The 71,719-nt window shown below is 45.5% G+C and overlaps 4 protein-coding genes across 4 annotated transcripts; all 4 read left to right on the forward strand.

The window, feature by feature from the left end:
- Positions 1-23,950: 23,950 nt before the first annotated feature.
- LOC147965823 (monodehydroascorbate reductase 2, peroxisomal) lies at positions 23,951-28,448 on the forward strand. The gene is made up of 7 exons (XM_087528433.1): positions 23,951-24,257; positions 25,011-25,062; positions 25,501-25,581; positions 25,939-26,057; positions 26,153-26,372; positions 26,500-26,618; positions 27,530-28,448. The coding sequence occupies exons 1-7, from the start codon at positions 24,135-24,137 to the stop codon at positions 28,244-28,246; spliced, it is 1,431 nt and encodes a 476-aa protein (XP_087384559.1). The 5' UTR covers positions 23,951-24,134; the 3' UTR covers positions 28,247-28,448.
- Positions 28,449-28,601: 153 nt separating this feature from the next.
- On the forward strand, positions 28,602-31,286 carry LOC147965824 (monodehydroascorbate reductase 1, peroxisomal-like). Its single transcript, XM_087528432.1, has 7 exons — positions 28,602-29,066; positions 29,180-29,231; positions 29,388-29,468; positions 29,543-29,661; positions 29,786-30,005; positions 30,180-30,295; positions 30,418-31,286. Exons 1-7 carry the CDS (start codon positions 28,941-28,943, stop codon positions 31,195-31,197), a joined length of 1,494 nt encoding a protein of 497 aa, XP_087384558.1. The 5' UTR covers positions 28,602-28,940; the 3' UTR covers positions 31,198-31,286.
- Positions 31,287-33,023: 1,737 nt separating this feature from the next.
- Positions 33,024-35,761, forward strand: LOC147965825 (uncharacterized). The gene is made up of 4 exons (XM_087528434.1): positions 33,024-34,124; positions 34,363-34,452; positions 35,137-35,204; positions 35,297-35,761. Exons 1-4 carry the CDS (start codon positions 33,390-33,392, stop codon positions 35,436-35,438), a joined length of 1,035 nt encoding a protein of 344 aa, XP_087384560.1. The 5' UTR covers positions 33,024-33,389; the 3' UTR covers positions 35,439-35,761.
- Positions 35,762-57,182: 21,421 nt separating this feature from the next.
- LOC147965826 (uncharacterized) lies at positions 57,183-58,529 on the forward strand. The gene has a single exon (XM_087530625.1). It carries the CDS (start codon positions 57,183-57,185, stop codon positions 58,527-58,529), a length of 1,347 nt encoding a protein of 448 aa, XP_087386751.1.
- The last annotated feature ends 13,190 nt before the right edge of the window (positions 58,530-71,719 follow it).

The following is a 71,719-nucleotide window of genomic DNA, read 5'->3' on the forward strand; positions in this document are numbered from 1 at the left end:
CATGCAGTAAGTTTCCGGTGAAGGAAATATGCCCTAGAGGCAATAATAAAGTTATTATTTATTTCCTTATATCATGATAAATGTTTATTATTCATGCTAGAATTGTATTAACCGGAAACTTAGTACATGTGTGAATACATAGACAAACTAAGTGTCACTAGTATGCCTCTACTTGACTAGCTCATTAATCAAAGATGGTTAAGTTTCCTAGCCATGGATAAGAGTTGTCATTTGATGAACGGGATCACATCATTAGAGAATGATGTGATTGACTTGGCCCATCCGTTAGCTTAGCACGATGACCGTTTAGTTTGTTGTTATTGCTTTCTTCATAACTTATACATGTTCCTATGTCTATGAGATTATGCAACTCCCGGACACCGGAGGAACACTTTGTGTGCTACCAAACGTCACAACGTAACTGGGTGATTATAAAGGTTCTCTACAGGTGTCTCCAATGGTGTTTGTTGAGTTGGCATAGATCGATATTAGGATTTGTCTCTCTGAGTATCGGAGAGGTATCTCTGGGCCCTCTCGGTAATGCACATCACTATAAGCCTTGCAAGCATTGTGACTAATGAGTTAGTTGTGGGATGATGCATTACGGAACGAGTAAAGAGACTTGTCGGTAACGAGATTGAACTAGGTATTGAGATACCGACGATCGAATCTCGGGCAAGTAACATACCAATGACAAAGGGACAACGTATGTTGTTATGCGGTTTGACCGATAAAGATCTTCATAGAATATGTAGGAACCAATATGAGCATCTAGGTTCTGCTATTGGTTATTGCCCGAAAGTGAGTCTCGATCATGTCTACATAGTTCTCGAACCCGTAGGGTCCGCACGCTTAATGTTCGGTGACGATTGATATTATGAGTTTATGTGTTTTGATGAACTGAAGGTTGTTCGGAGTCCTGGATGTGATCACAGGCATGACGAGGAGTCTCAAAATGGTCGAGACATAAATATTGATATATTGGAAGCCTATATTTGGACATCGGAATGGTTCCGAGTGGTTCGGGCATTTTTCCGGAGTACCAAGAGGTTACCGGAACCCCCGGGAGAAGTTATGGGCCTTATGGGCCATAAGAAGGAAGCACACCAGCCCACAAGGGGTTGGTGTGCCCCCCTTGGGCATGAGGCCAAATTGGAATAGGTTTGGGGGGGGGGGGGCTTTCCTTCTCTCCTACTCCTCCTTCCCTTCCTCTCCTACTCCAACTAGGGAAGGGGGGAATCCTACTCACGGTGGGAGTAGGACTCCCCTAGGGCACGCCATAGAGAGCGCCGGCCCCTCCCCTCCTCCACTCCTACTCTCTGAGAATCTTTCTCGATTCTTTTAGGGTGGCCCTCAGGATACAAAGGTTCCTGAGTCATTTTACCCCCTCTAGCCATAACTCTAACAGCATTATCATTTTTTTTCTTATTATTTAATTCATTGAGCAAATCATTCTGAGCTTTAAGTACTTGTTCTACTTGAGTGGTAACCATAGAAGCATGTTTACTAATAAGTTTAAGTTCACCTTTAACTCTAGACATATAATCACTCAAGTGTTCAATCATATAGGCATTGCATTTCAATTGTCTACCAACATAAGCATTGAAGTGTTCTTGTTTAACCATAAAATTATCGAACTCATCCAAGCATTGGCTAGCAAACTTAGTAGATGGGATTTCACATTTATCAAATCTATAGAGATAATTTACCTTTACTACGTGTGTTGGTTTATCAAGACCATGTATCTCTTCAATAGGCGGTAAATTCTTAACATTTTCAGCTTTAATACTTTTTTCTTTCATAGATTTCTTTGCCTCTTGCATATCTTCAGGACTAAGAAATAGAATACCCCTTTACTTCGAAGTTGTCTTAGGAGTTGGTTCAGGAAGTGTCCAATTATTTTCATTAGTAAACATATTATTCAATAGCAATTCAGCTTGATCAACAGTTCTTTCCCTGAAAACACAACTAACACAACTATCCAGGTGGTCTATGGAAGCATCGGTTAGTCCATTATAAAAGATATCAAGTATTTCATTTTTCTTGAGAGGATGATAAGGTAAAGCATTAAGTAATCGGATAAGCCTCCCCCAAGATTGTGGGAGACTCTCTTCTTCAATTTGCACAAAATTATATATTTCCCTCAAGGCAGCTTGTTTCTTATGAGCGGGGAAATATTTAGCAGAGAAGTAATAAATCATATCCTAGAGACTATGCACACAACCAGGATCAAGAGAATTAAACCATGTTTTAGCATCACCCTTTAATGAGAATGGAAACAACTTAAGGATAGAGTAATAGCGAGTTTTCTCATCATTAGTGAACAGGGTGGCTATATCATTTAATTTATTAAGATGTGCCACAACAGTTTCAGATTCATAGCCATAAAAAGGATCAGATTCAACCAAAGTAATTAACTCAGGATCGACAGGAAAATCATAATCCTTATCAGTAATAAAGATAGGTGAAGTAGCAAAAGCAGGGTGATGTTTCATTCTAGCATTCAAAGATTTTTCTTTAAGCTTAGCTAATAATTTCTTAAGATCATATCTATCATTGCAAGCTAAGAAGTCTCTAGCAGTTTCTTCATCCATAACATAACCCTCAGGCACAACAGGCAATTCATATCTAGGGGGAGAATCTTCATCATCACTTTCATTAATATTATCAGTTTCAATAATTTCATTCTCTCTAGCCCTAGCAAGTTGTTCATCAAGAAATTCACCTAGTGGCACAGTATTATCAAGCATAGAAGTAGTTTCATCATAAGTATCATGCAAAGCAGAAGTGGCATCATCAATAACATGCGACATTTCACAATGAATAGCAGGTGTAGGTGTCACAAGTTCACTCAAAACAGAAGGTGAATCAAGTGCAGAGCTAGATGGCAGTTCCTTACCTCCCCTCGTAGTTGAGGGAAAAATCTTGGTCCTTTTATCTTTCAAGTTCTTCATAGTGATCAACAGATATAAATTCCAAGTGACTCAAAGAAAAGAGCTATGCTCCCCGACAACGGCGCCAGAAAATAGTCTTGATAACCCACAAGTATAGGGGATCGCAACAGTTTTCGAGGGTAGAGTATTCAACCCAAATTTATTGATTCGACACAAGGGAGCCAAAGAATATTCTCAAGTATTAGCAGCTGAGTTGTCAATTCAACCACACCTGGAAAACTTAATATCTGCAGCAAAGTATTTAGTAGCAAAGTAATATGATAGTAGCGGTAACGGTAACAAAAGTAATAGTTTTGGTTTTATAGTGATTGTAACAGTAGCAACGAAAAAGTAAATAAGCAAAGATCAATATATGAAAAGCTCGTAGGCAATGGACCAGTGATGGATAATTATGTCGGATGCGATTTCTCATGCAATAGTTATAACATAGGGTGACACAAACCTAGCTCCAGTTCATCAATGTAATGTAGGCATGTATTCTGAATATAGTCATACGTGCTTATGGAAAAGAACTTGCATGGCATCTTTTGTCCTACCCTCCCGTGGTAGCAGGGTCCTATTGGAAACTAAGGGATATTAAGGCCTCCTTTTAATAGAGTACCAGACCAAAGCATTAACACTTAGTGAATACATGAACTCCTCAAACTACGGTCATCACCGGTAAGTATCTTGATTATTGTCACTTCGGGGTTAACGGATCATAACACATAATAGGTGACTATAGACTTGCAAGATAGGATCAAGAACTCACATATTCATGAAAATATAATAGGTTCAGATCTGAAATCATGGCACTCGGGCCCTAGTGGCCAGCATTAAGCATAGCAAAGTCATAGCAACATCAATCTCAGAACATAATGGATACTAGGGATCAAACCCTAACAAAACTAACTCGATTACATGATAAATCTCATCCAACCCATCACCGTCCAGCAAGCCTACGATGGAATTACTCACGCATGGCGGTGAGCATCATGAAATTGGTGATGGAGGAAGGTTGATGATGACGATGGCGACGAATTTCCCTCTCTGGAGCCCCGAACGGACTCCAGATCAGCCCTCTCGGGAGAGATTAGGGCTTGGCGGCGGCTCCGTATCGTAAAACATGATGAATCCTTCTCTCTGATTTTTTTCTCCCTGAACGTGAATATATGGAATTGGAGTTGAGGTCGGTGGAGCGTCAGGGGGCCCATGAGGCAGGGGTCGTGCCCAGGGGGTAGGCGCGCCCCCACCCTCGTGGACAGGGTGTGGGCCCCCTGACGTTGGTTATTTCGCCAGTATTTTTTATATATTCCAAAAATATTCTCCGTTGATTTTCACGTCATTCCGAGAACTTTTATTTCTGCACAAAAATAACACCATGGCAATTCTGCTGAAAACAGCGTCAGTCCGGGTTAGTTCCATTCAAATCATGTAAGTTAGAGTCCAAAACAAGGGCAAAAGTGTTTGGAAAAGTAGATACGATGGAGAAGTATCAACTCCCCCAAGCTCAAACCTTTGCTTGTCCTCAAGCAATTCACTTGATAAACTGAAAGTGATAAACAAAAACTTTTAAAAACTCTGTTTGCTCTTGTTGTTGCAAATATGTAAAGCCATCATTCAAGTTTTTAGCAAAGATTATGAACTAACCATATTCAAAATAACATTTATGTCTCATGTTAACTCATATCAATGGCATAATCAACTAGCGAGCAATAATAATAAATCTCGGATGACAACACCTTCTCAAAACAATCATAATATGATATAACAAGATGGTATCTCGCTAGCCCTTTCTGAGACCGCAAAACATAAATGCAAAGCACCCCTGAAGATCAAGGGCTGACTGGAAATTGTAATTCATGGTAAAAGAGATCCAGTCATAGTCATACTCAATGTAAACTAATAGTAATACATGTGAATGACAGCGGTGCTCTCCAACTGGTACTTTTTAATAAGAGGATAATGACTCAGCATAAAAGTAAATAGATAGGCCCTTCGCAGAGGGAAGCGGGGATTTGCAGAGGTACCAGAGCTCGATTTTGAAATAGAGATGAATAATATTTTGAGTGGTATACTTTCATTGTCAACATAACAACCGAGAGATCTCGATATCTTCCATGCTACACACATTATAGGCGGTTCCCAAGCAGAATGGTAAAGTTTATACTCCCCCACCACCAACAAGCATCAATCCATGGCTTGCCCGAAACAACGGGTGCCTCCAACTAACAACAATCCTGGGGGGGGGGGGGTTGTTTGCAATTATTTTGATTTGGTTTGAGCATGGGACTGGGCATCCCGGTGACCAGTCATTTTCTCGTGAGTGAGGAGCGGAGTCCACTCCTCTTGAGAATAACCCGCCTAGCATGGAAGATACAGACAACCCTAGTTGATACATGAGCTATTCGAGCATACAAAACAGAATTTTTATTTGAAGGTTTAGAGTTTGGCACATAGAAATTTACTTGGAACGGTAGGTAGATACCGCATATAGGAAGGTATGATGGACTCATATGGAATGACTTTTGGGGTTTATGGATTTGGATGCACAAGCAATATTCCCGCTTAGTACAAGTGAAGGCTAGAAAGAGACTGGGAAGCGACCAGCTAGAGAGCGACAACAGTCATGAACATGCATTAAAATTAATCAACACTGAATGCAAGCATCAGTAGGATATAATTCACCATGAACATAAATATCGTGGAGGCTATGTTGATTTTTTTCAACTACATGCGTGAACATGTGCCAAATCAAGACACTTGAATCGTTCAAAGGAGGATACCACCCTATCATACCACATCACAACCATTTTAATAGTATGTTGGCACGCAAGGTAAACCATTATAAACTCCTAGCAAATTAAGCATGTCATGAGCAACTATAATCTCTAATTGTCATTGCAAACATGTTTCATTCATAATAGGCTGAATCAGGTACGATGAACTAATCATATTTACAAAAACAAGAGAGGTCGAGTTCATACGAGCTTCTCTCATCTCAATCAGTCCATCATATATCGTCATCATTGCCTTTCACTTGCACAACCAAATAGTGTGGATAATAATAATAGTGCACGTGCATTGGACTAAGCTGGAATCTGCAAGCATTCAATTCAAGGGAGAAGACAAGGTAATATGGGCTCTTTGTTAGATCAACAATAATGCATAAGAGAGCCACTCAACATTTTCACCATGGTCTTCTCCTCTCGACCCCCAAAGAAAAGGAAATAAAACTATTTACATGGGAAAACTCCCAACAAGCAAAAGAAGAACGAGAAATCTTTTTGGGTTTTATTTTTAATTACTACCACTACAGGCATGGAAAGTAAACTAGCTAAAAGCTACAACTAATTTTTTTGTTTTTCTTAAGGTTTTTCAAACACACAAGAAGAAAGCTTAAAAAGAAAATAAACTAGCATGGATATTACAATGAAAAAGTATGAGCATCGACAACTAGAATGAGTGTGTGAACATGAACGTAATGTCAGTGAGAAATACGTACTCCCCCAAACTTAGGCTTTTGGCCTAAGTTGGTCTATGCCCATGGATCAAAGCTGCTCTCTCCGGTGTACTGAGGAGGATCCTCAGGGTGCCACTGGTTAGCGATCTCCTCCGGATCCCACTAATAAACAGACTGACGATGAGGGTCAAGTGGTGGCTCCGGCTCAGGCTCTAGGGCTGATGTCAGGCTCCGGTAGGCATGGATGGCCTCCGGCAGAACAAGGTACATGCCTGAAAATATGTTGAACAAAGAAAGAGAGGGAAGGTAATGGTCTCAAAGTAGTCTTTATCAAATATCAGTCTATAGTTAAACAGCTTCTTCTTATTCTTAACAATAAAATCATGTGCTACCATACTCTTATAATCTAGAAAAATATGAGGCATCAACTTTTCCTCTTTCTCATAATGCCTAATAGGTATGTTAAAGTGTGCAGCAAGACGCGAGGCGAAGATGCCTCCTAAGACGGGACCCTTTGTACGGTTCATATTTAACCGTTTAGCAACAATAGCGCCCAAACTAAAAGTGGTATCACGAAACAAAGCATGGCGCAAAATAACAATATCCGGGGCACTAAGATTTCCACAGTTCCCGCGACCAATTAAGCATCTACTAGCAAATATTGCGAAGTAACGTAGGACAGGAAAATGTATGCTAGTAATTCTTGCATCAGAAACCTTCCTCATTTCCCCTACAGCAATCATACCAATAAATCCTTCCACATCATTACGATGTGGTTCCTCTATGCTGCCCTCAAAGGGTATCCTACAAACCCGGCAAAATCATAAAGTGAGATCACCTTATGCTCATCATATAAATAAAATTCCACCGAAGGTGGCGATCTCCTAGCATGGAAATGAAAATTTTGCACAAAAATATTGGTGAGTAGGAGATACTGTTCATGCTGGTTGTGGAGGAAGTCGGCGAGGCCTGCATTCTCAGCAAAATAATAAAAATCTTCATAAATCCCGGCTTCTCTCAAGAACTCATCACAAGGCCATTCACACGGCCGAACCTCCGCAGTACAAGGGAGATTATACTTGGGCTTCTTATTTTCTTCACTTTCTTTATCCTTTGAGCTTCGGCTCGATGAGCCACTAAAAAATCTCTTCATCTTTTTCTGAAAATTTCTGGAATTTTTAGTAACTTAAAATAAAAGTGAACCAAACTCAACAAAATTGATAGCAACTACTCCTACAAGTGCATAGAGGTCATATCATGCATTAAAACTACTTTTGACCACATAAATTTGATATGCAAGCTCAAGAACAGGGTCACCTAAGCAACAAAAAATTGCAATAAATAAAGCACTAGAACAAAAACTAATTAGACCATTGAAGGAGTCACATACCGAAGAACAATCCCCCAAAGCAGTTTTGTGAATGGAGCTTTAAGCAAGGAGATCGAAAATGGTAGCAAGATGAGCTAGAACTCGGGTTTGAGCTAGTGGATGATTTTTTCTGGAGGAAGGCGAAGTGTGTGGGTGCAATAATAAGTGGATGGGGCCCATGCGGGGTCCATGAGGCAGGGGGCGCGCCTTCCACCCTCGTGGGCACCTGGTGAGGCCCCCTGGTGTATTCTCAGTGCCAATAATTCTTAAATATTTCAGAAAAATCATATTAAATTTTCAGGACATTTGCAGAACTTTTATTTTTGGGGTATTTTTTATTGCAAGGATAATTCAGAAAACAGACAGAAAACACTACTTTTGCTTTATTTAAACTAAATAACAGAAAGTAAAAGGAGGGTACAGAGAGTTGTGCTTTCTAACTTCATCCATCTCATGCTCATCAAAAGGAATCCACTAACAAGGTTGATCAAGTCTTGTTAACAAACTCATTTCGAATAACATGAAACCAGAGAATTTTTGAATAACAATAGGTTACCTCAACGGGGATATGCACATCCCCAACAATAAGAATATCATATTTCTTCTTGACAGTAGGAAGAGGAAATTCAAAACCTCCAATAGTAATTGTTGAAATTTTTCCAATAGAATTGATACTGTGGACTTGAGGTTGTTTCCTCAGAAAGTGTACCGTATGCTCATTACCATAAACATGAAAAGTGACATTGTCTTTGTTGCAATCAATAACAGCCCCTACATTATTCAAAAAGGGTCTTCCAACAATAATGGACATACTATCATCCTCGGGAATACCAAGAATAACAAAGTCCGTTAAAATAGTAACGTTTGCAACCACAACAGGCACATCCTCACAAATACCGACGGGTATAGCGGTTGATTTATCAGCCATTTGCAAAGATATTTCAGTAGGTGTCAACTTATACAATTCAAGTCTACAATATAAAGAGAGAGGCATAACACTAACACTGGCTCCAAGATCACATAAGGCAGTTTTAACATAGTTTCTTTTAATGGAGCATGGTATAGTTGGTACTCCGGGATCTCCTAGTTTCTTTGGTTCCACTATTAAAAGTATAATTAGCAAGCATGGTGGAAATTTCAGCTTACGGTATCTTTTTTTTATTTGTAACAATATCTTTCATGTACTTAGCATAAGGATTCATTTTAAGCATATTAGTGAAACGCATATGCAAAAAGATAGGTCTAATCATTTCAGCAAAGCGCTCAAAATCCTCATCATCCTTTTTCTTGGATGGTTTAGGAGGAAAAAGCATGGGTTTCTGAACTCATGGTTCTCTTCCTTTACCATGCTTCCTAGCAACAAAGTCTCTCTTATCATAATGTTGATTCTTTGATTGTGGGTTATCAAGATCAACATTAGGTTCAATCTCTACATCATTGTCATTGCTAGGTGGAGCATCAACATGAACATCATCATTAACATTATCACTAGGTTCATATTCATTGTGTTTCAGCATCAGAAATAGAAATATCATTGGGATCCTCAGGTGTGTCAACAACAGGTTCACTAGAAGCATGCAAAGTCCTATCATTTTTCTTTTTCTTCTTCTTAGAAGAACTAGGTGCATCAACATTAGTTCTCTGAGAATCTTGCTCAATTCTATTAGGGTGGCCCTCAGGATACAAAGGTTCCTGAGTCATTTTACCCCCTCTAGTCATAGCTCTAACAGCATTACCATTTTTCTTATTATTCAATTCACTGAGCAAATCATTCTGAGCTTTAAGTACTTGTTCTACTTGAGTGGTAACCATAGAAGCAAGTTTACTAATAAGTTTAAGTTCACCTTTAACTCTAGACATATAATCACTCAAGTGTTCAATCATATAGGCATTGCGTTTCAATTGTCTACCAACATAAGCATTGAAGTCTTCTTGTTTAACCATAAAATTATCGAACTCAACCAAGCATTGGCTAGCAAACTTAGTAGATGAGATTTCACATTTATCAAATCTATAGAGAGAATTTACCTTTACTACCTGTGTCGGTTGATAACCCACAAGTATAGGGGATCGCAACAGTTTTCGATAAGTAAGAGTGTCGAACCCAACGAGGAGCTAAAGGTATAACAAATATTCCCTCAAGTTCTATCGACCACCGATACAACTCTACGCACGCTTGACATTCGCTTTACCTAGAACAAGTATGAAACTAGAAGTACTTTGTAGGTGTTGTTGGATAGGTTTGCAAGATAATAAAGAGTACGTAAATAAAAAGTAGGGGCTGTTTAGATAAAGAAACAATAAAGTAAATATAGCGAGTGTGGAAAAGTGGTGGTAGGAGTTGCGAAATTGCCCCTAAGCAATTGACTACTTTACTAGACCGATAGCAAGTATTATGTGGGAGAGGCCACTGCTAGCATGTCATCCCTGACTTGGAATTCTATGCACCTACGATTGGAACTATTAGCAAGCATCCGCAACTACTAATGTTCATTAAGGTAAAACCCAACCATAGCATTAAGGTATATTGGTCCCCCTTCAATCTCGTATGCATCAATTTCTATGCTAGGTTGAAGCTTCTGTCACTCTTGCCCTCCAATACATAGTCCTATCAACATATAACTAACCCTAGGGTGTGATCCATGCACGCAATCATATGATGGGCACCAAAGGACAGCAACATAACCACAAGCAAATTAAATCAATCATAGCAATTCATCAACCACCGATAGGACAACGAAAATATACTCAGACATCATAGGATGGCAACACGTCATTGGATAATAATATGAAGCATAAAGCACCATGTTCAAGTAGAGGGTACATCGGGTTGCGAGAGAGTGGACCGCTGTAGATAGAGGGGGGAAGGTGATGGAGATGTTGGTGAAGATGGCGGAGGTGTTGGTGTAGATCGCGTTGATGATGATGGCCCCCGGTGGCACTCCGGTGCCACCAGAAGCGAGAGGGAGAGAGCCCCCTCCTTCTTCTTCTTCCTTGACCTCCTCCCTAGATGGGAGAAGGGTTTCCCCTCTGGTCCTCCATGGCACGGGAGGGGCGAGATCCGCTCCAAGATTGGACCTGTCTCTCTGTCTCTCTCTGTTTCTCCGTTCTCAGATTCTTCCCTTTCACCGTTTCTTATATTCCCAAAGATCCGTAACTCCGATTGGGCTGAAATTTTGACACAATCTCTATCCGGATATTAGCTTTCTTGCGGTGAAAGAAGGGCTCCAACCGCCTTACGGGGTGGCCATAAGGGTCAGGGGCGCGCTTGACACCCTGGGGCGCCCCCCCTACCTCGTGGGCCCCTCGAGCATCGTCTCGCGTGGATTTTTCTTCCCAAAAATCATATATATTGCAAAAAAATCTCCGTCAATTTTTATTCCGTTTGGACTCCGTTTGATATGGATATTCTGTGAAACAAAAACATGCAACAAACAGGAACTGGCACTGGGCACTGGATCAATATGTTAGTCCCAAAAATAGTATAAAAAGTTGCCAAAAGTATATGAAAGTTGTAGAATATTGGCATGGAACAATAAAAAATTATAGATACGACGGAGACGTATCAGCATCCCCAAGCTTAATTCCTACTTGTCCTAGAGTAGGTAAATGATAAAAAAGATAATTTTTGATGTGGAATGCTACCTAGCATAATCTTGATCATGTAATCTAATCATGGCATGAATATTAAGACACGAGTGATTCAAAGCAATAATCTATCCTTTGACATAAAGACAATAATATTTCAAGCATACCAACCAAGCAATTATGTCTTATTGAAATAACATAGCCAAAGAAAGCTCATCCCTACAAAATCATATAGTCTGGCCATGCTCCATCTTCACCACACAAAGCATTCACATCATGCACAACCCCGATGACAAGCCAAGCAATTGTTTCATACTTTTGACGTTCTCAAACCTTTTCAACTTTCACGCAATACATGAGCGTGAGCCATGGACATAGCACTATAGGTGGAATAGAATATGATGGGGGTTATGTGGAGAAGACAAAAAGTAGAAAGTCTCACATCAACGCGGCTAATCAACGGGCTATGGAAATGCCCATCAATTGATGTCAATGTGAGGAGTAGGGATTGCCATGCAACGGATGCACTAGAGCTATAAGTATATGAAAGCTCAAACTGAAACTAAGTAGGTGTGCATCCAACTTGCTTGCTCATGAAGACCTAGGGCATTTGAGGATGCCCATCGTTGGAATATACAAGCCAAGTTCTATAATGAAAATTCCCACTAGTATATGAAAGTGATAACTCAAGAGACTCTCTATATGAAGAACATGGTGCTACTTTGAAGCACAAGTGTGGTAAAAGGATAGTAACATTGCCCCTTCTCTCTTTTTCTCTCTTTTTTTGTTTTATTTTTTTGGGGCCTTCTCTTTTTTTGGCCTTTCTCTTTTTTTATTTTTTTATTTTTTCGTCCGGAGTCTCATCCCGACTTGTGGGGGAATCATAGTCTCCATCACTGGGGCAATGCTCTAATAATGATGATCATCACACTTTTATTTACTTACAACTCGATATTACAACTCGATATCTAGAACAAAGATATGACTCTATATGAATGCCTCTAGCGGTGTACCGGGATGTGCAATGATATAGCGTAGCAATGACATCAAAAACATCATGCTAGCTATCTTACGATCATGCAAAGCAATATGACAATAAATGCTCAAGTCATGTATATGATGATGATGGAAGTTTCATGGCAATATATCTCGGAATGGCTATGGAAATGCCATAATAGGTAGGTATGGTGGCTGTTTTGAGGAAGATATAAGGAGGTTTATGTGTGATAGAGTGTATCGTATCACGGGGTTTGGATGCACCGGCGAAGTTTGCACCAACTCTCGAGGTAAGAAAGGGCAATGCACGGTACCGAAGAGGCTAGCAATGATGGAAGGGTGAGAGTGCGTATAATCCATGGACTCAACATTAGTCATAAAGAACTCGCATGCTTATTGCAAAAATCTATTAGTCATCGAAACAAAGTACTGCGCGCATGCTCCTAGGGGGATAGATTGGTAGGAAAAGACCATCGCTCGTCCCCGACCGCCACTCATAAGGAAGACAATCAATAAACACCTCATGCTCCGACTTCGTTACATAACGGTTCACCATACGTGCATGCTACGGGACTTGCAAACCTCAACACAAGTATTTCTCAATTTCACAATTACCCGACTAGCATGACTCTAATATCACCATCCTTATATCGCAAAACTATTGCAAGGAATCAAACATATCATATTCAGCGATTTACAAGTTTTATGTAGGATTTTATGACTAACCATGTGAATGACCAGTTCCTGTCATGTCTCTAAATAGATATAAGTGAAGCAAGAGAGTTTAATTCTTTCTAAAAAAGATATGCCCGTGCTCTAACAAATATAAGTGAAGCAAAAGAGCATTCTACAAATGGCGGTTGTCTATGTAAAGAGAAACAGGCAATCCAAACTTCAAATGATATAAGTGAAGCACATGAAGCATTCTATAAAGCCATACTCAAAAAATATAAGTGAAGTGCAAAGAGCATTATATAAATCAACCAAGGACTATCTCATACCAGCATTGTGCATAAAAAGAAAAAGAAAAACCTAAATGCAAAAGACGCTCCAAGACTTGCACATATCGCATGAACGAAACGAATCCAAAAGCATACCGATACTTGTTGAAGAAAGAGGGGATGCCTCCCCAGCATCCCCAAGCTTAGACGCTTGAGTCTCCTTGAATATTTACTTGGGGTGCCTCAGGCATCCCCAAGCTTGAGCTCTTGCCTCTCTTCCTTCTTCTCACATCGAAACCTTCTCAATCATCGAACACTTCATCCACATAAAACTTCAACAGAAAACTCGGTAAGATCCGTTAGTATAATAAAGCAAATCACTACTCTAAGTACTGTTGCAAACCAATTCATATTTTGTTTTTGCATTGTTTCTAATGTAATATAACTTTTTCATGGCTTAATCCACTGATATAAATTGATAGTTTCATCAAAACAAGCAAACTATGCATCAAAAACAGAATCTGTCTAAAACAGAACAGTCTGTAATAATCTGAACATTCACCATACTTCTGATACTTGAACAAATTCTACCAAAATTAGAAAAAATAAACAATTTGTACAGGAAGACATTTCAAAAAGAATCAGAACCATTTGACGTTCCAGCTAAAAATGTAAAATCGCGCACTACAGCCAAAGTTTCTTTCCTGCACCGTAGAAACCATCAAGCAAATGTAAACATCCTAAAGGCAAACCTTGGCACATTATTTTTATAATACAATGGAATTGTACAAGGGGATAATTATTTTAGTTGAAAAGTTTCTGTAATCAAGATTCACAAAGTTGCCGTGAGCATGAACAAAGTTCAAGGAGCTCTCCCACTTCAACAGTGCTTGTCTTTATCCCTTTCACTTTCCTTTTTGAAAAAGTTTTGGGTTCCCCTCTTTATTTTTGTTGTTTTTAAACTATATGAAAGCACTCAACAGAAATAAATGACTCTCTAAAACTTCCGGGTTGTCTCCTTGGCAGCGCTTTCTTTAAAGCCATTAAGCTAGGCATAAAGTGCTCAAGTAATGAATCCACCCGGATCCCAAGGTATATCAAAGCCAATTTTAATTAGCAATGATTTGTAATTTAGTAGTGAGCACAAAGTAACATATATCATGTAATGACGAAGTCTAACTCTCTTCCTATGCATCGGCATGTCATAAAAGAACAATGCATGCACACAAAGTGAAGGCCAATGCATAGTATAAACAGTTTCTTGCAATTTTATCGTGTTGGAGACATAGAGAGGTGGAGATATAGTTCCTCTCTCATAATAATTGCAAGTAGGAGCAGCAAGCACATGCATATTATATCTATCAAAATCATCATGTGCAACGGTAACAGGCAACCCATCAATATAATCCTTAATAAGTGCAAACTTCTCCAATATAGTGTAGTTTGGAGAATTCAAAAAGATAATAGGACTATCATGTGTGGGTGCAATAGCAACAATTTCATGTTTAACATAAGGAACTATAGCAAGTTCATCTCCATAAGCATAATTCGTATTGGTATCTTGGCCACAAGCATCATCAAAAAGGGATATTTCAAAAGAATCGACGGGGTCATAGCAATTATCATAATATTCATCCTTCGGTAAGCATGAAGGGAAATTAAACAATGTATGAGTTGAAGAGTTACTCTCATTAGAAGGTGGGCAAGGGTGATCAATCCGCTCTTCCTCCTTTTGTTCTTCGCTCTCCTCATCATCTTTTTCATCCAGTGAGCTCACAGTTTCATCAATTTCTTCTTCCATAGACTCCTGCAAAATATTAGTCTCTTCTTGGACAGTGGAGTATTCCTCAATATATTGTTTAACATAGGTATTAGAAGCACAATTATCATAGCAATATTTAAGTATAGCAAAATTTTCAGATTTGTGAAAAGTAGCATCATACTTTTCAATCAAAGAAGCAATTTCAAAAGCACCCTTAAAAGCAACAAATTCTTCAATTTGTTGAACATCATAGTAATTATAAACACCCTTAGCATATGAAGATAAGATTCCATTATCAATAAACTCACATTGGTAGGGAAGGTGTTTCTTAGGGTTTTCAGAAGAACAAGTAAAATCATATATTTCACATAAATTCCAAGCATAGCATTGCAAATGTTGAATTTGACCCCATAATAGTTTCCCTTTTTCAGATATACGGTGTCGCACATAACAAGCATGCTCATCTAAAGATTTGCCTCAACTAAGCTAGTTGGGGTTTCGGCACGAGCACAAAGGGATCAAAGATGATCCAAGTAATAAGCTTCAGCAGTGTGATAGATTTTGAGTGGTTCTTCAATCATTGGTTCAGTAGGTACAACTAATTTTTTTGGTATTTTGCGTTTCCTACCCATAACTAAAGATAGAAAACAACTGAGAACACCAAATAAAAATTACTTAGTGATAAAGCAAACAAGCACACATGATAATATTCACCCCACGCTATTGCTCCCCGGCAACGGCGCCAGAAAAAGGTCTTGATAACCCACAAGTATAGGGGATCGCAACAGTTTTCGATAAGTAAGAGTGTCGAACCCAACGAGGAGCTAAAGATAGAACAAATATTCCCTCAAGTTCTATCGACCATTGATACAACTCTATGCACGCTTGACGTTCGTTTTACCTAGAACAAGTATGAAACTAGAAGTACTTTGTAGGTGTTGTTGGATAGGTTTGCAAGATAATAAAGAGTACGTAAATAAAAAGTAGGGGCTGTTTAGATAAAGAAACAATAAAGTAAATATAGTGAGTGTGGAAAAGTGTTGGTAGGAGTTGCGAAATTGCCCCTAAGCAATTGACTACTTTACTAGACCGATAGCAAGTATTATGTGGGAGAGGCCACTGCTAGCATGTCATCCCTGACTTGGGAATCTATGCACTTATGATTGGAACTATTAGCAAGCATCCGCAACTACTAATGTTCATTAAGGTAAAACCCAACCATAGCATTAAGGTATATTGGCCCCCCTTCAATCTCGTATGCATCAATTTCTATGCTAGGTTGAAACTTCTGTCACTCTTGCCCTCCAATATATAGTCCTATCAACATATAAGTAACCCTAGGGTGTGATCCACGCGCACAATCATATGATGGGCACCAAAGGACAGCAACATAACCACAAGCAAATTAAATCAATTATAGCAATTCATCAACCACCGATAGGACAACGAAAATCTACTCAGACATCATAGGATGGCAACACATCATTAGATAATAATATGAAGCATAAAGCACCATGTTCAAGTAGAGGTTACAGCGGGTTGCGGGAGAGTGGACCGCTGTAGATAGAGGGTGAAAGGTGATGGAGATGTTGGTGAAGATGGCGGAGGTGTTGGTGTAGATCGCGGTGATGATGATGGCCCCCGGTGGCACTCTGGTGCCACCGGAAGCGAGGGGAGAGAGCCCCCTCCTTCTTCTTCTTCCTTGACCTCCTCCCTAGATGGGATAAGGGTTTCCCCTCTGGTCCATGGCCTCCATGGCATGGGAGGGGCGAGAGCCCCTCCAAGATTGGATCTGTCTCTCTGTCTCTCTCTGTTTATGCGTTCTCAGATTCTTCCCTTTCACCGTTTCTTATATTCCCAGAGATCCGTAACTCCAATTGGGCTGAAATTTTGACACGATCTCTATCCGGATATTAGCTTTCTTGCGGCGAAACAAGGGCTCCAATCGCCTTACGAGGTGGCCACGAGGGTCAGGGGCGCGCATGACACCCTGGGGCGCGCCCCCTACCTCGTGGGCCCCTCGAGCATCGTCTCGCGTGGATTTTTCTTCCCAAAAATCATATATATTCCAAAAAAAATCTCCGTCAATTTTTATTCCGTTTGGACTCCGTTTGATATGGATATTCTACGAAACAAAAAACATGCAACAAACAGGAACTGACACTAGGCACTGGATCAATATGTTAGTCCCAAAAATAGTATAAAAAGTTGCCAGAAGTATATGAAAGTTGTCGAATATTGGCATGGAACAATCAAAAATTATAGATACGACGGAGACGTATCATCGGTTTATCAAGACCATGTATCTCTTCAATACGTGGTAAATTCTTAACATCTTCGGCTTTAATACCTTTTTCTTTCACAGATTTCTTTGCCTCTTGCATATCTCCAGGACTGAGAAATAGAATACCCCTTTACTTCGGAGTTGGCTTAGGAGTTGGTTCATAAAGTGTCCAATTATTTTCATCAGTCAACATATTATTCAATAGCAATTCAGCTTGATCAATAGTTCTTTCCCTGAAAACACAACCATCACAACTATCCAGGTGGTCTCTGAAAGCATTGGTTAGTCCATTATAAAAGATATAAAGTATTTCATTTTTCTTGAGAGGATGATCAGGCAAAGCATTAAGTAATCGGAGAAGCCTCCCCCAAGCTTGTGGGAGACTCTCTTATTCAATTTGCACAAAATTATATATTTCCCTTAAGGCAGCTTGTTTCTTATGAGTGGGGAAATATTTAGCAGAGAAGTAATAAATCATATCCTGGTGACTACGCACACAACCAGGATCAAGATAATTAAACCATGTTTTAGCATCACCCCTTAATGAGAATGGAAACAACTTAAGGATAAAGTAATAGCGAGTTTTCTCATTATTAGTGAACAGGGTGGCTATATCATTTAATTTATTAAGATGTGCCACAACAGTTTCAGATCATAGCCATAAAAAGGACCAGATTCAACCAAAGTAATTAACTCGGGATCGACAAAGAAATTATAATCCTTATCAGTAATAAAGATAGGTGAAGTAGCAAAAGCAGGGTCATGTTTCATTCTAGCATTCAAAGATTTTTCTTTAAGCTTAGATAATAATTTCTTAAGATGATATCTATCATTGCAAGCTAAGAAGTCTCTAGCAGTTTCTTCATCCATAACATAACCCTCAGGCACAACAGGCAATTCATATATAGGGGGAGAATCTTCATCATCACTTTCATCAATATTATCAGTTTCAATAATTTCATTCTCTCTAGCCCTAGCAAGTTGTTCATCAAGAAATTCACCTAGTGGCACAGTATTATCAAGCATAGAAGTAGTTTCATCATAAGTATCATGCAAAGCAGAAGTGGCATCATCAATAACATGCGACATTTCAGAATGAATATCAGGTGTAGGTGTCGCAAGTTTACTCAAAACAGAAGGTGAATCAAGTGCAGAGCTAGATGGCAGTTCCTTACCTCCCCTCGTAGTTGAGGGAAAAATCTTGGTCCTTTTATCTTTCAAGTTCTTCATAGTGACCAGCTGATATAAATCCCAAGTGACTCAAAGAATAGAGCTATGCTCCCCGGCAACGGCGCCAGAAAATAGTCTTGATAACCCACACGTATAGGGGATCGCAACAATTTTCGAGGGTAGAGTATTCAACCCAAATTTATTGATTCGACACAAGGGGAGCCAAAGAATATTCTCAAGTATTAGCAGCTGAGTTATCAATTCAACCACACCTGGAAAACTTAATATCTGTAGCAAAGTAATATGATAGTAGCGGTAATGGTAACAAAAATAATAGTTTTGGTTTTATAGTGATTGTAACAGTAGCAATGGAAAAGTAAATAAGCAAAGATCAATATATGAAAAGCTCGTAGGCAATGGATCAGTGATGGATAATTATGTCGGATGCGATTCCTCATGCAATAGTTATAACATAGGGTGACACAGAACTAGCTCTAGTTCATCAATGTAATGTAGGCATGTATTCCGAATATAGTCATACGTGCTTATGGAAAAGAACTTGCATGACATCTTTTGTCCTACCCTCCGGTGGTAGCGGGGTCCTATTGGAAACTATGGGATATTAAGGCCTCCTTTTAATAGAGTACCGGACCAAAGCATTAACACTTAGTGAATACATGAACTCCCCAAACTACGGTCATCACCGGTAAGTATCCCGATTATTGTCACTTCAGGGTTAACGAATCATAACACATAATAGGTGACCATAGATTTGCAAGATAGGATCAAGAACTCACATATATTCATGAAAACATAATATGTTCAGATCTAAAATCATGGCACTCGAGCCCTAGTGACAAGCATTAAGCATAGCAAAGTCATAGCAACATCAATCTTAGAACATAATGGATATTAGGGATCAAACCCTAACAAAACTAACTCGATTACATGATAAATCTCATCCAACCCATCACCGTCCAGCAAGCCTACGATGGAATTACTCACGCACGGCGGTGAGCATCATGAAAATGGTGATGGAGGAAGGTTGATGATGACGATGGCGACGGATTCCCCTCTCCGGAGCCCCGAACGGACTCCAGATCAGCCCTCCCGAGAGAGATTAGGGCTTGGCGGCGGCTCCATATCATAAAATGCGATGAATCCTTCTCTTTGATTTTTTTCTCTCCGAACATGAATGTATGGAGTTGGAGTTGAGGTCGGTGTAGCGTCAGGGGCCCAGGAGGCAGGGGTGCGCCCCCACCCTCGTGGACAGGGTGTGGGCCCCCTGACGTTGATTCTTTCGCCAGTATTTTTTATATATTCCAAAAATATTCTTCGTTGATTTTCAGGTCATTTCGAGAACTTTTATTTCTGCACAAAAATAACACCATGGCAATTCTGCTGAAAACAGCGTCAGTTCGGGTTAGTTCCATTCAAATCATGCAAGTTAGCCAAAACAAGGGCAAAAGTGTTTGGAAAAGTAGATACGATGGAGACGTATCAATCACCATAATCTTGCGTGTGCGTAGATTTTTTTTTAAATTATTGCGTTCCCCAACATTTGAGTGGGGGCGCAATAACTTTTCGATTTTGATATGCCAATATTGTATCCAATAACTTGGGCCAAGGATATTATTTGTGGTGAACAATTTACTTTCAGAGACCGAGCGATATTAGTCTTAGTTATGTGGTCGATCTGGCATTCTAGGAACAGACTGACGCATGGGGAAGATAAGCTTGATCCGGCGACGTATGTTCGCCATACGAGGGAGACACTAGCTCTCTTAGATATACCTCAACGTCATCCCTAGTCATGTCGGGTCATGGGTGGCGACCCCCTGAACCAGGCTTCGTCAAGATAAATACGGATGCTGCAATCAAATGTGAAGATGGTAAAGGAGGAGCCGAGGGTGTTGCTCGCTCCCCTGATTCTTTTCTTGGGGCATGGAGTAAACCATTCCCTGGAGTTACGGATCCTCTCATAGCGGAGGCGATGGCAATGCGAGAGGGTGTTATTTTCGCCAATTTGAGAGTTTTTTCAAACGTCGTGTTGGAGATGGATTGTCTGGAGGTAGTCAACCTCTGGAACACTCGCCACGATTCTCGATCGGTTGTGGCTCCTATCTTAGTAGAAATTGGAGAACTTGCTGGTAGTTTAAATTCTTTTCATATTCATCATGCTGTAAGATCAGCCAACGGTCCCGCTCATATTTGTGCTAAGCTTGCTTGCACGATTGACGTAACCGAAAGCTAGATTGACAATGTTCCTAGCTTCTTGACCAGTAGCCTGTTGGCGGACTGTTTGGTGAACGCTTTTATTAAATAAAGCTCTCAGTGTTTCCCCACAAAAAAATACATGAGGGGGTAGAGTCTTGGAGTACAAGACAAGTAATACATGTTTTAAACCTATTCGATCTCTACTCCTTACCTCTATATTTAAAACCAACTTATATTCTAACATGCACTCAGTCGTAGCGGGAGTGAAGCAGACGATTACGACTGATTTTGAAGTCTTGTGCTTCAAGAAGGGAAACGGCATTGTGACACCGTCACCATTCGATCCGACGAATCGGACCTAGAGTTTCCCCGGAAGCTCGAAGAGGGGCACGCTGAGAGGCCATGGCAGCGCCTCCAACAAGGAAAACGACACCCACGAGTGTCGCCGCTGCCAGCATCGGCAAGCCGAGCATGGATTTCGCCAAGCCAATATCCGTGCAATCCCATAGCGACTAGGTGAGGAACTGAAGATGAGGAAGCCCGCCCGCCCGCCGATCGATCGCCACCTCATTAGGGAGGAAGGGGTGGGGCTGCATCTGCCGCCGGAAAAACACGAGCTTTGGAGCCGGCAAGGCGTGTAGGAGGATGGGGTCGGGGAGGCAGCAAGGTAGAGAGCCGACACAGATGGGTAGGGTGACGACAGGCGTCGTCGGCAAGCCAGGAACCGAAAGGAGAGCGCAGTTCCAAGCTGCTGAGGACGGAGTAGCCAGAACACCGGCGAGCCAAAGAAGCTGGAAGGGACGTAGCTACCCAAGCGTCGGGGCCGAAACCGCGCCGGTAGGACGCCAGCATGCCATGGATACCGGAGAACGCAGGTCCGTGATCGCCGAGACCGGAGCGGAGCCGACAAGGATCCATCGCGAAACTTCAACCGCTGAAAGACCGTGACCTCACACCTGCAGATGTTGGCACCGCAGCTCGAAGGAGACGCCGTCAGTTTCTCCCTTTCCTCATATTAGATGTCCCGGTTTTGTTGATTTTCTAATCCCATGTATATTTAAGTAGATGTGATTTGTTACAGAAAAACGATGTGTACTATTCATTACAAGCCGAACCGTATTTTCTAGCAAATAAGTGATCTGTTTCAGTTGGTGCTAGCCTTAAACTTTGAAGAAGAGGTCATGAGCTCAATCCCACTTTAGGTGGCCAGCTTTTTTTTAATGCAATACATAAAGCACTCTAAAGGCCCACACTGATACTTCTGGCTCAGGTATGTATTTGTACGAAGCAGGCCGAGGCCCAAGCACCCAGCAAGGCACGTAAAATTGAGATGAAACAACAATTAGTATCGGGAGTAACTAGTTAAGGAGCGCTTCTTCGGAAGCCTCACAACGATCAGCGCCATTTGGCGCGCTCTCAGCCATTCGCCACGTGTCATGCTCTGGACACTCCCTTCGGATTTTGTTTTTTTATTTTTCTGCACGCGTTTTCGATTTTTTAAACAGTTTTTTCCCGGGTTTTTTCGACGTGTCACGCTCTGGACACTCCCTTTGGATTTTGTTTTTTATTTTTCTGTACGCGTTTTCGATTTTTTAAACAGTTTTTTTCCGGGTTTTTTCGACGTTTTGATTTTCTTCCAGTCTTCCTTAGCTTTTCGATCAAAATATTTTTTTCAAAAAAAATTTATTTTGCACGAAAAAACGCGTTTTTTCCCGCAAAAGTTACGGTTTTTTTCGCAAGAGGCACGGTGGTGCTTTAGTGAGAGTCACGGCCGCGCCTTTCGGAAACGAAAAAAAAACGCGTTTTCTGTTTTTTTTTCTTTCGCGAGAGTCATGGTTTTGCTTCCGCGAGAGGCACGGTTGTGCTTTCGCGAGAGTCACGGCCGTGCCTCTCGGAAAGGGAAAAACAAACGCGTTCTCTGTTTTTTTTCTTTCGCGAGAGTCATGGTTTTGCTTCCGCGAGAGGCACGTTTGTGCTTTCGTGAGAGTCACGGCCGTGCCTCTCAGAAAGGAAAAAAAACGTGTTTTCTGTTTTTTTTCTTTCGCGAGAGTCACAGTTTTACTTCCGCGAGAGGCACGATTGTGCTTTCGCGAGAGTCACGGTCGTGCCTCTCAGAAACGAAAAAAAAACGTGTTTTCTGTTTTTTTTTCCTTCCACGAGAGTCACGGTTTTGCTTCCACAAGAGGCGCGGGTGTGATTTCGCGAGAGGCACGGGCGTGCCTCTTTCGAAAAGGAAAAAAACCGTGCTCCGTGTTCGGTTTTTCGCTTGGTTTTTTCGTCTGTTTTTTTTCATGAAAAAAATGTTCGTCAAAACCTATCAACATAAGATCTAGTTTTGAAGATCTCGACGCAAGGAATCCAATGATGAAAACGGTTCGAGATTTGGACGCACAGTTTAAAAGATAAAATGTTTTGAATAAACGGATCTAAGAAAAAAGGGAAAACTCCCAGGTTGCGACAAGTGGCGCGCTGCATGGGCGCTACTTGTCGCAACCTGTGAAAGTGAAGCGTTTTTTGCAACGAGTACTCCTTAATTAGTGATTTCGATTAGTACCACTTTTAAAAAAACAATTACTCCCTTTGTTTCAATTTATAATGCGCATAGTTGCTAGCTCATGTGCAAGCACTGCCTACACTCATGCACGTTCTGCCCACACTCATGTGCAAGCACTGCTGTGTGTCCCTGGTTTTCATGCAAGGGGTAACTTGTCCAAATCAGCATGCACGCACTACATTTTGGAATGTGAGCAAAAAAATTATGCGCACTACAAAAGGGAATGGAGGGAATAGTACCACCACGTGCGTGACCAAAATAGAATAGACTTACCGCTGTACGTGACCAAAACTAACGAAAAAAACATCTGATCATGAGACGAAACCAAGAACATCAGTGAGGTAATAGCTTATCAAGGCGATAATCAGTAATTGGTCCGAGAGGATAATCAGACACACTGGGACTGAGACACGGTCCAGACTCCTACGGGAGGCAGCAGTGAGGAATTTTCCGACCTTGCTTTATTAGTAGGGGTATATAGAGGTATAGATCTAGATAAAAGCGGCAGTATTACCCTAAAATACTAGTACTTGCTCCCACAATCTAAAAAAAAAACTAGTTGCTCCCACATTTTCCTTCCAGAAATTCTCAACCCACACGAAAACTTTTAAAACAAACACCAGCAAATTCCACGCTCCACATTAATGGAAGCCCATATCCACCTTTGCTTCAACGCGAGGGGAAGATAACACGACACACACACAGAGTGGAGACGCAACGCAGGTGGACGTCATTTCGTCATCCCCAACCCCCACCCCTACACACGACTCGCCACAAGCCGAGCAGAGAGAGGCCGCGCCATGGCCCGCATCTAGGGGCCGAGGAGGAGGAGGAGGAGCCCAGCAGACACAGGCAGGATGGGGCGCGCGTTCGTGTACGTCGTCCTGGGCGGCGGCGTGGCCGCGGGCTACGCGGCGCTCGAGTTCGCCCGCCGCGGCGGCTACTCCCGCGGCGAGCTCTGCATCATCTCCGAAGAGGCCGTGAGCGCTCCCTTCCCCCTCCTGAGTTCGGACCCCCTCCTGTAGTATTTCGTCAGCTTCAGAACTTCGTCTGTAATCGAATCCTAGTTGTCCGTCAGTGGATAGGACCGCGCCACTGGTGCTTCGGATTGGTGGTTTTCTTGCGCTTCCAACCGTATCAGGAAGGATTTATTTGTGGCTGCTTCAGCCGCCAAGCCAGGAATGCTTACGTTTCGTTGCCTTCGAGATGATGTATGGCTTATTAGAGCCTTGATTGATTTGCCTGGATAAGCAGGGGGGATTTTTTATCACGGCCATAGCAGGGTGCTATTTAGGGACACACATAGTACCCTGCACTGCAGTTTGGTAACTGAAAAATGACGACTGAGGTAGCAATGGGAAAAAATGGGTTAGTTTTGATCCTCTGTCTGACCTTTAAGGAATCATGTATGTTCCAAGCATGCATTTTGTGCCTAGTTTGTAGGAATTTCCCTTCAAGGAGCAAGAAAGGAATGCCAAATTTCTCTGTGTGGTCTTAAGATTCAGCTGTAATGAACAATAGTCCATATGGTGATTCGGCATAGTAGTTGAATTTGTTTTTCCATGGAAGATGTGAAAAGGCGGTGGCAAACCAGGGGGGCGGGGGAATTAAAAACAAACAGGGATAATATGTTGTTCTTTTTTGCTTGTGGAACAATTATCACTCAGTTCAGGCCCTGTGATTCTATCATTGAACATGTATTTCTCTTAATGATCTCTTTCGTATCTTGCCAGGTTGCTCCTTATGAACGCCCTGCATTAAGCAAAGGCTATTTACTCCCAGAAGGTACATTCCTTGCACACTTAAAAGTTTTGATAACCCACCGAGCATTCCACCTTGCCACTTATATATAGTATCAATCGTGATTAATATCACTGTTTTCAAATTTTGAAATATTACCTCTCTTCTTTCACTAAAAAAATGAATATAGCTACATCCTAAAAAGGTAGTTTTATGACACACTGATAGACAGTTTCACTATGCTTTGCATTCTTTTCTTACTATGGTATTTGCTAAAAAAGAATATAGCTACATCCTAAAAATGAATATAACTACATCCTAGAAAAATGAATATCAATCGTGATTAATTCATCATGCTACTGTTAACACTATGTTTTGCATTCTTTTCTTACTATGGTATTTGCTAATGTGTCCTGTCTCCCAGTATTTGACGTGCAGCCTGTTAGTTTTGCTAACTGTTTTTAATACCTGTAAAATTTACAGATCCTTCTCGGCTTCCAAAATTCCATACTTGTGTTGGAGCTAATGATGAGTTACTGACGACAAAATGGTACAAGGAACAAGGTAGGTTTGATTAGCTTTTGGTTTTCCACTTCGGTCTAATTTCCATCGCATGTATGCATATGAGAAATGAGATACTCCCTCCGATCCAAATTAATTGATGCTCCTTTAGTACAACTTAAGTTGTATAAGCTGTACTAAAGGAGTGTCAATTAATTTGGATCAGAGGGAGTAGTTCATTAGAGTTCTGGGTAAACATCATATTTGATAAAAATATCCTCGAGAAAAAAGATCTGGTAAAATATATGGTATTATTGTTGGTTCTTCGATTCAATTATACAAATAGTTTTATGATCCAGTTGTTATTGTCTGTAATGTGTCGGTGGGGTATATGTACTAACTGTCAATTTACGTGAGTAGGTATTGAACTTGTTCTTGGAACAAGAGTGATATCTGCTGATGTGAGACGGAAGACATTGCTTACAGCAACTGGAGAAACTATCAGCTATAAGACGCTTATAATTGCAACAGGTGCTCGGGTATGGACTTATTTATACTTCTTTAAGTCCATCTTCTCTCATTTTTAATTATAATATATTGGATTTATTTTTATGTGTCTCTGTACATGATATAGGCTTTGAAGCTGGAAGAGTTTGGAATAAGCGGTTCAGATGCTGCAAACATATGTTATTTGCGCAATCTTGAAGACGCGGATAAATTAGTGAATGCGATGAGCTCATGTTCTGGTGGAAATGCTGTTGTCATCGGTGGTGGCTACATAGGAATGGAATGTGCAGCAGCATTGGTTACTAATAAGATAAAAGTAACCATGGTCTTTCCTGAAAAACACTGCAGTAAGTATTAGATGTTGTGTCGCTTGATTTGTTGTTTACATGTTGTCTTAGGATTTAGGACTCCCATGATATGCTGTAAAGACCCATTTTGCTCATCTGTATATGCCCTTGATTTGTTTTTCTGCAGTGGGTCGGCTATTTACAGAAAAAATTGCAGAATATTATGAAAGCTACTACACATTGAAAGGAGTTACTTTTACCAAAGGAACTGTGCTTACATCCTTTGAAAAAGACTCAACAGGGAAGGTGAGTTTCTATTCCATGAAACTGGGTGTACTTTGCAGTTCATGGCTAGTAACTACACTGTATTAGAAAATGATGAAACTCTCGTCTTATACTAGAAGTCAAGGTCCAGAATTTCTTTTCCTGGCAGTCATATTCAGGTGGCTGGTAAAGGTTCTTGGGTTCGGAGTATGGGATAGCTGTTGAAATCACGGTCATACTTAACAACTGGCAAAGAACTATTTGTGTTTTGGCCATTTCGGGGAGAATTTAGCTCTTCTGTATTATGGTGTACTGTGTAGGCCCTGTTGCTGTCCAATATTGACATAGATTCGCTTGAACCTGATCTATATCTAGTTTATCATGTCCTGCCATGCTTTGATGAATCTACATCTAAGTGGCGATACCGTATCTACTTTATCATGTCATGTCATGCTTTGATGAAATATATAAGCAAGCGGCTTGTAGAAACTCTCGATCTGAGAGTTGTATTGAAGCAAGTAAACAAAAGAAAAGGATTGTGTATTTCAACCTGACTACCCGGAGGAAAAGCAGAATATTTAATGCAGGAACCGGAAACTCTTTGAACACCCTTCTCTTAAGGGAAGTCCTATATGATTAGAGACTAGGCATTCCTGGAGAAAAATGTATTGGTTTTTCAGTAGCATGCTGTGGCACCAACGAGGTATCTTGAGCTTATCAAGGTTCAACCATACCTGTTATTTTACCAATCAATACCAACCACTATGAGCTCTACTATTTAAAGTGTACTTTCCATGTCCGTCCAGTTTGAATGGTCTACCGACTATTGGCTTTATTATTTAAAGTGTATTTTCCATTCCATCCAGTTTGAATAGTCTAGTGATACTTAAGCGGTTGTCTTTATTTACTGACAATGTGACTGTCAAAGTAAGAAGCTTACTGTGTATTTACAGGTGACTTCAGTAATCCTAAAAGATGGCAACCACCTTCCTGCTGATATGGTAGTAGTTGGTATTGGGATCCGTGCAAATACCAGCCTTTTTGAAGGCCAGCTGCTGATGGAGAAGGGCGGCATTAAGGTAAATGGGCAAATGCAAACTAGCGACAGCTCCGTGTATGCTGTTGGTGATGTTGCCGCGTTCCCCATCAAGCTCTTTGACGGTGATATCCGACGGCTTGAGCATGTTGACTCGGCTCGTAGAACCGCCAGACATGCCGTCGCAGCCATCCTGGAGCCTTCCAAAAGCAGGGACGTCGATTACCTGCCATTCTTCTACTCCAGAGTCTTCACACTGTCCTGGCAGTTCTATGGAGACAATGTCGGAGAAGTAATTCACTACGGCGACTTCACGAGCAACAGCCCTCGGTTCGGCGCATACTGGGTCAGCAAGGGCCAGATCACGGGCGCGTTCCTGGAAGGCGGGGACCGGGACGACTACGAGGCGTTATCGGTGGTTGTCTGGCGTAAAACCAAGGTCTCGGACATGTCTGAACTTGAAAGACAAGGCCTGGCATTTGCCATCCAGGAAAGCAAGAAAGACGTGCCTGACAGCGGGGTCACCCTCGGCGAGAAGCCCACCTTCGTGTGGTACGCGACGGCGGGGGTTGTTGCGGCCGTCTCGATCTCCGCGTTCGGTTATTGGTACGGCAGGAAGCGCCGCAGGTGGTGAGCTGATGGAAGGCCGGAGGAAGATCTGTGATGTGCACTCGGAGGGAATCCTGTATAAAAACCTGTACGAAAGTGTAATTTTGTCTCATACTGTAAACAAGTATAGAAACACCATCATATATTTTTAAACGAACGAAACGATGTCACAAAATCTCGAGAGCGATCCTTTTGCTCCCTCATGAAATCCATAATTTTTTTCTGCAGTCGCTGGGCTGCTGATGTCTTTGAATCACCTCCAGTTTCTGCAACGATGGCTGGGATCGCCTGCAGGTTGCAAGCCCGTGCATGGCCACCTAACCAGATGCTAGTACGCCGGGACGCTGTTGCAACTCCCATTACGCCGTCGTGGCAGCCAAAACGCACCCGAAGTGCAGAGCAGAGCGGAAAGCGCACCTTGCCTTCACCGAGAAGAATTCTCTGCGGACATTTTCCTTGGCTGCAAGGGCAAAGAAGATGGCAGTGGGCCAGTGGTCCCATGGGCCATGGGCCATGGTAGGAGTGTGAGGAAGAGCAAGGGCAAGGCATTTGTTTCCGGCCATGCCCCCACTCGATCTCCTCCTCGCAAGCCAAGAACAAGCTGCCCGGGCTACTTAAGCGCGGCCGTCCACTGGTCCATGGCGAGCAGCTACGGACCAGGTATATCGAGATAGCTTTGCTGATTGATAGAAAGATAATATATATAGCGCGGAGAAGAGATGGGCCGCGCGTTCGCGTACGTGATCCTGGGCGGCGGCGTGGCCGCGGGCTACGCGGCGCTCGAGTTCGCCCGCCGCCGCGCCGGCGCCTCCCCCGGCGAGCTCTGCATCATCTCCGACGAGGCCGTACGTACGCTCTCCCTTGTGTAGCTTTAACAATTCTGTCAAGTTCATTTCATACCGGTCGATCGAACGGCTGCGCGTGTTCCTTTGTTGAACCATTCTTGATTGGCTGGCAGGTCGCTCCTTACGAACGCCCTGCACTGAGCAAAGCCTATCTGCTCCCACAAGGTACCCGCATGTCCATCCTCTCTCTCTATATCTCTTCCGATCCCCGATTGTTCCACTCCATCTTCAAGCTGTAAGCGTAGCGTCTGCGCATGAGTTCTTTGTAATCGCTCTGTTATTTCCCCGGGGAAACAACAAAAACCACTCTGCTATTCGCAGGCGCTGCTCGTCTCCCGGCGTTCCATACCTGCGCTGGTGCTAACGATGAGGTGCTCACGGAGCAATGGTACAAAGATCACGGTATGTATGTATGCATGTATGTATCTATGCTTCTATCTCTGCTGATCATGTACGTGTCTCTGCTGCTTGACCAGGCATCGAACTTGTTCTTGCGACGAGGGTGATCTCGGCCGATGTCCGCCGGAAGACGCTGCTCACGGACTCCGGGGAAACCATCGGCTACAAAACCCTCATCGTCGCGACAGGCGCCCGGGTCCGTAAACATTCAGGCTGAACACTCTCCATCACCCCTGCGTGTTTGCTCGGGAAAATTCAGAACCAAGCGTCCAAGATCGATCTAGAGTATTTGGTTCCTCACATGTATGTAATGTATGTAGGCCTCGGAGCTGGAGGAATTTGGGGTTCGCGGTTCGGACGCGGCCAACGTGTGCTACCTGCGCAGCCTCGAGGATGCCGATAGAATGGTGGGGGTGATGAGATCATGCCACGGTGGAAACGCCGTTGTGATCGGCGGTGGTTACATAGGAATGGAGTGCGCGGCGGCCTTGGTTGCCAATGAGGTCAAGGTCACCATGGTCTTCCCGGGAAAACACTGCAGTGAGTTGTGTTGTGCCATCATGCTACTACGTACTACAGTACTTATCTGAAGCTCGATCGGAACTCTGAATTTTCTGCTTCGAGAGATACTAATAGGACGCTAGGAGAGCACTCACCCCCACTGTATTTTCACCCTGATCTGAAAGTGAGCTGCGTGCGATTTGTTCTGTGCAGTGGGTCGTCTTTTTACACCCAAGATTGCTGAATTTTATGAGAAGTACTACGCTGCAAAAGGGGTTGTTTTCGTCAAAGGAACCGCGGTTAAATCCTTGGAGGTCTCAGATGGGAAGGTCAGTTCCTTCCTTGCCATTGTATGTGGATGAAACTTCTCAGATCAGCTACACTCGGACTGCTGGTAGGGTGTAAACTGAACTGAACTGAACTGAGTCTAGTACCGATTTTGCATGTGCAGGTGGCTGCGGCGATCCTGCGAGACGGCAGGCGGCTTCCCGCGGACATGGTGGTCGTCGGCATCGGCGCTCGCGCCAACACCGGCCTCTTCGACGGCCAGCTGGCCGTGGAGAGAGGCGGGATCAAGGTGAACGGGCGGATGCAGACGAGCGACTCCGCCGTGTACGCCGTGGGCGACGTGGCCGCGTTCCCCGTCGCGCTCCTGGGCGGCGCCGTGCGCCGGTTCGAGCACGTCGACTGCGCGCGCAGGACCGCGCGGCGGGCCATCGAGGCCATCCTGGAGCCCTCCGGCGGCGCCGCGGAGGAGGGGAAAGCCTTCGGCTACCTGCCGTACTTCTACTCCAGGGTCTTCGCCCTGTCCTGGCAGTTCTACGGCGACAACGCCGGAGAAGCCGTCCACTTCGGGGACTTCTCGCCGCCGGGAGCCGGAGGAAAGGCAAAGTTCGGCGCGTGCTGGGTCAGCGGAGGCCGGGTCGCCGGCGCCTTCATCGAAGGCGGGAGCCGGGAGGAGAACGAGGCGATGGCGAGCGCCGTGCGCAGCCGGGCGGCGATCGCGGACGTGGCCGCCGAGCTCGGGAGCCGCGGCCTCGGGTTCGCCGACGAGGAGAGCCGCCGCAAGGGGGTGCGTCGGGGTGGGCTCGCCGCCGGCGACAGGCCTACCTATGCGCGGCACGCCACGGTCGGGGTCGCTGCGGCGGTGTCCATCGCGGCGTTCGCGTACTGGTACGGCTGGATGGCGCCGTACGTGGTGAAACGTGATTTCGCCGACCCTAAGTTATGATGATGTATCCACAATAATCCAGTTAAACGAAAGGACTACCTTTAAAAATGTACAATTATTCAAACGAATTCACGTATCGTTCTACTCCATATGACATAACAAAACGATGAAGTTGCAGTTGGATGATGGAGATTTTCTTCATTCCGTTTGGAAATTAACTATTATATACCCAAAAGAGTGTTGACTACTTTTAGCTTGACCCTGAACAGTTTTCTCCTATCAAGACTCCTATTCGGTTAGGTTTTCCTCTCCTCCCATCCGCGCCACCACCGGTCCACCCCGTCTTCATTGATCTTCCGAACATGGAGGTGCGGAGGACCCCCGACCTTTGTTTGGTTCAGGGTCTTGGTCAGCGTTGTGTGGCGGCGGCAATGTCACCTAGGAGGAATAATGGCTCCCACGTCTGAACCCCCGTCCTGATGGTAGGTCTACCGCCATCAAAGAGTGTGTGGAGGTGTGTCTCCGATGGATCTCATGGGATCTGACCGGTGTTGGTCATCGATTGATCTGTTTGGATTTAGTCTTCGTTCGTGTGTTTAGATTCTTTCGGTCTGCGTTTCCTTTATTGACGATGGTTGTTCTTTAGGTTTGATGGTCTTGTGTGGTCGTAGTATGATGACTTCCCAACTGTCAAATACAATAAAGTTTGTCCGGATCCTCGGACTTCAGGTGGTCCCGTTCAGCCCATTGGCTCTATGGACCGCCCATGCCTATTGTTAAAGTGTTACCGGAAGGGTAACCTCATGGCCCAAAAACCTGTAGGATCCAACCAGGACAAAACCATTCAACCCTAGGGTCGGACCGCACCACACGTCGAAACAGAGCGACCTCCATCGCAAGAGTTTGACATGCAGGGCAGCCACCAATCACCGGGCCTCAGGAATATGCTCGTTGAAGTAGAGCACGCCAACACGCAGCCCCCATTGGTTTCTCTACCACCCTTCTATCCTCTTCACGCCGGTCTCAGTCTTCCTTACCGGTCGCCGGCCGCCGAAACATGCAGGAGGCACTTGTTGTTGAGCGCGTCCGAGTAGAGGACGTTGCTGGGGCTGTTTGGTTCCCAGCCACACTTTGCCACGTCTAACTTTAGACAAGTTTGACCAAGTTAGGTAGGTGTTTGGTTCTAGCCACACCTAAGGTAAGGGTTTTTTTTATGAGCAGTGAACCCCACATGTCATAGACACAAAAAGTGTGGTAAAATTTCCTTAGGCAAGCCAAAGTGTGGCTAACAATTTAAGCAACTCAATTAAGGCAAGTGTGGCAAAAATCATGTGGCAATATATGGCAAAGATAGTCACAATCCAAACAGCCCCGTTGTCTTCCGCCTTCTCCGCCATCAACCTTTGCATTCCTCTCCCCGTTAGTCGCCAAGTCGTACACGGTGTCGTGCATTAGAGAAAGAGGGCCGAACGCAAGGTTTATACATTGCCCTCTTACCCGAAGTGCGAGTCAAACCCAAACCTGATATTTTTGTCATAGGTTTGCAGGTCCAAATACTATTGGATTATTAGTTGTACCATGTTCGATGTTTGATGAGAGAATTTTGTGATTTTGACCGGCTCCAGTGAGGGATAGCAATGAAGGCAACACGTCTTCAATTCGTTCCGGTGTTTGTAGTCGCCCCTAGCTTGTCCACAGACCTAGTTATGATTTTTGTTAGTTATATCCAAAGACCGATTATGTATTGCCGCCATGACAGATTATGAAGAAAGTTTCTCTGGGAAAGAAAGAAAACTATGTCCAAAGACCGAGAAATGCTGAAGGAGCAGCCGGCGCGTCACATTGGTAGGATGAGTTTGTTGCACCAAGCCACCAGTCCAAGCTAACGTACGCGCATGTGTGGATTGTGGTAGATCACTAAACCCCACTAAACCCGTTCCCTGTCCCTTCTCTGTTCCCGTTGGATCCCTTCTTGCTGCTGCCCTGTCCCTCCCTCGATCGCCACCCAACTCCCACCCGTCCTCCGGCCAGTCGCCGTCGGTTGCCGCCGTCGACGTCACCGGTCGTTACAACGCCCGTCGTCGCGTTCTCACATGTCACAGCTGACCCCTGCTCCTCCCCCGCTTCTCCCCTACTAATACAAGCCCGGCCACTGCTCCGAGTTCAAACACCTGAGCCGCAACGTGCACGCGCTAGCACACTACAGCCAGCCAGCCACGCACGTAGGCCGGCACGGCAAGATCGCAGGGAAGATGGTGAACTTGATCGAGGCGCAGAAGCCGCTGCTGACGGGCATGATGAGGCTGGCCGGGCTCCGCCCCATCGACGTCGAGCTGGAGCCGGGCACCACCATGCACGTCTGGGCTCCCAAGCACCACGCCGGCAAGAAGGGCACCACCATCAGCCCACACGACGCCAGCGCCGCCGCCACAGGGGGAGACGCCGCCGCCGCCGCGGCCAAGAAGCCGTCAGGCGGCCGTCGTGGGAGCAGGAGGAAGGGCCCCGAGGCGAAGCCCAACGTGGTCCTCATCCACGGCTTCGCCGCCGAGGGCAACGTGACGTTCCAGTTCAACTTCGGCGTGCTGGTGTCGCGCTACAACGTGTACATCCCGGACCTGCTCTTCTTCGGCAAGTCGTCCAGGACGGACAGCGCCGACCGGTCCCCGGAGTTCCAGGCGCGGTGCGTGGCGGCGGCGCTGGCGCGGCTTGGCGTGGCGCGCTGCGACGTGGTCGGGTTCAGCTACGGGGGCATGGTGGCGTTCAAGCTGGCGGAGGCGCGGCCGGACCTGGTGCGGTCGCTGGCCGTGTCCGGGTCCGTGGTGGCCATGACGGACGCCGTGAACCGGGAGACCATGGAGCGGCTCGGCGCCGGGTCCTCCGCGGAGCTGCTCATGCCGGAGACGCTCCAGGGCCTCAAGGCGCTCTTCTCCGTCTCCATGTACCGGAAGATGTGGTTCCCGGACAGGATGTACAAGGACTACCTCAAGGTAATCAATCAAGCACACCTATATATGTCTAAATTTGTTTCAAATATATATATATATATATATATATATATATATATATGTCTAAAACTCTAAATGTTAAGTACTAATTTGGAACTGTTTATTGGCTAAATGTGAATGATAATTTTTGGAATTGACATAGTAGTTTTGCTGGGTTTATTATGGTAGTTTGGGTGGTTAACTGATGCGCGTATATGTGTTTTGCTTTGGTGATGAGTAGGCGATGTTCACCAACAGGAAGGAGAGGCTGGAGCTGCTGCAGGGGTTGCTAGACAGCAACATGGACGCAAAGATACCGACTTTCCAGCAGGTAAGTGAGCAGTGCCTTTGCTCAAGTCAAACCAAGCAACACCTACTACTATATTGTTGTGTTCACCGGCCTGTCTTACACAGGCCCGACTGAAACGAAAGCAGTTGCCTAGTGTCTAGTGAGCGCGACTGCCAAATTCAATTGCAAATATGGCACCATCATCACAGCTTTATATGCATGGCATGGCATGGCATGGCATGACAGTTTCTGCTCATCTAGGAACCATGCAAACTTTTCTTTAATCATGTTACTATATCAATGAGCTGCCTCTGTAATTAGTGACTTTGCTCCCGTTAGGCAACCTACCGTTGACCGAGTACATATATGTATGGGCAATGCTTGTGACTTGCTAGTAGTCAGGGACTGAAGATAGGAATGACTGTTTCATTTTTGTTAGAACTCTATTCCAAGGAGGGTTTCTTCGGTGATGCTCGGCTATGGGCTTTAAATCTGTGCTGTCCGTGGGCTCTAAAGCTTACATGGGCCGAGTGCTTGGGCCCTTAACCTAAGCTAGGCATGTCTCAAAAAGAAAAATTATAAGCTAGGCCACCACCTGCTGCTTGTTTAACCTAGCGCTGAATTTGGTTTTTTCGAGATAGAAATGCTGCTGAATTTGGTTTATCCATTAAAAAACATGAAACTATTCTTTTCTGAAAATAAACTGAATTGCTGGCGTGGTTGCAGAAGATAATGCTGATCTGGGGCGAGGAGGACAAGCTCTTCGACATAGAGCTGGCCAAGAAGATGAAAGAGTAAGCTTCCACTACATCTACATGCATTCCAGCTCAACCAAAAACCAAAGCCACGTAGCTGAGCAAAGCTGACGGTGCATTCGCGTTTGCAGGCAGCTGGGCGAGAAGTGCTACCTGCAGGGCATCCCCAAGGCGGGGCACCTGCTCCACCTGGAGCGCCCGTGCGCCTACAACCGCCAGCTCGGCAAGTTCCTCGCCCACGTCAACTCCCAGGAAACCCAAGCCACCAGTTGAACCGATCACCACCATCTCGGTCGTTCTAGAGGAGGAGGATGATTATTTTTGCAAGCAAAGCAGGTGGCCTGTCAACGTTGGTTCGTCTGCAACACGCGCCGCGTTCCATGATTGCCCGCAGAGGTCAACCCATGGATGTGAAGCTGGCCATTACTACTACCACTAGCTGCTAGGTTTACAGGGCCACATTCCGTCGCCCTGCAGAGTATTAAGTGATGAGTTGACGCCTCGCTCGACGTGGCGTTGATGGCGGTTTATTTCCTCCTGTTCCTGCAGACTGTTCGCTTTGATGCTGCTCCTACTACGTACATGACTTTTGTGGACGCCGTCGTGGTGCGAGTACCTCTCGTTGTTGTTGCCCACGAGGAAACGGTACCGAGTCGTGGATGATGATGCTGATCCTGCTCCTTGGGTGTGTGTGTGTGTGTGGGCGGGCATGGCACACCTCGTTGGACCGGATCTGGCGTTCGTCTGGTTTCCGCGAGAAACCCTAACCCTGGAAGCGCCTTCCGGAAAGCGGAAAGGGGGGGCTCTCGCGCGCGCGCAAGACAAACGAGCGGGGCCCCGCGCTTCGTGGAGTGGACTATCCGTATCAGGCACAGGAACGAGTAACCTCACCAGTCAGATCGATCGTCCCGAGCAGGCGGTCTCGATCGTGGGGCGGTGGGATTCTTAGTAGGTCCATCGTACGGTCCACCGGCGCACCAGCAGCGGCGAGTGTCTGCATGACGACGCTACGTCGGGCTGGTGGAGGAGCATCCGATGTTGGCCCGTTCGGGACAGGTTTCCACCCTCCCCGTTCCATCGCGTCGCCGGACGGACGACGGACCGCGCCGCGTGCACGCGTGCATGCGCGTACGCGTACACCCGCTTGCCGGTCCTCGGGCAGGGGCCCGACAGGACACGGGCTGGCACGCGGCTCGTAAAAATTCGCCAGCCCCATGGTACTCCCCGCGTCTGCATGCCTGCCCGGGAGAGAAATCAACAGCACTGTACTCTCCAACTCACAAGAAAAAGAAAACTGTGCTCTCCGGAGGAGGAGGAGGACGATCTTGGATCTCGGCGGCCTACTGGACCACGCGCGGCTGGCTGGAGCTCATGCTCCTCCTGCCGTCCATGTGTGAGCTGATCGACGTGATTACTGTGGCTAGCTGCCATGCCAGAGCGTCTGGCCGAGGCCGTGGCCGGCCCGGAAGGCGCCGGCGCGCGCCCGGGTCCGCGCTCTGGCGCAGGACGTGTGCTCGCCTTTTCGGCGCGATCGCCGCATCTCGATCAGCCGGGACCTCGGCTACGGCGACCTGCGCGCCGGCTCGTGCAGCAGCGGTGGCCTGCCCTGGGACTGGGGACTAGCAGCTAGCTCATGCACGCGCCAAACCCCAGGAGACGGAGAGCACGCAGTGATTGAAGTTGAACTGCACGCCGACCGACCGACCGTCTCATCTCACCTCATGCCGTACAGTTTACAGTTATCAAGTGCGGCAGGATAGGAGTTCGTCAAAAACGCGGAGAGAAACGCGGCCCGCACTGCGTATAAACCTGAGAATGGTTATTAAAAAACTGGGTGAAACGGTTCGGTTCTTATTTTGGGTTTGATTGATTCAAGTTTTATTGGGCTGAATCTTTTTTAGTTTGGTTTTGGTTTGGGTATGTGAAGAAACCAATTTGGGTATAGTTGGTTATGGGATTAAACAATTCGGTTATTAACGGCTATAAACTATGGGTCTAAACCGGTTTCTGGACATTGGTTGTGTGCAATAAGTAAGGACGCATCGACATCGAGTATTTTTGATCCGCGTACATGCTGCGATGCACTACGTAATTCTGTATTATGGAAAAACACCACGCATGCAAATTGAATGTGTTTGCTTATGTTTTAGCTAAGCAATTGGTTTTAATACACTTGTCAGTGAGCTTTTCAGTCGTGGGCATTGTCTTTTTGACTCTTACTGTGTGTTGACCGTATCTCAACGATAACTTTGTTCCCAAACTATTGTAGATGCATTTATGCCTTCTCTATGTCATTTGCTTCTTAACATGTCGATTTGTGCAATCATATATACATTTAAGCAAACCCATAGTTATGTATTGGGTTTAAACCCACGGTTATGTATTGGGTTTAAACCCACGGTTATGTATTGGGTTTAAATTGATTTGGGTGGAAAAAATAGACGGTTTAGTTTTGGTTAGGCTGAAAATGACATTAAATGGGTATGGTTTAAGTATGGTTTTGAGAGATACATGTACGAGTATGGTTCAATTATGATTTAAGTATGAAACTATTCTCAGATTTAACTGCGTACCTTCTTGGTTACATATCCCTGAAGTTAATATGGGGCGGCCGCACTTCATCAAAGTTCAAGCCTGGTACACACATACGGCGGTACGTACGAGCGCGTCATACATTCCATTCCCATGCATGGCGGTGTACGTACCAACTCTACTCCTGCTGATACGGACCTACACCAAATGTATCCCCGCTGGTGCAGTGCTGCACTGCACTGCTCTCGATCGGCATTTGACTTGCGTCGTCGAAATCAATCAATGAGCAGTGCTGCGAGTAGCGGCTAGGCTAGGCTGGTCCATGCGTGCGTGAGCTCACACGCTCACGCTTCAAGTCTCGCACGGCACGGCGCAGGGCTTGCGTCGTCCGTCCGATCCAACGGACCGCAACGTATACGTACAAATACTATTTGCAGCTAGGCTGGGCACGTAACGCAACGTACATGTACGGGGACCGTGGTCCTTTGCGGGTTTTTTTTAACACATTTTTTTCATGCAGTTTGTGCTGCCAACTTAATTGTGGTTGGATGGTTAGAGGAATTGTGGTATCCCAGCTCATCAGGGTTCAAGTCATGTTGCTCGCATTTATTTCTGGATTTATTTCAGAATTTTCGGCGATGCGCATTTAGTGGGAGGAGACGTTCCCGTTGATGATGAGGTGCCTACGGTGACTTCGTAAATTTCAAGATGATATGCCGGCTCAGTCTTTTGAAGGTGCTCATAGGGGTAGAGTATGCATGTGTGTGTTCACAGAGGTGAGTGTATGCGCGTCCTGTTGCAATCTCTCCAAGTGGGGTTTCCCTTCTCGTTGTGATATATCCGAATCGTTTTCTTCCTTTCCAAAATAAGGCCTTTGGTGCAGTCGCAACAAAAATCCCTACAATCGGCTACTGCTGGCTGTTGGCGCCATCGCAACACCACTCATGTTGCAGTTATTGCAATTGCAAACTTGGCTTGTGTTGCGACAGCAACAAAATCCCTTTTGCTCTGAGCACGCCGCCGCTCACCACAATAGAGCACAAAGATGCCCGAGTAGCACCACATACATTGTTGCAGAAGCATGTCAGAGTAGCGCGCCGCTCACATGTTGCAGAAGATGGGCCCCTCTCGCAGCAATGGCGTGGTGGGCGACTTGATGTGGATCTCGATGAGGGATGCACAGGGAGCTGCGCCCTGGCTCACATTCTGCGTCCAGGGTAAGTGTGTGTGTGATGACGGAGCTCACCGGTTAGGAAGAGGATGATGCGCCTCAAGGAGTGGATGTGGTGGTTGGCCTCGCGGGATGTGGAGAGGCTGCTGCGTGCGATCAAGGTGAAGAATGGTTGAGCTATTCTTGATGATGGGGATAAGATGAAGATGGAACTATCATGGGCCCCACCAGGACACGTGTCGAGTGAACGAAGCGGTCGACATTGTGCTGCAGTCCGTCGAATGATCCCAAATGTTTCCATAACTTAATACGCATCTGATACATCTCCAACGTATCTATAATTTTTGATTGCTCCATGCTATATTATTTACTGTTTTGGAAATTATTAGGCTTTATTATCCACTTTTATATTATTTTTGGGACTAACCTATTAACCGAAGGCCCAGCCCAGAATTGATGTTTTTGCCTGTTTTAGGGTTTCGAAGAAAAGGAATATCAAGCGGAGTCCAAACGGAATGAAATCTTCGGGAACGTGATTTTCTCAACGAACAAGACCCGGAAGACCTGGACCCTACGTCAAGAAAGGAAACAGGAGGCCACGATGTAGGGGGGCGCGCCTACCCCCACCAGGCGCGCCCTCCATCCTTGTGGGCCCCCTTTTGCTCCACCGACGTACTCCTTCCTCCTATATATATCCACGTACCACCAAATGATCAGATACGGAGCCAAAACCCTAATTCCACCGCCGCAACTTTCTGTATCCACGAGATCCCATCTTGGGGCATGTTCCGGAGCTTCGCCGGAGGGGGCATCGATCACGGAGGGCTTCTACATCAACACCATAGCCCCTCCGATGAAGTGTGAGTAGTTTACCTCAGACCTACGGGTCCATAGTTAGTAGCTAGATGGCTTCTTCTCTCTTTTTGGATCTCAATACAATGTTCTCCCCCTCTCTTGTGGAGAACTATTAGATGTAATCTTCTTTTTGCGGTGTGTTTGTTGAGACCGATGAATTGTGGGTTTATGATCAAGTCTATCTATGAACAATATTTGAATCTTCTCTGAATTCTTTTATGTATTATTGGTTATTTTTGCAAGTCTCTTCCAATTATCAGTTTGGTTTGGCCTACTAGATTGATCTTTCTTGCAATGGGAGAAGTGCTTAGCTTTGGGTTCAATCTTGCGGTGTCCTTTCCCAGCGACAGTAGGGGCAGCAAGACACGTATTGTATTGTTGCCATCGAGGATAACAAGATGGGGTTTTCTTCATATTGCATGAGTCCATCCCTCTACATCATGTCATCTTACTTAAGGCGTTACTCTGTTTTTAACTTAATACTCTAGATGCATGCTGGATAGCGGTCGATGAGTGGAGTAATAGTAGTAGATGCAGGCAGGAGTCGGTCTACTTGTCTCGGATGTGATGCCTATATACATGATCATACCTAGATATTCTCATAACTATCCTCAATTCTGTCAATTGCTCAACAATAATTTGTTCACCCACCGTAGAATACTTATGCTCTCGAAAGAAGCCACTAGTGAAACCTATGGCCTCCGGGTCTATCTTTATCATATTGATCTCCTACTACTTAGTTATTTCCTTTTCTATTTACTTTGCCTTTATTTTACTTTGCATCTTTATCATAAAAATACCAAAAATATTATCTTATCATATCTATCAGATCTCACTCTCGTAAGTGACCTTATAGGGATTAACAACCCCTATTTGCGTTGGTTGCGAGAATTTATTTGTTTTGTGCAGGTACGAGGGACTCGCGCGTAGCCTCCTACTGGATTGATACCTTGGTTCTCAAAAACTGAAGGAAATACTTACGCTACTTTGCTGCATCATCCCTTCCTCTTCGGGGAAAACCAACGCAGTGCTCAAGAGGTAGCAAGAAGGATTTCTGGCACCGTTGACGGGGAGTGAAGGAAATATGCCCTAGAGGCAATAATAAAGTTATTATTTATTTCCTTATATCATGATAAATGTTAATTATTCATGCTAGAATTGTATTAACCGGAAACATAATACATGTGTGAATACATAGACAAACAGAGTGTCACTAGTATGCCTCTACTTGACTAGCTCGTTAATCGAAGATGGTTATGTTTCCTAACCATGAACAAAAGAGTTGTTATTTGATTAACGGGATCACATCATTAGAAGAATGATGTGATTGACATGACCCATTCCATTAGCTTAGCACCCGATCGTTTAGTATGTTGCTATTGCTTTCTTCATGACTTATACATGTTCCTATGACTATGAGATTATGCAACTCCCGTTTGCCGGAGGAACACTTTGTGTGCTACCAAACGTCACAACGTAACTTGGTGATTATAAAGGAGCTCTACAGGTGTCTCCAAAGGTACATGTTGGGTTGGCGTATTTCGAGATTAGGATTTGTCACTCCGATTGTCGGAGAGGTATCTCTGGGCCCTCTCGGTAATGCACATCACATAAGCCTTGCAAGCATTTCAACTAATGAGTTAGTTGCGAGATGATGTGTTACGAAACGAGTAAAGAGACTTGCCGGTATCGAGATTGAACTAGGTATTGAGATACCGACGGTCGAATCTCGGGCAAGTAAAATACCGATGACAAAGGGAACAACGTATGTTGTTATGCGGTCTGACCGATAAAGATCTTCGTAGAATATGTAGGAGCCAATATGAGCATCCAGGTTCCGCTATTGGTTATTGACCGGAGACGTGTCTTGGTCATGTCTACATTGTTCTCGAACCCGTAGAGTCCGCACGCTTAAGGTTTCGATGACAGTTATATTATGAGTTTATGAGTTTTGATGTACCGAAGTTAGTTCGGAGTCCCGGATGTGATCACGGACATAACGAGGAGTCTCGAAATGGTCGAGACATAAAGATTGATATATTAGATGGCTATATTCGGACACCGGAAGTGTTCCGGGTGATTTCGGAGAAAACCGGAGAGCCGGAGGGTTACCGGAACCCTACCGGGAGAAGTAATGGGCCATATGGGCCTTAGTGGAGAGAGAGAGGGGCAGCCAGGGTGGGCCGCGCGCCTCCTCCCCCCTGGTCCGAATTGGACTAGGAGAGGGGGGGCGGCGCCCCCCTTTCCTTCTCCCTCCCCACTTCCTTCCCCCTCCTAGTAGGAGTCCTACTCCTACTAGGAGGAGGACTCCTCCTGGCGCGCCAATAGGGGCCGGCCGGCCTCCTCCCCTTGCTCCTTTATATACGGGGGCAGGGGGCACCCCTAGACACAAGTTGATCCACGTGATCATATTCTTAGCCGTGTGCAGTGCCCCCTTCCACCATAATTCTCGATAATATTGTAGCGGTGCTTAGGCGAAGCCCTGCGACGGTAGTACATCAAGATCGTCACCACGCCGTCGTGCTGACGGAACTCTACCCCGACACTTTGCTGGATCGGAGTCCGGGGATCGTCATCGAGCTGAACGTGTGCTAAAACTCGGAGGTGCCGTAGTTTCGGTGCTTGATCGGTCGGGCCGTGAAGACGTACGACTACATCAACCGCGTTGTTATAACGCTTCCGCTGTCGGTCTACGAGGGTACGTAGACAACACTCTCCACTCTCGTTGCTATGCATCACCATGATCTTGCGTGTGCGTAGGAAATTTTTTGAAATTACTACGTTCCCCAACAGTGGCATCCGAGCCCAGGTTTTATGTGTTGATGTTATATGCACGAGTAGAACACAAGTGAGTTGTGGGAAATATAAGTCATACTGCTTACCAGCATGTCATACTTTGGTTCGGCGGTATTGTTGGACGAAGCGGCCCGGACCGACATTACGCGTACGCTTACGCGAGACCGGTTCTCCCGACGTGCTTTGCACAAAGGTGGCTAGCGGGTGACAGTTTCTCCAACTTTAGTTGAACCGAGTGTGGCTACGCCCGGTCCTTGCGAAGGTTAAAACAGCACCAACTTGACAAACTATCGTTGTGGTTTTGATGCGTAGGTAAGATTGGTTCTTGCTTAAGCCCATAGCAGCCACGTAAAACTTGCAACAACAAAGTAGAGGACGTCTAACTTGTTTTTGCAGGGCATATTGTGATGTGATATGGTCAAGACATGATGCTAAATTTTATTGTATGAGATGATCATGTTTTGTAACCAAGTTATCGGCAACTGGCAGGAGCCATATGGCTGTCGCTTTATTGTATGCAATGCAATTGCGCTGTAATGCTTTACTTTAACACTAAGCGGTAGCGATAGTCGTGTAAGCATAAGATTGGCGAGACGACAACGATGCTACGATGGTGATCAAGGTGTCGCACCGGTGACGATGGTGATCACGACGGTGCTTCGAAGATGGAGATCACAAGCACAAGATGATGATGGCCATATCATATCACTTATATTGATTGCATGTGATGTTTATCTTTTATGCATCTTATCTTGCTTTGATTGACGATAGCATTTTAAGATGATCTCTCACTAATTATCAAGAAGTGTTCTCCCTGAGTATGCACCGTTGCGAAAGTTTTTCATGCTGAGACACCACGTGATGATCGGGTGTGATAGGCTCTACGTTCAAATACAACGGGTGCAAAACAGTTGCACACGCGGAATACTCAGGTTATACTTGACGAGCCAAGCATATACAGATATGGCCTCGGAACACGGAGACCGAAAGGTCGAGCGTGAATCATATAGTAGATATGATCAACATAGCGATGTTCACCAATGAAACTACTCCATCTCACGTGATGATCGGACATGGTTTAGTTGATTTGGATCATGTAATCACTTGGAGGATTAGAAGGATGTCTATCTAAGTGGGAGTTCTTTAGTAATATGATTAATTGAACTTTAATTTATCACGACCTTAGTCCTGGTAGTATTAGCATATCTATGTTGTAGATCAATAGCTCGCGTTGTTGCTTTCATATGTTTATTTTGATATGTTCCTAGAGAAAATTGTGTTGAAAGATGTTAGTGGTAATGATGCGGATTGGATTCGTGATGTGAGGTTTATCCTCATTGCTGCACAGAAGAATTATGTCCTTGATGCACCGCTAGGTGACAGACCTATTGCAGGAGCAGATGTAGACGTTATGAACGTTTGGCTAGCTCAATATGATGCCTACTTGATAGTTTAGTGCACCATGCTTAACGGCTTAGAATCGGGACTTCAAAGACGTTTTGAACGTCATGGACCATATGAGATGTTCCAGGAGTTGAAGTTAATATTTCAAGCAAATACCCGAGTTGAGAGATATGAAGTCTCCAACAAGTTCTATAGCTAAAAGATGGAGGAGAATCGCTCAACTAGTGAGCATGTGTTCAGATTGTCTGGGTACTACAATTGCTTGAATCAAGTGGGAGTTAATCTTCCAGATAAAATAGTGATTGACAAAATTCTCTAGTCACCATCACCAAGTTAGTAGAACTTCGTGATGAACTATGATATGCAAGGGATAACGGAAACGATTCCCAAGCTCTTCATAATGCTGAAATTGACGAAGGTAGAAATCAAGAAAAACATCAAGTGTTGATGGTTGACAAGATCACTAGTTTCAAGAAAAGGGCAAAGAGAAGAAAGCGGAACTTCAAGAAGAACGGCAAGCAAGTTGCTGCTCAAATGAAAAACCCAAGTCTGGACCTAAGCCTGAAACTGAGTGCTTCTACTGCAAAGGGACTGGTCACTGGAAGCGGAACTATCCCAAGTGATTGGCGAATAAGAAGGATGGCAAAGTGAACATAAGTATATTTGATATACATGTTATTGATGTGTACTTTACTAGTGTTTATAGCAACCCCTCAGTATTTGATACTAGTTCAGTTGCTAAGATTAGTAACTCGAAACGGGAGTTGCAGAATAAACAGAGACTAGTTAAGGGTGAAGTGACGATGTGTGTTGGAAGTGGTTCCAAGATTGATATGATCATCATCGCACACTCCCTATACTTTTGGGATTAGTGTTGAACCTAAATAAGTATTATTTGGTGTTTGCGTTGAGCATGAATGTGATTTGATCATGTTTATTGCAATACAGTTATTCATTTAAGTAAGAGAATAAATTGTTGTTCTGTTTACATGAATAAAACCTTATATGGTTACACACCCAATGAAAATGGTTCGTTGGATCTCGATCATAGTGATACACATATTCATAATATTGAAACCAAAAGATGCAAAGTTAATAATGATGGTGCAATTTATTTGTGGCACTGTCGTTTAGGTCATATTGGTGTAAAGCGCATTAAGAAAATCCATACTGATGGGCTTTTGGAATCACTTGATTATGAATCAGTTGATGCTTGCGGACCATGCCTCATGGGCAAGATGACTAAGACTCCGTCCTCCAGTACAATGGAGCGAGCAACAGATTTGTTGGAAATCATACATACCGATGTATGTGGTCCGATGAATATTGAGGCTCGTGGCAGGTATCATTATTTTCTGATCTTCACAGATGATTTGAGCAGATATGAGTATATCTACTTGATGAAACACAAGTCTGAAACATTTGAAAAGTTCAAAGAATTTCAGAGTGAAGTGGAGAATCATCGTAACAAAAATGAAAATTTCTACGATATGATCGCAGAAATAAAATATTTGAGTTACGAGTTTGGCCTTTAGTTAAAAACAATGTGAAATAGTTTCACTACTCACGCCACCTGGAACACCACAGCATAATGGTGTGTCCGAACGTCATAACCGTACTTTATTAGATATGGTGCGATCTATGACGTCTCTTACCGATCTACCAATATTGTTTTGGGGTTATGCATTAAAGACAGCTGCATTCACGTTTAAAAGGGCACCATCTAAGTCACCATCTAAGTCCGTTGAGATGACACAATCTGAACTGTGGTTTGGCAAGAAACCAAAGTTGTCGTTTCTTAAAGTTTGATATTGCAGTGCTTATGTGAAAATGTTTCAACCTGATAAGCTCAAACCCAAATTGGAGAAGTGCGTCTTCATAGGATACCCAAAAGAAATTGTTGGGTACACCTTCTATCACAGATCTGAAGGCAAGATATTCTTTGCTGAGAATGGATCCTTTCTAGAGAAGGAGTTTCTCTCGAAAGAAGTGAGTGGGAGGAAAGTAGAACTTGATGAGGTAACTGTACCTGCTCCCTTATTAGGAAGTAGTTCATCACAGAAATCTGTTCCTGTGACTACTAGTCCGATTAGTGAGGAAGCTAATGATGATGATCATGTAACTTCAGATCAAGTTACTACCGAACCTCGTAGGTAAACCAGAGTGAGATCCGCACCAGAGTGGTACGGTAATCCAGTTCTGGGGGCCATGTTACTTGACCATGACGAGCCTACGAATTATGAGGAAGCTATGATGAGCCCAGATTCCGTGAAATGGCTTGAGGCCATGAAATCTAAGATGAGATCCATGTATGAGAACAAAGTATGGACTTTGATTGACTTGCCCAATGATCGGCGAGCCATTGAGACTAAATGGATCTTCAAGAGGAAGACGGACGCTGATAGTAGTGTTACTATCTACAAAGCTAGAATTGTTGCAAAAAGGTTTTCGACAAGTTCAAGGTGTTGACTACGATGAGAGTTTCTCACTCGTATCTATGCTTAAGTCTGTCCGAATCATGTTAGCAATTACCGCATTTTATGAAATCCAGCAAATGGATGTCAAAACTGCATTCCTGAATGGATTTCTGGAAGAAGAGTTGTATATGATGCAGCCGGAAGGTTTTGTCGATCCAAAAGGAGCTAACAAAGTGTGCAAGCTCCAGCGATCCATTTATGGATTGGTGCAAGCCTCTCGGAGTTGGAATAAACGCTTTGATAGTATGGTCAAAGCATATAGTTTTATACAGACTTGCGGTGAAGCCTGTATTTACAAGAAAGTGAGTAGGAGCACTACAGCATTTCTGATAAGTATATGTGAATGACACATTGTTGATCGGAAATAATGTAGAATTATTCTGCAAAGCATAAAGGAGTATTTTGAAAGAAGTTTTTCAAAGAAAGACCTCGGTGAAGCTGCTTACATATTAAGCATCAAGATCTATAGAGATAGATCAAGACGCTTGATAAGTTTTTTCAATGAGTACATACCTTGACAATATTTTGAAGTAGTTCAAAAATGGAACAGTCAAAGAAAGAGTTCTTGGCTATGTTACAAGGTGTGAAATTGAGTAAGACTCAAAGCCCGACCACGGCAGGAGATAGAAAGAGAATGAAAGTCATTCCCTATGCCTCAGCCATAGGTTCTATAAAGTATGCCATGCCGTGTACCAGATCTATTGTATACCCTACACTGTGTTAAGCAAGGGAGTACAATAGTGATCTAAGAGTAGATTACTGGACAACGGTCAAAATTATCCTTAGTGGAATAAGGAAATATTTCTCAATTATGGAGGTGACAAAAGGTTCATCGTAAAAAGTTACGTCGATGCAAGTTTTGACACAGATCTGGATGACTCTAAGTCTCGATCTAGATACATATTGAAAGTGGGAGCAATTAGCTAGAGTAGCTCCGTGCAGAGCATTGTAGACATAGAATTCGCAAAATACTTACGGATCTATATGTGACAAACCCGTTGACTAATATTATCTCACAAGCAAAACATGATCACACCTTAGTACTCTTTGGGTGTTAATCACATAAACGATGTGAACTAGATTATTGACTCTAGTAAACCCTTTGGGTATAGGTCACATGACGATGTGAACTATGGGTGTTAATCACATGGTGATGTGAACTATTAGTGTTGAATCACATGGCGATGTGAACTAGATTATTGACTCTAGTGCAAGTGGGAGACTGAAGGAAATATGCCCTAGAGGCAATAATAAAGTTATTATTTATTTCCTTATATCATGATAAATGTTTATTATTCATGCTAGAATTGTATTAACCGGAAACATAATACATGTGTGAATACATACACAAACGGAGTGTCACTAGTATGCCTCTACTTGACTAGCTCGTTAATCGAAGATGGATATGTTTCCTAACCATGAACAAAAGAGTTGTTATTTGATTAACGGGATCACATCATTAGAAGAATGATGTGATTAACATGACCCATTCCATTAGCTTAGCACCCGATCGTTTAGTATGTTGCTATTGCTTTCTTCATGACTTAACATGTTCCTATGACTATGAGATTATGCAACTCCCGTTTGCCGGAGGAACACTTTGTGTGCTACCAAACGTCACAACGTAACTTGGTGATTATAAAGGAGCTCTACAGGTGTCTCCGAAGGTACATGTTGGGTTGGCGTATTTCGAGATTAGGATTTGTCACTCCGATTGTCGGAGAGGTATCTCTGGGCCCTCTCGGTAATGCACATCACATAAGCCTTGCAAGCATTTCAACTAATGAGTTAGTTGCGAGATGATGTGTTACGAAACGAGTAAAGAGACTTGCCGGTATCGAGATTGAACTAGGTATTGAGATACCGACGGTCGAATCTCGGGCAAGTAAAATACCGATGACAAAGGGAACAACGTATGTTGTTATGCGGTCTGACCGATAAAGATCTTCGTAGAATATGTAGGAGCCAATATGAGCATCCAGGTTCCGCTATTGGTTATTGACCGGAGACGTGTCTTGGTCATGTCTACATTGTTCTCGAACCCGTAGGGTCCGCACGCTTAAGGTTTCGATGACAGTTATATTATGAGTTTATGAGTTTTGATGTACCGAAGTTAGTTCGGAGTCCCGGATGTGATCACGGACATAACGAGGAGTCTCAAAATGGTCGAGACATAAAGATTGATATATTAGATGGCTATATTCGGACACCGGAAGTGTTCCGGGTGATTTCGGAGAAAACCGGAGAGCCGGAGGGTTACCGGAACCCTACCGGGAGAAGTAATGGGCCATATGGGCCTTAGTGGAGAGAGAGAGGGGAAGCCAGGGTGGGCCGCGCGCCTCCTCCCCCCTGGTCCGAATTGGACTAGGAGAGGGGGGGCGGTGCCCCCCTTTCCTTCTCCCTCCCCACTTCCTTCCCCCTCCTAGTAGGATTAGGAGTCCTACTCCTACTAGGAGGAGGACTCCTCCTGGCGCGCCAATAGGGGCCGGCCGGCCTCCTCCCCTTGCTCCATTATATACGGGGGCAGGGGGCACGCCTAGACACAAGTTGATCCACGTGATCATATTCTTAGTCGTGTGCGGTGCCCCCTTCCACCATAATCCTCGATAATATTGTAGCGGTGCTTAGGCGAAGCCCTGCGGCGGTAGTACATCAAGATCGTCACCACGCCGTCGTGCTGACGGAACTCTACCCCGACACTTTGCTGGATCGGAGTCCGGGGATCGTCATCGAGCTGAACGTGTGCTAAAACTCGGAGGTGCCGTAGTTTCGGTGCTTGATCGGTTGGGCCGTGAAGACATACGACTATATCAACCGCGTTGTTATAACGCTTCCGCTGTCGGTCTACGAGGGTACGTAGACAACACTCTCCCCTCTCGTTGCTATGCATCACCATGATCTTGCGTGTGCGTAGGAATTTTTTTGAAATTACTACGTTCCCCAACAGGGAGGTCTACGCAAAAGTCAACATACCAAGTACCCATCACATACCCTTATCTCCCGCATTACATTATTTGCCATTTGCCTCTCGTTTTTCTCTCCCCCACTTCACCCTTACCGTTTTATTCGCCCTCTCTCTCTCTATCCTCCCTCTCTTTCTCTATTTGCCTCTATTTGCCCGCTTTCTTTTTGTTTGCTTGTGTTAGTTTGTTTGCTTGTCGTTATGGCTAGGCCCTTATCTTCTCCGTTATCTCGTGAGAATGAAATTCTAAATTTTAAGCAAAGGGAGGGAGAAAATCTAAAAGATGCTTGGTATAGAATTTGCAATGCTCAAAATAGATCTACTAGGAAGCAATCTACTTTCGTTCTTCTTCGCATTTTTTATGTAGGCATTACTCCTTGGCACCGTTATGTTCTTGATACTATTACCGGAGGGAACTTTTTGGGTAGCCATACTTTTGATTCTTATAATGCTATGTTAGATTTATTTGGCTCACCCCCTCTCTTGGTTAATGGAACTATATTAACTTTGGAGCATGTAATGCAAAAGCTTGAAATTATTAAAAATAAGGTTGCTACCGTAGAATTAATTGAAAGTTTGGATAAAAAGATCCACAACCGAATCTCTCAATATGGATCTAAATTAGGAGTTACTTTGAAAGATATTAAAGAAAAGGAACCCATAGTTAATGAGAAAATAAATCACGATTCCGTTAGGATCGATAAACTTGAGAATATTATTACCAACTTGGGAACCGCTTTTTCTTCTGTAAAGAATACTCCAAGTCCTTCCACTAAAGTTGCCAAGCTTATGTACGTTCCTAAAAATAAGGGTGAATCATCTAAGGAAAATGCGGATCTCAAATCTATAAGTATTCATCCCAATTTTTTGCTATCATTAAGGAACCATTTGTTACAAATGAATTTTGCGATCTTGTGCCTAAAAGTTTGATAATTAATAAAAAGAAAGAAATTCCTAAAGATGGTAGATGCCTCATTGAAGAATTGCCTACCAAAGATGGCAATACCTATATCTATTCTTACTTTTTATGCCTAGTTAGGGGCGTTAAACGATAGCGCTTGTTGGGAGGCAACCCAATTTTATTTTTATTCCTTGCTTTTTGCTCCTGTTTAGTAATAAATATTTTATCTAGCCTCTGTTTTGGTTATGTTTTTGTGTTTAATTAATGTTTGTGCCAAGTAGAACCGTTGGGAAGACTTGAGAAAAGTCTTGTTGAACTTGCTGTAAAAAACAAAAACTTTAGCGCTCACGAGAACTACTGCCATTTTTATTTGGAAACTGATATTTAGTTAATTCTTTTTGAAGATAATTAATTGATAAATTCCTCACGTCCAGCAATTTATTTTAGAATTTTTGGGGTTCCAGATCTTGCGCTAGCTACAGATTACTACAGACTGTTCTGTTTTTGAGAGATTCTGTTTTTCGTGTGTTGTTTGCTTATTTTGATGAATCTCTGGCTAGTAAAATAGTTTATAAACCATAGAGAAGTTGGAATACAGTAGGTATAAAACTAGTATAAATAAATAATGAGTTCATTACAGTACCTTGAAGTGGTCTTTTATTTTCTTTCGCTCACGGAGCTCACGAGATTTTCTACTTTAAATTTTGTGTTGTGAAGTTTTCAAATTTTGGGTAAAGATTTGATGAATTATGGAACAAGGAGTGGCAAGAGCCTAAGCTTAGGGATGTCCATGGCACCCCCAAGATAATCTAAGGACACCAAAAAGTCAAAGCTTGGGGATGCCCTGGAAGGCATCCCCTCTTTCGTCTACTTTTATCGGTAACTTTACTTGGAGCTATATTTTTATTCGCCACATGATATGTGTTTTGCTTGGAGCGTCTTGTATTATTTGAGTCTTTGCTTTTTAGTTTACCACAATCATCCTTGTTGTACACACCTTTTGAGAGAGACATACATGATTTGGAATTTGTTAGAATACTTTATGTGCTTCGCTTATATCTTTTGAGTTATATAATATTGCTCTAGTACTTCACTTATATCTTTTAGAGCACGATGGTGGATTTGTTTTATAGAAACTATTGATCTCTCATGCTTCACTTAGATTATTTTGAGAGTCTTAATAGCATGGTAATTTTTTAAAATCCTAATATGCTAGGTATTCAAAGTTAGTAAAATTTTCTTAAGAGTGTTTTGAATACTAAGAGAAGTTTGATGCTTGATGATTGTTTTGAGATATGGAGGTAATAATATCAAAGTCGTGCTAGTTGAGTAGTTGTGAAATTGAGAAATACTTGTGTTGAAGTTTGCAAGTCTCGTAGCATGCACGTATGGTAAATGTTATGCAACAAATTAGAAACATGAGGCGTTATTTGATTGTCTTTCTTATGAGTGGCGGTCGGGGACGAGCGATGATCTTTTCCTACCAATCTATCCCCCTAGGAGCATGCGCGTAGTACCGAGGTTTTTGATGACTTCTAGATTTTTGCAATAAGTATATGAGTTCTTTATGACTAATGTTGAGTCCATGGATTATACGCACTCTCACCCTTCCATCCTTGCTAGCCTCTTCGGTACCGTACATTGCCCTTTCTCACATTGAGAGTTGACGCAAACTTCGCCGGTGCATCCAAACCCCGTGATATGATACGCTCTTTCACACATAAACCTCCTTGTATCTTCCTCAAAACATCTACCATAACTACCTATTATGGCATTTCCATAGCCATTCCGAGATATATTGCCATGCAACTTTTCATCATTCCGTTCATCATAACACATTCATTATTGTCATATTGCTTAGCATGATCATGTAGTTGACATAGTATTTGTGGCAAAGCCACCATTCATAATTCTTTCATACATGTCACTCTTGGTTCATTGCATATCCCGGTACACCGCCGGAGGCATTCATATAGAGTCATCTTTGTTCTAGTATCGAATTGTAATCATTGAGTTGTAAATAAATAGAAGTTTGATGATCAAGAATGTGCAGCCAGATCTCCTTTTCCTTCAACCATTCATGTTCATCTTCTTCCTCGTGCAGCTTCTGACTGACCCAATCGTAACCACCTGCCAACCCCGTCCCCTCGACCTCCTCCCACTATTTTGCTGGCCGCCGCATTGGCCATCCCTCTAAGCCCCGCCCACATGAACAACTCTCGCGAGCCCCCAACAGCACCCCCCCCACCCACTAAAGTTTCTTACTTGCTTCTGCCAGCTATCGCCGGCTCCTGCTCGTACACGACTCGGCCTCGTGATGGACTGCGCTCGTCGTTGGCGCTCCTCATGTTGTCCCCATTTTTGGCCACGGGCTAAATGGAATCGACTGACACAACCAAAAAAAATTCAGGCGCGTGTGATTTAGCAAAACCAGAATCATATATCTATTTGTTTGCCAGCACGCATGCTAGATACATATTACCAGGTGTTGCTGGGAAATACCTATCCGTCTATATATGCAAATAAGAAGCATACTTCGCATATATTCACAATTCGGTGCCCAGACTCATCTCCACCCAGTGAACAGTAAATTCAAATAAATACTAAAACCATTAAAACATTCTGAAATTCTTTTAGGTGGAATATGTTCCAATGCATGACGTTCGTGTCAAATTTTAACTTGTTCGGACATCTGAGGAGCTCATGGCAAAAAAGACAAAATCGATTAAAAAAAATATGAACAGTAAACTTTCTTACACACCTAAATTTTTTTTTTGCCGAGAGCTACTGAAATGTCCAAGCTCCACGAAATTTGGCATGGACTTCACACACGTGAGCATCTAGCATGTCAAAAAAATCTGATTTTTTTACTATTTCAAACATATTTACTGTTCACCTCACCTGCAGATGCACCCGAGAGCCAAAACGTTGTGTCCCATACTTTGCTATTTGTCTCTTAGCTTAGATAGGACTGCTTCTTTTCGTTGCCAATAAGAAGCATGTGATTGTTGTGACAAACAAATCGGCGTGAGTGACAATGTAGTAACAAGCACTCCTGACAGTTGGTCATACCAATAATTAAGCAATCAAGTTCAGAGCATCTAGCTAACATATTATCAGTAAAGATGGACATGGGCAACCATCACTTTCAGCAAGACAGCAAACACCCTACAAGCATGCTAACTTGAATCACCTCCCCCCTTCCCCCTCCCTTCTGCGGCCGTTGCCGCCCCGCCCTCCCCTCTTCCTGCCCCACCGTCATGCAGGTTGTCACCCCGGTCATCCCGTTAAGCCTCGCCTCAATGGCTTTGCCCCCACCCCCACCCGTCGACACCTCGTTAAGTTTCTTACTCACTCTCACCAGCTATCGCCGGCTCCCGGCCCGCTCGTACACGGCTCGGCCCGGCCGTAGTCGACGCTTGTTGTTGGCACTTCTCACATCATCGACATCTTTGGCCTCGGGCTGCGTGGAATCAACTGACACAACAAGAAAAATCAGGCGCATGAGATTTAACAAAACTGAAATCACATTTCTATCTGTTGGCCAGCACGCATGTTCCATACATATAACCAGGTGTTGTTGGGAAAGAACGTCGGTGTATATGTGCAAATAAGAAGCATACTCCCCTATTTTTGTCTTAGCTTAGATAGGACTGCTTGTTGTTTTTGTTGCCAACAGGAAGCATGCGTTTGATTATTCAAACAAATCGGCGTGAGTGACAATGTAGTAGTAGTAGTAGTAGTAACAAGCACTCCTGACAGTTGATAGTGGCAATAATTAAGCAATCAAGTTCATAGCATCTAGCTAACATGCATCAATAAAGACGGGCAATGGGCAACTATCACTTTCAGCAGGACAGCAAGCACCCTACGAGCATGCTCCTAACTTGGATCACCTTTTACTTACCGAGAACCTTTAGGTGCTGGGATTGCTTTCTTTTCCCAACAGTACTTAATCGCCTAGGATACCTAGCTGCGCTTCAAAGCCAAGCATGCATGCATGCGGGCAATTCTTTCTTTCTATGTTGGAAAGGGGAGCTGCAACAACCGCCCATCTCACTGCAAACACCTCTTCGAGACATATATAATGGTGACATATGGATACAGATGCCTCATGACAAAAAATAGTTTAAGACATGTATATTGATTTTTTCTCTCCAACGCAAGCTACTACTAGTGTACTTTATCAAAGAATAGAAAGTAGATTTTTACTACACATGCATCTCTATTCTTCACTTCAACTTTTTTAGCTTTTTACACCAAAGCATATTTTTTCTCGCCAAGCATCCGCCTCTTGTACATAGCACATGTGGCATCACCACGAGGCTATGCATTGTACATGCCAGGGCTAACACGTGCCACATGGACATGAGCTGATGAGCATTGCACACCCAGAGCGAGTGCACGTCCATGGCAAGCTTGTTGCCATGGACCATGGTTGCTGCATGCCTTTGTTCCCTGGCTAGAGCGCCAGCCCCCTCAATTATTTTCATCTCTGTCATGGACGTACGTACTGATGTGTAGAAAAAAGAAACGAGCAAGGATGTTTGTTGGTGGTGACACTACGGGTGACGGTACCAGGCGAGATGCAGCGTGAGCATGGGTTAAATGCCACTCACATTGCCGGTTGGTCTCAAAACATTGACAGAGGGCCGAGAGAAGTGATGACAAAGCTAGGGTTGGTTTAATTGACCCATTCACCCATTGCATGCAAAATTCATGGTAATTTAGTGATACGTAGCCTGTATTAAGATATATTGACGGCGGTCGAGAGCAGTGATCCTAGTCAGCATATAATTATAAGTAACTCTTTCTATGTTTAGCATTATTGCGAAGCTAAGGTCTCACTGACAGCGGCCGGGATGCAATGAGAGCATGCACTAATATGCATCGCCGAATCCGGCGTGCAGACGGGCGTGATCCACGTCTGCTCTGCCGGCAGGCTTATACGTGAAAGAAAAGCAAACTAACGTGCTTCATCAGGAGAACTGATTAATTCAGTTCGCCCCGAAAAAGCAGAGCTCAAAATGTCGTCGTACAGAATCGGATTCTGACGTCTTTTCGTCTTTGAATCGGCACGCAAAGACACGTCGCTTTCGGATGAGGTATAAAAATTGATCCAGAGCTTTTTCTGAAATTATCTCGGCCTTTTTAAAACTAGGAGAATGCTAATCTGTACTACTGTAGTTGCTTAATGCGTCTATTAGCCACATGCATGCTGGCCAACGGGTCCACGCGCTGTTGACCAAGGCACGGCTGAGATTAAACAATGTACACAGTTTTGACAGCTAAGAGCATCTACAGACCTCAAACCCTCTTCAAACCATCCATGTACACGCCTGGTCAGTGACCGGACATGAGTGAAGAAAAAATAACTCAATCAGACCCCTCTTATCATCCCTACATGTTTAGATTGTCTGCGAACCTTGATATTGAGTCAAATGTAGGAGAATATAAGGTCTCATGGATGCACCCGATCAGTCCGCCACGCAGGACGTGACCCAACCAATCACATCCAACTGATCGGACATATATAACGAGAAAAATAAGAAATATGGTTGCATGAACGGATAAATAGGGTCTTAAAACAAATACGTCCGCATATGCTTATTAGGTGCCGAATTTGCTCGCCCGGCTATAGATGCTCTAGACGAACCTGGCTAATTCATCCCCTAAGAGCTAAGAGTCTGTTAACACGCCTGGATACGTCCTCGAAAGGTGACTGGCCATCCCTTATTTTGATGTCTCACAAGCAGGTACCTTATTAAGAAATCCTAAGAGTATCTATAGTCGCATACGACGAATATGACCTTTCAAACACCCGCGGATGCATCCGGACGCGTCCGTCGGCAGTGAACGGCCAGTCTTCAAATTAGCACAACTGCATCCGGACACCTCATACTAGATTCTTAAATTCATACAAAAGCATGCAAAGGGGAAAAACCCTCGTACTACGTAGATCACCTAGCTACTCCACGTCGGAGATGTCGACTATCTCTGTGCCCGGCTCCGGGTACATGGGATGCAGCTGCAACTCTGGCTCCTTCGGCTGCTCCGCTCCAGCCTCCTCCTCTAACACCGCGCCGAGTAAGGTGAAGAGCGCGTCGGCCTACGCCCGCTTCTGCCGGAGGAACTGCCGGTTGCCTTCCACATAGGCCTCATCCTGGATGGACTCCGGGATGGCCTGCTGCTCCACCATCTCCGCTTCTTGGGCGACGACAAACGCCACCTTCGCCTCCTCCATGTTGAACCCCGGAACAGGCTGCTCCGCCTCGTCCTCCTCTGGATCCGCCACCTTCATCGGCTCCGGCAGCTGCTCCACCTCTCCTCCTCCTCTGGCGAGTCCGGAGGCAGCCCGGCGGCGATCTGCCTCTGGTGCTCTGGCGTGAGCATAGCATACGTGGTGATCTTCTGCCGGACCATGGTAACACCGAAGAGCGTGGGAGAGCGGGGTAGAGGAGGTAGATGGGCTCGGGTTGCGGCACAGAGAGGGAGTAGGTGGATGGGCTCGGGTTGGGGGACGCCGGCCAACTTAAATAGCTGGATTTGGCCCCGGGCGGCGAGCCGAAGCGGCGCCATGAAGCTTTCACACCGCGGCGATGGAGAAGGCGTGTGACGGACTGCCGGCTTTTGGGATGGTTCCGTGTGGGACGCCATCGCCAGTCCTACACGGCATACTCGCTCGGACACCGCCATATTCACCCCATATTTGGGTTGGATATGTGGGTGCCTGTCAACTCGGGCGTTTGAGGCCTGTTTGAGGCGTCCGTCTAGATTAGATTTTTGTGACCGGTCAGTGACCGGGCGGGCCGTCTGGATGTTTGAGGCCGGTTTGAGGCGCCAACCTATAGATACTCTAAAATCCATACAATCCCATGCAACATAAAACTTAACTCTACGTAAAAATCTTGATGGACTCATGCAGCCGCCTGACGATCCGCCGCCTGACAATCCGTCGTCGCCCGTCGAGGCCGGCGCCATTGCAGCCAGCGGCTCATCGCGGAGATCTAACGTGGCGGACCCCTCTCTCCTGACGTCATCGTTTCACTCTCCTTCCTCTAGTGCGGCGGCGCTGTCGGGTGAAGGGGCTGTTCGAGCGGCGGCGGCGGGGGCTGTTCGTGCGGCGGCGGGGACGGATCTTGGCGACAAGACGGATGGTGAGATCACAGGAGAGCTGTCGCGGTGGCGGCAGTGGCAGGTCCATTTCGCTGATGAGACGGATCCCGACACTTGGATCGTGGGGCGTCTTCATTTCACTCCATCGTCGCGATGGATGGCTCTGCTGGATATGGAAAACGATGTGTTGGTTGGCGATTACCTACCGGACGACGATCAGATCAAGGTAGGGCTTCGTTTTTCCTTGGATAACTATGTTGTTGTAGTTGGGCATTGTGTGCAGGTTGATCAGATCCCGGCGGTGGACATGGTTGATTTGACGAACACAACAAGTATGGATCGAGAGACGGCGCCGGGCTCTTCAAAGCCGACCAGTGTGCGTGCCCCCGGTGATCGCCGGAGGGTGGGTGGGCGCTTCTGGGTGCTTGCGGACGACGACAGTGGGGACGAGGATGATGATGGCGGGCGCTCCGGCGACTCGACGGCCTACTCGCCGACTCCATCAGATGTGGTTTGTGAAGCTTTTGGTTCCAGCTACGAAGAGGATGAGGTGGCCGAGATTGTGGAGGCGGTCGTCCCTCTCGAGGATCCGGCGAGGAACGGCTTGCGTCCCGGAGAGAAGATGGAGTTGCTCCGGCGTGTCGTGCATCGGAGGACCGCGGTGACTGCCCATCGGCCGTGGAAGGGCCCTCTCCCCAAGGTGAGTCTCCCTAAGCTTACTGTGTTTGATTTGGTTAGACCGGAGGCGTGGACGGTTGTTGTCAGGAGGAAGAAGGGATGCCGTACGGCGGCCGGCCGGCAGCAGGCGGTGTCGGCGGCATCGCTCGGGATCGCGGCTGCTAGGGCGGCGCGTTTGAAAGCCCTGATTGGCGCAGATGGGCTACCGGTGGCTATTGGGCCATCTTCGGCTGGGTATGAGGCCCAGCGCGAAGAGGATCCAATTGGGCCGGATGCGGTTGGGCCGGGAACAGAGAGGCGGAAGGATATCGACTACGTGCGAGGCGCATGCAGCGATCAATCTTCCTCTCTTTCCATCGCACGCCATAGGGTTTCCGTTCGTACGCGTTCTCTTCGCCGTGCTGATCGTGACGGCCGCTCTCGTCGCATCCCTCCGCTAGTGCCCATGGCGGGACGTGCTGTGGCGGGGTAGCGCCGCCGGCAGGGTCTGTTGCTGGCCGTGGAGCCGTGGTGCCGTAGCCGGCCGCTCCTGCCGGCCGTGGTGCCCTGATCCCAGGGGCCAGCTAGGCTACGGTGCCCTCGGAGGTGCAGGCGGCGGGTCGAGGACTGCCGCTAGCCGGCTCAAACAATCCGGCCTTGGGCCAGGGTGCTGCAGCGGTCGCCCCGCGCCTGCCGGCTGCGGTCGGTGTTGCTGCCTCGGGTCGGGGAGGTGGCCTTGGTCCCCGGCCGCTGTTCCAGGGCCCGGGGAATGCGGGAAGGGGAGTACCGCACGGCCCGCGACCTACGTTGCTGACCGGAATGTCGCCGGCTGTTGACCGTGGTGGACCTCGGCCTCCCGTGCCGGCCGTTGCTGCTATGGGGAGCGGCGCCCTCGTGGTGGACCTCGGCCTCCCGCGCGTGCCAATACTGTTGTGGGGAGCGGCGCCCATCCTCCGAGGCCTCCGGTACCTACGACGGTGGTGTGGGGTGCTGCTCCGCCGCTGACTCGGGCCGCGCCACCGCCTCACTACGTTGCGAGGCCAGTGCAACAGCGTTCGGGCCCAACGCAGACGCGGCTGAACGCGGGTGCTAGAGTGTCTGATGAGCCGCCCAGAGGACAGTGGAGGGACGATGGATATGATACTTACGGGGATGGCCAACACCGTGGATCGTCGTCTACAGGAGGTGGATGTGGTTATGCTTGGCAGAGTGATGGTTCTACTGACAGACCATTCCTTGGACCGTCGGGTGGTTTTATCGAGGGAGCTTCTGGCCTGAATTACCGGCAGAGAGCTGGATACCATGGGCACCGCGGTGGCCGTGGCGGTGGTCGTGGTCGGCACCGCAGACAACATCCGCCACCAGTTGTGCTAGATCACTAGGCCTCTGATATGGTGGTCGATCCCGTGCAGTCGACCGAATTGCCTGACTAGGCAATGGAGGTAGTGACGGCTTTGGCCAATGTGGAGGTTCCGGAGACTGGTGTTACGACTGAGACAGGTGACAGGTATGAGTCTGAGAGGGCGTCCAAGTGGGCGCGTAAGAAGGAGTAGATGCTATGCTATCGATGTGGTGAGAAGGGTCACTTCATTGCTGAGTGCGTGGCGGAACTTTGTGATTCGTGTGGTAAGACAGCTCATGCTATGGGGGATTTCCCGCTTCTGCGTGATCAGGCTCCAGCTCTCACGATGTATGGAGTATATTGTGCTGAGCTCACGTTCTTTGAGTCCCCGACGGCGAGAGAGGTTCAGGTTGAGACACAGAGCTTGACTACTGGAATTGTGAAAGATACCCAGGGAGTGGTGTCTGAGGCTCAAATTGTGCAGAGGCTTCAGGAGCTGGCCCCAGGTGATTTTCAGTGGGAGCTTGTCTAGATTGAGGACAATATGTTTAGGGTGGACTTCCCAACGGTGGATGATTTGCAGAGGCTGCTGAGTTTTGGGTTGTGCAAGGTCCCTGGTACTAAATGCATTCTGGAATTTCATTAATGGAAGAAGGTGGAGCCTAAGGGAAAGCCGCTCACTCAGGTATGGTTGCGGTTTTCAGGGGCGCCCTCTGAGCCTTTGTCAGATGCTAGAGTTGTGGCTAGTCTAGGTATTATGGTTGGAAAGACTGAGAAAGTGGATATGGTATTCACCCGCGCCCATGGGGTGGCCCGACTCTTAGTGAGTGTTCTGGACATCGAGTTCGTCCCGGATGTGGTCAACTGGACGTATAGGGGAGAGGTGTTTCCACTTGAGATAGAGTTTGAGGATACTAAGTTGTTTGCCGCCGCGATTAATGGGACCGATGTGGATATGCACGAGGGTGATGGCGACGCATGTGCTAGTGGAGACCCGACTGATGAGACTGGTCGTGAGAGGACCAATGGGCCGAGTTTGGTTCCTCAGTTGCCTGGAGATGGACCCGGGGTAGAGCTAGCCCTAGCTCCGTCGGTGCCGACGAGTATGTTGCGGTTTGGGTCCTTTGAGCCAGCGTCTGCCCCGCCCAGACTTTGGAGCGACCGGGTGGAATCGAATGATGGCTTTGAGTGTATGTTACCGGTGTTGGAGCTTGATGCTGTGGGTGGTCCTGTGGTGGGAGGCTTGTTGAGGACACTTTCGGCGACGACCTTGGGGGGGTTGGGGAGATGGAGCCTCGGGTGGTTTCGCTCCCCCATACCACTCATTGGTCTCGGGCCGGGGGACGATGTCTGCTTTGGAGGTTTTGCTTGGGAAGGGGAGTCCGGGGCAGGTGACCCCGGCCTCCTCTCCTCTTATCCAGGCGCCGGAGACACCGGTGACGCCGACGATGGCCGGCCGTGGGGGAGGCCATCTGGGTCAGGTGGACCCGGCTCCTTCTCCTCCGGTGGTGGCTACAGTGGTCGGTTCGCCAGCGGTGCTGGGGGGGTCTGGGGCAGGTGGTCTCGACCCTTCCTCCTCTTTCGCCAGTCAGGACATCGACGCCCTCAGGCCACACGGTTTGGGCGGGGGGAGTGTGTGCACCGGCGGCGCCCGTGTATTCCTCCCCCGGCTTCCCGTCTGGGGGTCATGTGAGCCCTCCGTCATCTCCTCCTGTACGCTTGACTGATTCTTCAATGCGAGGTTTTACACGGGAGGAGGTTATTACCTTTGGTGGGATCTCCAATCCGGTCTCTGCGGGGCGACGGATGAGTTCTCGTCTCCAAGATCACCCGGAGGTTGATGACATGCAGCAGAGGTGCGCTATGAGGGCGGCCAAGCTTCGTGATGCTGAGATCTCTACTGGTATGTCCGTCAACATATCTAATTTTTTATTGCATTTTTCTAATGAGGAAATTATAAATAATGCAAACCAGTTAGGAGTTGTGCTAGGGGCTAATGATAGTGAAATTTCCAATTTGGTAAATGATCTCTTAGATTTGGAGGCAGAACGTGCCTTAGAGACCATTCGTAATCTGGCTGCGGTAAAACCCATGAATGATAATGAGATTGAGGCGTTGGGGGTTCGAGTGCTCAATAATTTGTGTGCGGATCTAGCACCATCCAACCATGAGTCTGAGGATGATGATGTTCCACCAGCTAATACAGTAGTTAGTGCCACTGAGCCCGGTTATGAGGACCGGGTTGAAGAACCTAGTAAACCAAAGCGCAAGTGGGAACGGAAGATTTATCCCGATTCTGCGGTTCGTAGGAGTGCTAGGATTCGAACTACCAAAAAAGTTCATGATGAATTATGAAAGGAATCTTTTGGAATAGCAGAGGTCTAAAAGACTTGGCTAAAAGAAGGTTTCTTGCTGAGGCATCTTTAGAGCATCGATTAGATTTTATTGCTCTCTCGGAAACTGGTCGTGAGAACGTTGCGCCCCAGTTTCTTACATCTCTTGTGGGCGGTATTGACTTCGATTGGCATTGCCTCCCTCTGCGAGGAAGATCGGGTGGGATCTTGCTTGGTGTGAGATGCGACTCGATAGAAGTCCGCAGCGTAGTGATGGGTGACTTTGCGGTTAAGTTTTGAGTCAGGTCTAAAGCTGATGGTTTCAACTGGGCTTTGGTGGCGATTTATGGTGCCGCACAGCCCGAGCTTAAACCGGAGTTTTTGGCGGACCTTGTTCGAATCTGTGGGTCTGAGCAGCTTCCAATTTTAGTTGGAGGTGACTTCAATATTATTAGGAGGAGAGAGGAGAAAAACAACGATAATTTTGACGGCAGGTGGTCGTTTAGGTTCAATACCATCATTGAAAGCTTGGATCTGAGGGAGATAGAGCTTTCTGGTAGAAAGTTTACCTGGGCTAATGCTATGCCTAACCCGACGTATGAAAAACTTGATCGAGTTCTTGCGAGCGTTGAGTGGGAACATAAGTACCCTTTCATAACGGTACAAGCCCTCTCGCGTGGAATATCTGATCACACTCCATTTTTCGTGGACTCGGGGGAGCCGAACCACATGGGAAACAAAAATACCTTTTCTTTCGAGATGGCCTGGTTTGAACGCGAAGGTTTCTTGGACCTGATTGCCAGGGAATGGGCTAAGGGTGCAGGAGGTAGGACTTCGGTCGAGCGTTGGCAGAATAAGATTAGGCATTTGAGAAGTTTCTTAAGGGGGTGGGCCAAGCATCTTAGTGGGGTGTATAAGATTGAAAAGGACAGGCTCCTTTCTCTTATTCAGATCCTGGACCTAAAGGCTGAATCCACGATTTTGCAGCCAGCAGAGCTTCAGGTTAAAATCGAGGCGAAGACAATATTGAAAGAACTTCTTCGCGAAGAAGAATTGAAGTGGGCGTTGCGGGCTAAGGTCCGCAAAGTTGTCCAGGGGGCGCGAATACTCAATTCTTTCATTTGATTGCTAATGATAAGCATAGAAAGAAGAGAATCTTTCAACTTGAGCAAGACGGAGGAACTATTTTAGGACAGGATAACCTAAAAACTTATATAACCGAATATTACAAGCAGTTATTTGGACCTCCCGAGGAGAGCTATGTGTCCCTCGATGAGTCCAGGATTGAGGATGTGCCTCAACTATCGGTTGCCGATAATGATATCCTGGTTGCCCCGTTTTCAGAGAAGGAGGTGTTTGATGCTATTGCATAGATGAAAAACAATAAGGCTCCCGGACCAGATGGTTTCTCGGCGGAGTTCTATAAAAAGTGGTGGCACATTATTAAGGGGGATCTGTTACCTATGTTCCATGATCAGTTCTCTAGACAACTTCATTTATTTCACTTGAATTTTGGAACAAGCACATTGCTTCCTAAGAAAACAGATGCTGTGAGAATAGAGCAGTTCAGGCCGATCTGCCTTCTCAATGTTAGTTTCAAAATCTTCACCAAGGCCGGGACTAATAGGCTCACACAGATTGCGCATTATGTGGTGCAACAGTCCCAAACTGCTTTCATGCCGGATAGAAACATCCTGGAAGGGGTGGTTGTCCTTCATGAAACGCTCCATGAAATCCATTCTAAAAAATTAGATGGAGTAATTTTTAAGGTGGATTTCGAGAAATCGTACGATAAAGTTAAATGGCCATTCCCCCAACAGGCCTTGCGTATGAAAGGTTTTGATGAAGCCTGGCGCCGTCAGGTTAAATCGTTTACGCAAAAAGGGAGTGGCGGAATTAAGGTGAATGATGATATTGGTCATTACTTCCAGACACATAAAGGCCTAAGACAAGGAGATCCGATGTCCCCTATCATGTTTAACATTGTGGTTGATATGTTAGCACTTATGATAGGAAGGGCTAAGGAGAATGGTCAAGTAGGTGGCTTGGTACCTCATCTTGTTGATGGAGGTGTATCCATTCTTCAGTACGCTGATGATACAATCATCTTTATGGAGCATGACTTGGCAAAGGCAAGAAATATGAAGCTGGTGTTATGCCTATTCGAACAATTGACCGGTCTAAAGATTAACTTTCACAAGAGTGAGTTATTCTGCTTTGGTAGAGCCAAAGATGAACAAGAGTCTTATAGGCAATTGTTTGGGTGTGATTTGGGGGTGTTACATTTTTCTTACCTAGGTATACCAATCCACCACCACAAGCTGACAAACAGAGAATGGAAGTGCATCGAAGACCGATTTGAAAAGAAACTGAGTTGCTGGAAGGGCAAGCTCATGTCATACGGAGGCCGACTAATTTTGATAAATTCGGTGCTCACGAGTATGCCTATGTTTCTCTTGTCGTTCTTTGAAGTCCCAGTTGGCGTCAGGAAAAGACTGGACTTTTATCGATCGCGTTTCTTTTGGCAGGGTGATGAACTCAAAAGAAAATACCGGCTAGCTAAATGGGATATCATCTGTAGACCGAAAGACCAAGGGGGTCTTGGTATTGAGAATCTCGAAGTTAAGAACAGATGCCTTCTTAGTAAGTGGTTGTGGAAGCTATCCCATGAGACTGATGCCACGTGGGCGCAAATACTTCGTAGCAAGTACCTTCAGACCAAAACTTTGTCACAAGTAATAGTTAGGCCGACCGACTCGCCTTTCTGGAAAGGACTGATGAAAGTCAAACAATCCTTATTTAATAGGACAAAGTTTATTATTGGCAACGGTGCTAGTACACGGTTCTGGGAGGATACTTGGCTCAGAGAGACACCCTTGGCCATTCAATACCCGTCTTTATATCGTATTGTTCAACGTCGTGAGGTGTTCGTTGCAACGATATTTCAATCTATCCCCCTTAATATTCAGTTTAGACGGTCGCTAGTGGACAATCGTTGGGAAGCATGGCCCCGTCTAGTTAGGCGACTGATGGAGGTTCGGCTCTCCCAACAACCCGATGAATTACGCTGGAAGCTCACTAGGTCTGGAGTATTCACAGTTAAATCAATGTATATTGATGTTATCAATTCGAGCTTTATTCCTACCTCCAAGCATGTTTGGGCTGTCAAAGTTCTTTTGAAAATAAAAGTGTTTATGTGGTTTGTCCATAAACAAGTTATTTTAACTAAGGACAACCTGACAAAGCGTAATTGGACAGGATCTACTAGATGTAGCTTCTGTGATCGGGATGAGACAATTAAACACCTTTTTCTTGACTGCCCGTTAGCCAAAGTTCTCTGGCGGACAGTACACATTGCTTTCAATATTACTCCACCGAATTCTGTTAACACGTTATTTGGGATATGGCTTAATGGGATTGAGCCCGACTTAGCGAGACATATTCGTGTGGGAGTATGCGCTTTGCTGTGGACTATTTGGAATTGCAGAAATGATTTGGTTTTTAACAGAACATCACGCTTTCATTTTGTGCAGGTTATCTTCCGAGCCACGGCATTGATCCGTTTGTGGTCGCTACTCACTCAGATGGAGGCCAGGGAGCATTTGGTTACTGGTTCTATCCGCTGGGAGATGGTAGCTCGGGATATCTTCAACCGGTTTGGATGGCGGTCATGTAATAGGATAGGCAATTAGTTTACCTATCTCTCTTTAGCCAGCCGGTTGTGGCGTCCCTTTTTTGGCTAGTTTGTCTGTCTAGCCTATTTGGCTCTGAGTGAGCTTTTTTCAGTTGGAGACTTTGAGACCTTGTTGGAACCTTATTTATTTGTTTTAATAAGATGCCCGTATGCATCGTTCTGATGCAGAGGTCGGGGTGACCCCCTTTTCGGAAAAACGTAAAAATCTTGATCCCAGACATAGCCTTCGGTTATATCATGCATGCCATGGAACTACTAAGTTTGACATGCTCTACTACATCATACATGTCATTGGACAATAAAAAAGGGTATGTTCTACATATTAAAGTTATGGAGAAAGTTCATCCACAACTATCCTTGCCTTTGATGTCTTCATCACAAAAGTAGCGGTCGAAGGCGTAATATGGATCGAGCCGGATCTACACACTACAAGAGTTGTCCGACCCGTCACTGGCCTCATTCTTCTCCTCTTTTGGAGGCAGTCCATCCATGACACGTACCGCCCGGTTTTGCTCCTAGGCAAGGGTGTGTGTCGCCCTTTTTTTCTGCTTCTCGAGGATGTGGCATTGATAACTTCCTCGACTAAGGCGACATGTGACTCTGCCTCCACCTCCTCAGAGTCGAGGGCTGTTGCGGCCTTCCGCACCCTCTGCCTCGCAAGGCAGGCACGCCAACCATATCATGGAGAGCCCGACGCTGCGGGGACAAGGTGCCACCAAAGGGGTTGCGCCGCAACCCCGAAGTAGGGGCGCCAAATGTTGGTCGCCTCGTCCGGCGAGGCCGTGGCCATCCGCCTCGAGCCACTACCACAGGTGGATCTGCGCACCATTTGCGGCGATGGAATGGATCCCGTTGGATCGAGTCCGACCACGGTCGCGCGCACTCTGCCCGAGTGCGGCAAAAGAGGCATGCAGACAAGCATCTCTTCCTCAAGGATGAGGTCTCAGTCGACGGATCAGGAGAGCTCGAAGCGTCGGCGGTCATGTCAGAGAAGCCCGGAGACCACCAGAACGGAGCTTGGGTAGAGTGGAATGGCTAGCTAGGGTTTCGTTGGGAATATGGATAGGGACGAATATATATGTGGTGGGGGTGGACTAGCGTGAGCTGGATCCAACATGGACACGTCTGGTTCTCCCATGTCCGCCTCACATAAGGGCTGGATATGAAGGATGTCGGTAAGTCCGAACGTAAAGGTCTGGTATAAGAGGTGCAGATGGATAGAGATTTTCTCACCGGTCACTAATCGGACCGTCCGCCCAGACATGTATGAAACGTTTGAGGAGCCCCGTTGTACATGTCCTAACCAAATACTTCCTCCTTCTCAAAATAAGTGTCTCAATTTTGTATTAGCATTAATATAAAAATATACTAAGCTTGAGACACTTATTGTGGAACGGAGGAAGTATTAATTAAAGATTCGCAACTTGCTCAGCAAAAATGAAATCACACATTGCTGGGCTTGTTCAGAAAAAGGAAGAAGAAGAAAAACTGATCCTGGCCGCACGTGCGTGTGCTGTCTGATCTGATGTTGAGATGGTCCGTCAAAAGCAGCAGGAACGGGTCCAGCCACGCGCCCATGCTGCCCCTGCCGCTGCCTGTTGTTGACCGAAACCGGCTCCGGATAATGGCACAGCGGATCCGGACTCCTGCGGATGCATATGACACGCAGATCTTGTGCCGCCACGTGGCCGTGCAAGCGCCACGTTCGTGGAGGAGAACCGCTCGCGCGCACTTTGTTCAGGCAAACCGCGTGCGGCCGGTCAATCATCACAAAATTATGGCGCCATAATTGGCTTGTAAACTGCGGGGCCATGGGGCCAAGCTCAGCTTAGTCCAGCATGATATGCACTGTTTTGGTTTTCAGTTCAGGGTTTCTCAACAACAAAAAAAGTTTTCAGTTTAGGAGTCGTTGAGAAAAGACACGCTAAGAGTATCTAGAGCCGGATCCTCTCAAACCCGTCTCATACATCCGGGCGGGCTGCTCGGTCATTATCCGATCATGTTTTTTTTACCTAAACGGACGCCTCAAACGAGGCTCAAATGTCCGGACTGACCGACACCCCATATCCAGCTCAAATTGGGGCGCTGGACGCGCTCGCCACGCCGGACCCGACCAATACTGGCCCACCCGACCCCACATATATATTCGTTCTCATCCGCTCGTCGGAGCAAACCCTAGCCACTTCACTCCACTCCACTCCCCTCCCCTCCGCCACCCGAACTCGCCTCCGGCGAGTTCCGGCGGTCTCCGGTATGGCAGACAACGGATCGGACCCCGACCACTTCGAATCCGTCGTCTCGGGTGTCATCCCGTGCGGGTTGGAGGAGGCAATGGGAGTCCGCATTGCACTCCGCCGCTCCCGGAAGGACAGTGCTCGGCCAACGGACGGATCCGTCCACTGCGACTTCATAGCGCCGGCTCCCCGGGCGCTCGGGTCCTCTGGTGCTGGATCCTCGCGGCCCCGGCCGGAACACTTCTCCTTCCTCATCACCGGTCGGGCAGAGTATGAGTCTTACCGGGACCGGGCGGCCCGCGGTGGGAAAGAGAGGATAAGGGCCGCCGAGGCCCGTATCGAGGCGGAAATGGCGACAGAGGAGGCGGCGGCGCGCGCGGCCGTAGAGGAGGAAGTCATCCGCGCCCGCATTGTGAAGAAACGGCAGTGGAGGAACACACATGCCCTCGCCCGAGAGCAGAATCAGGCGGTCCGCGGAAGACAACTACGGCGAGGACAGCTCCGGCGACGAGCAGATCCGCCTCGATCCGTACTGCGTCTTCGACCGGTACTTCTGCGAGAAGGACGGCAAGGGCGCCGGGAAGGGCAAGGGCAGCCGTGGATGAATTTCACCATAGCCAAACATGCTAAATTTTGGTAGTCCGATGGCATGTAGTTTAATAGTGATGGAGCAGCGGGACGATGTGTGTGCATCGACGTAGTTGCATGAGTTTGTATGGATTTAAGATATGGTAATTAAGGTCTGGGTGTTGACGCTATTATTTAAGGGATGACTGGTTTGTGCCCGCGGACGCGCTGGCGTTTGAGGGGCCGGATTTGTCAAATCCGGCTGTAGATGCTCTAAATGCTTAAAAAATCATTTTTCATAGTCTATTGTGCCTTTTCTTTCACACAAATTAATGTGGTCTGTGCGCACGCAATCCATTCATATGCGATGCTGAGGCCTTACCGAATGGCGAATGCTGATACTGATGCATGCATGTCATTGCATCAACGCGCATATATCCAGACATAATTCGGCGGAGGCCGTGTAGAAAAACATCTATTTCGACCTGTTGCTCTTCATATGCAAGGGAATGAATCACACTTGTACCTCTAGCTCGACTGTCCGGTCACCTTCCATATAGAAAAATCAGTTTTTGTGTGTGTGAGAGAGAGAGAGCGACCTCCATTAGATTTCGATTGTACTGGAGTATTACCTAAAGTACTCATTCGGCTTAAAACGTCTACCCTGCCGGTCTGCTGCAGAAACCAAAGAGAGAAAATTAGCAATGGATGATGGGAAGCCCATTTCATCCGAAACAGCCAAGGAAGAGGAGCCACCTGCGCCGTAGCCGTGGCAGCCAGTAGCAAATGGTGGGAGAGAGAGAGAAGAGAACCTGACAGCGTACAGTCGAGCGTAGTATTTCCGGCAGCCAAGTTGGAATCCAGCTGTTGTGCACAACACAACCAACACGCATGCCGATGCGTGAGTGACACCAGCAGCTGCAGCTGGAGCTGGAGCACGTACTACTACACCAGTAGTAGGAGTACGTTGTGCATACGCGCCAACACAGACAGACACGGACACTGCCTCCCCCCCTTCCTTCCACCGCTCCCGCTTTTCCCCGGCCCCAGCCGAGCCGAGCTGCTCGCTCCTGCTGGTAAACAGCACGCCGGCCCGGCCGTAGTGCACCACTCGCGATGACTCATGGCCTGGGCGGGCTCGCATCATTGCACCGCAGCCGCAGCGCACCGGCGAGCAAGAAACAGAGCAAGAGAAGAGAGAGGGGGTCGTCGTCGTCGTCGTCGTGGTGGAACGTAGTGGCAGACCATGGCACGCCCATTGGAGTGGCCTGGCTCTGTGCTTGCCGACGGCGCAATTCCCGAGGCCCTCAATCCCCTCTCCGGTGACCGTTTTCGTCCTTATTTTAACATGTTGGCGCCCTACTACGAGTGTGCGTGCAACCATAGTTTAATCCTTTCAAAACCAGTAAAAGCAGTAGCTTAGGGTCCAACGCAGCACGTCTAACACTCCTTCCGTCCGTTCCTTCAAAGAATTACTACTAGTTCAATGCTATCAGCTCTTCAACAAAATTGAACATGCCTATGCTTGACATGTTTATAGAAAGATTGTCTATCCTCCACAGTCAAACAAATGTGTATCATTAGAACCAGCATGAAGCATATTTTGCACTTTGTTTATTTGGAATTTACATGTCGATAGTTTATTATTCACAATAATGTATACGCTGTTTTCTTCTTCTTCTAATCGGATTTGGTCTTATTTTGATCAAATAAATGAATCGTAGACTAAATAATCCCATTCTGAATTGTTGGTCCAAAACATGCATTTAGTTTGAATTAATAAACTAATGGTGCATTTCACTCAAATATATGTATGTTTGACTTTTGCATAGCCTACCATGCGCTAAAACGAAGGAAATAGTTCGGAGTGACTTCGTGAACATGCTAATGCAGAAAAATCTTTTGTCTCTGTTTAAAAAAAATCAGATGGTAAACTTGATGATGCACTACTTGACACGTGTCGTACGACCTAATAATCTTAGAGTATGACCGTATGAGCATCTCCGATGCCAATGCAGAAAATAAATAAATAAAATTAAATAAACCCTCCATCGTCTAGAAGATGGACTTGATGATTCTTTGAATTTTACATAAAACTAGAAACACATAACTTCCCATGTACTCCCGCCGGTCCTTTTTACTCCGCATACAACATTGGGACAAGTTAAGTTTTGCAATGTTTGACTATATTTATATTAAAAAATATCAACATCTAAAAAAGAAATATGAATCTACGTTCCATGAGGAATCTAATGATATTGATTTAGTATTGTGAATGCTGATACTTTTTCTTATAGGTTTAGTCAAATTAGAGATATCATAACTTTGTAGAAGACTAATATGCAGACTAGAAGGACCGCACGGAGTACAAGACTGTTTATCTGCACAATTTCCAAAGTATATTTTGCAAGATTTTGAAAAATGTGCTACTTTCTTATATGCTGCACAATGCATTATAATATGTATGTTGGAGGAAACTATCCTTTTTCTTTGCTTGTACTACGTGTATCATTTGTATCGTAAAAATCATAAATAAATCATGTAAACATCAACCTGACAAAACTGAAAAGACAATAAAATATTAACCTTTACATAAAGGAACACCAGCCAAGAAAATAATAATTACAATCAAACCGAAGAATCCTTTGAACTTGACACCAACGCCCGTCACCTGCCTCTCGCACCACCACAACCACCACCAAAGGAAAAAAATGACGGATCATCTCCTCACTCGAGCTTGAAGCGGCTTCATCGTTGATATGCAACTTTGCGGACCTTCAAGGTGGCTCACCAAAGACGAAGCCATTACCGTTAAACGAATAAGACGGGGCAACACCCTGGACACGCCATCAAACTCCGGATTTGACGCACACACCCCTCCCGACAAAGACGTCGAAGGAGAAAACCATACCTATTATCCACGAATCAAAAACCATCTCACGATCTACCATCTTTCAAATGTCGTCTATACAGACCACAATCTACATCCCTGAAGGAAATATGCCCTAGAGGCAATAATAAAGTTGTTATTTATATTTCCTTATATCATGATAAATGTTTATTATTCATGCTAGAATTGTATTAACCGGAAATTTAGTACATGTGTGAATACATAGACAAACAAAGTGTCACTAGTGTGCCTCTACTTAACTAGCTCGTTAATCAAAGATGGTTAAGCTTCCTAATCATAGACATGAGTTGTCATTTGATGAACGGGATCACATCATTAGAGAATGATGTGATTGACTTGACCCATCCGTTAGCTTAGCACTATGATCGTTTAGTTTATTGCTATTGCTTTCTTCATAACTTATACATGTTCCTATGATTATGAGATTATGCAACTTCCGAATACCGGAGGAACACTTAGTGTGCTATCAAACGTCACGACGTAACTCGGTGATTATAAAGATGCTCTACAGGTGTCTCCGATGGTGTTTGTTAAGTTGGCATAGATCGAAATTAGGATTTGTCACTCCGTGTATCGGAGAGGTATCTCGGGGCCCTCTCGGT

The sequence above is a fragment of the Triticum urartu genome, chromosome 6A (genome assembly GCF_056163025.1).
Source record: "Triticum urartu cultivar PI428250 chromosome 6A, HENAU_Tu73, whole genome shotgun sequence".
In the NCBI taxonomy this organism is placed as follows: Eukaryota; Viridiplantae; Streptophyta; class Magnoliopsida; order Poales; family Poaceae; genus Triticum; species Triticum urartu.

Bases quoted from the DNA above. Each gene is read 5' to 3' on its own strand.
- LOC147965823 (XM_087528433.1), top strand. From the start codon at position 24,135: ATGGGGCGCGCGTTCGTGTACGTCGTCCTGGGCGGCGGCGTGGCCGCG. The intron at 25,063-25,500 runs GTACATTCCTTG...TAAAATTTACAG, and splicing joins AGGCTATTTACTCCCAGAAG to ATCCTTCTCGGCTTCCAAAA. The intron at 26,373-26,499 runs GTAAGTATTAGA...GTTTTTCTGCAG, and splicing joins CTTTCCTGAAAAACACTGCA to TGGGTCGGCTATTTACAGAA.
- LOC147965824 (XM_087528432.1), top strand. From the start codon at position 28,941: ATGGGCCGCGCGTTCGCGTACGTGATCCTGGGCGGCGGCGTGGCCGCG. The intron at 30,006-30,179 runs GTGAGTTGTGTT...TGTTCTGTGCAG, and splicing joins CTTCCCGGGAAAACACTGCA to TGGGTCGTCTTTTTACACCC. The intron at 30,296-30,417 runs GTCAGTTCCTTC...TTGCATGTGCAG, and splicing joins TGGAGGTCTCAGATGGGAAG to GTGGCTGCGGCGATCCTGCG.
- LOC147965825 (XM_087528434.1), top strand. From the start codon at position 33,390: ATGGTGAACTTGATCGAGGCGCAGAAGCCGCTGCTGACGGGCATGATG. The intron at 34,125-34,362 runs GTAATCAATCAA...GGTGATGAGTAG, and splicing joins TGTACAAGGACTACCTCAAG to GCGATGTTCACCAACAGGAA. The intron at 35,205-35,296 runs GTAAGCTTCCAC...TCGCGTTTGCAG, and splicing joins CTGGCCAAGAAGATGAAAGA to GCAGCTGGGCGAGAAGTGCT.
- LOC147965826 (XM_087530625.1), top strand. From the start codon at position 57,183: ATGCAGCCGCCTGACGATCCGCCGCCTGACAATCCGTCGTCGCCCGTC.